The following is a 72,089-nucleotide window of genomic DNA, read 5'->3' as shown; positions in this document are numbered from 1 at the left end:
GCATGTAACGACGTACTCTACCAAAGCGTCCAAAGCCAAGTAGGTAAAAAGCAACGGCATCGGAACCTCGCTGCTTTCGAGTTTCGAACTTCGATCAACGTAAAAAGCAACATGACAAACGAGAACGAAAAGCTACTGACATTAGGCCCATTTGCCGGTGCGAAAATCGTTTCGCATTTCCTAAAGTGGCATACGTGTGAGAGATCCGATCATTCCCTCGGTGGGCCCATGTTGAATTGCATAGCCCAAACTGATGGCCCGCCAAACAGTCATTTGGTCCACACCTACCAGAGGAAAGTGTACGGTAGAAAAGCAAAGCCAAATTGAGCACGTCCAAGTTACATACTGAGCCGGACACACTTCCTCTAACGTGGGGAAACGAGTTAAACTGCATGAGATCCACCCCGTCCATCAGGTACATCACATGTTCTTTGGCCTTTATACAAAAAATCAGGATAATTCAACACTCACGTGGGCTAGCCCATAAAAGTATGCCTGAAATCATCTAAATTCAAGTGGTGCGGCCCACCTGAGTTTTTGAATACTGTAATTTTTGGGTTATTCTTTCATTATGATGAAGAACATCAGATGAATGGATTGGATTGTTTATAAAGATCACGGTGGGCCATAAACAAAGCTAATAGTGAGCGTTTCATTCCAACTGTTTCTTACGGTGCGGCCTTTTCTGGATTTTGAACGATGTTGTTTGGGTTCTTTTGTTAAAATGAAGCAGCATACCCGATGTACGGGGTAGATCTCATGAAAGTTCCAATCAAGTGGCTCCTGTTGTGCGATGCACCAAGTGCGAGTTAGGCTATGGTGGCTCTTTGGAAATTATGGTGACTCATCCACCGATCATATAGCCCAGCTGCATGGCAATCTAGGCCGTCCAATTGCAGACTCAATTGTGGATGGGTCATGGCACAAAGCACGTAGAGGATAACAATCTGATTTTGGTGTTGAATTTCTACCGCTTTATTTTAGTTTTGTCCATTCAATGGTAGAAACTTTGGTATTTACAATCGGTTGGTCAGTGGTCATTGAGATTTTTGAGTTTCACCCCGTAATTTTGGATGGTCTGGATAGCAGTACACGTGTGCCACAGATAAAGAGAACGACTCACCCTTTTCCCTAAAATGGTGTTGAACTAACACCAACAACTAGTCTGGCCGCGAATAAACATGGGGACCACCTGATCGTTGGGCTTCAGGTTTAAAATTTCAAGAGATGTCACCTGAAATCTCCGATCAGTGGCCCGTCAATTTTCTCCACTAATCACAATCCGGACCGTCAACTTAGCCCGACGACAACCGACAGGGCGTAGCCATGATCCTAGCCATCCAATCGGTGGGCCTTCCCTTTTTTCACCCTAATAGGCGCAATGTGCAATCTCTGTGTGACCTACCGTCCGTTTGCGGGGGACGCCGCTTCCATGGATCCCGGATTGACAGAGGTCGGTGGATCCCTGACGGTGGGGCCCACGGTGATGTATGTGCCTTATATCAATGCCGTTCATCCATTTTGATATCTCATTAGAGGGTATGGTACAAAAAAATGAAGCTGATCAGGTCGACCACATCTCAGGAAACGGTGATGATTGACCATTAAAAACTTCTCATGAGCCACAAGTTTTGGATATGTGGTCCATTTATTCAGGTTTTTGTGACCTTATAAACAAGGTGATGGAATATAAATATTCTGGTGGCCCTATGAAGTTTTTGAAGGTGAATAGTTAATCACCACTGTTTCCTGTGGTGTGTTGCACCTGAGATCTGGACCTGCTTTATTTTTTGTATCATGTACTAAAATGATCTGTCAAACGGATTTACGGCGTGGATGTATGGCACATACATCTAGGTGGGCCCCACAAGGATCCTCCGCCCTCGGTGGATCGCCGCCGAAGCCGCGTCCGCAGGCGAGATGGCCGACGGGCCCACCTGACCGTCTCGGGAAACAAAAAGGAACGCGGAAATTCCAGGAGAAGGGTGTTCCGGACATTTCCATCCCGACGCCTGCGGTGGTCCACGTGATGTCGCCAGCTGCTCAGGCAATCCGTACATTGATGGTTGTTGCCAGGTGGCATCTCTTTGACGCTCGCTTCTATCGTGTTGCATCCAAAGACAACGGCTGGATGCAACGGCTTAGAGCGTTGGTGCCCGTCTAATCGCACGCGCACGCATTACTATCAACTAGGTTGCTCCTCTGATACTCTGGTTGAGTATGGAGATTCGTACGCATGCCTATGGATATGATACACTTGGCATATGTATATTCCAATCCAAACCGTTAAAATCATTATAATTACTGTACTTCATCGGTATTTGAAATATAGAATAAATGGGATGGCTGTTATTTCGGATTAGCTTAGAGCATAGAAATGGAACTGAACCAGTGCAACTGCGACAAACAGAATGTGATGGTGTCTGATTTTGGCCAAAAGGGATTATTTAAGTTAGTAGAAGGTGGGCGGCGTTGTTCAGTGATCCAAGCCGTTGGTTACTGAGAATGGATACAGAAATGGTTCCTATTCAGACAATGTGGGACAAAAATTCTATACCTAGGAACTTCTAATTTGGGGATTTTTGGTAAGTGGACCATCCACGTTTAGTCCCATCGTATCAACGTCTCAGATCACTGAGCTACGGGCTGCATCCATGGTAGGACCCGATAATTGGACGGTTGGACTATGGTCCACTCATATATGGTGTAAATAGCCTGCGCTTAGGGAATGGTACGGAGGTGTACACAAGTCAAGTTAGCTTCTTAGCTCGCTTGGATCAACTTGTAAAAGCTCGACTCAACTCGGATCAAAATTGTGATCTAGCCGAGTTGAGATAGTTTTATTAAGCTCGAAACCTTTTGAGTCGACTTCGAGCTAAACCTAGCTTGACTTGACTCGACTCGACTTGGTATTGAGCTCGAACTTAACTTGGTTTGAAATGAATTAATTTTTGAATAAGTATATATAAAAAAATTGGACGCCAAAATAGGTTTTAAAGAAAACCCGAACTTCCTTGCGTCCTCTCGTTTCGGCCGTTCGCTCAACTCTAAAAACCCTAATCCCAGCTCGAACTCGACTCTCTTCAGTGCCTAAACGGCAACTGACGACCAGTACCATTCTCTTCTCCTATATTTCTTGCCATTCTTCAGCGCCCAACAATGATGTTGCTCATCAAATGTTTGATAAAATGACTCAATGAAGTGTGACTGGTGAGAAGAAAGGTATGTATATGAAACAAATATCTTTTTTTTTTCTTGATTTTATATTATTTGGAAGGTGTTTGATGAAATACTTGTAAAACCATTGCTGATGTTTTACATACAATGAGATTTTAAAGGTGCAGTCTATGTGTTTATGAAAATGCTGCACAGGTGAACTTTGCTCAATCTTGGCTCAAACTCGGCTCGAAGTGACCTGAGCTACTGACCAAACCGAGCCGAGCCGAGTTCAAGCTAAGGTCAGCAAGTGGCCGAGCCGAGTCGAGCTGTGCCCAGCTCGACTCGGTTCAACTCGTGTACACCTCTAGATGAAATGAACCATCAACTAGGCTACACCATAACAGCCTATAATTCAAAACCCAAAAAATTCTAGCATCCATTTTGCCAACTTCCTCTTATGTGAATGTAGACAGTTAATTTTATCTTCCTTTTCCCCTCAATTTGAATTCACATGTTATGGAAGTGGAATCCTTGGTAACCGAACATAGTGGAATATAACTAGGCCTCATGGCAAAGATCTACGGTGCATATCAAATGGAAGTGGATTGGCTGGTGTCCACTAACTTGGCTGGTGTGTATACGTGTCATGTGAAGATGAGCGATTATGCTTTCCATGCCACTGTATGAACAGTTCAAAGGAGATCAAACTTACATAAGCTCTACAAGGATATATTTATTATATCCACACTGTTCTTCCACAGTGAGATTATTTTATAGCATGATTCTAAAAATGAGTCATATCCAAAGTTCAAGTGTAGCACCTACAAATAAAAATAGTACAATGATTTTCACCGTTAAAATACTCATAGGGCCCACCATAACATTTATCTTCCATAGTACAATTTGATCATAAGGTCACACAGACCTAGATAAATAGGAAAAACAAATATCATATTGATCCAAAACTTCCTTTACCCTAACAAGGTTTATGGTAGATGTTCAACTCCCACTGCTTTTTACAATGAGGTCCATTATTTTTGAATCTATTCTATTTTTGGGCTCAAATTTTACAACAATCTCACTAACTGGATAGACAAATTGAATACAACGAATACCTCACCGTGGAACCCACATAACTTAGCAACATTAAACAGCAGACAAGTGGGTGGTGTGCGGTAGAGAAGCCAAAATCCACTTTCCCATCAAATGTAGAGTTTGGATAAGATTAAAAGTGATCCGATATAATTCGATCTCACCTTTTCTTAATCTTATCTAAATTTTAATTTAAACACCCAACAGATACATGATATGCTTATGAAAAACTGCTTGAGAAACACGATTATTTGGGATGCCCATAAAATCGATGTAGTGTTTCAATTCGGACAGAGGATATTGTAACCTCTCTAGAAAGCTCTCCCATCTATATCTCGTGATGATCCAATACGTTCTTGCATGTTAGAAATAGGAGATTGCATCAACGCAAGATGGGCAGAAGGGGAGAGGATTAGGTATTATTGGGGTAACACTTAGTGGTTGTTACCCTTACCAGGGGCCCACCTTTTGCATTTGTTATATATTCACACCGTCCATCCGTTTTTCAGTTCCTTTTAGCACGTGGTCTCCAAAATTAAGCAAATCTAAAACCTAAGGCGAACTACATCATAGAAAACAATGGTTATTGAAAGCTCCACCATTAAAAATTTCCTAAGCCCATCTTAAGGATTTCATAATGTTTATTAGCCATGGGAAAATACAAAGACCAACTTGATCTAAAACTTCTGTGGCCCACAAAATTTTTTGAATGGTTATTATTATTTCCTGTGGTGTAATCCACCTAAAATTTAGATCTACTTAAGGCTTGGGATTGCGTCCTAAAATGATATAAAAAAATATATAAAAACTACATGGACATACAACAAATACAAGCCTGGCAAGGATGCTAGGTGGGGCCACCCAGATGTTTGTGAAAAATAAACCCCCGTTTTGATAGCTTATTTCAGGACATGCTGTAAAAAAATGAAGTGGATCCAAACTCAACTCCCACGCAAAGAGAAAATAGTGGATATTCAAGTAGCACCATTGAAACATTCTTATGGTATAAGAGCTTTGTATGAGGCTAACCTTTTTTTGTTTTCACTACATCTCAATGAGAACGAACATATAAATGGGTCAGATGGCATATAAACATCAAGGTTGAGCCTAAGAAAGTTTCGACTGTAGGCATTAATTTCTCTTATTTTTCTTCTCATGTGACCCACTTAACTTTCGTATCCACCTCACTTTTTATAGCATGTACTGAAATAAGCTCGTAAAACAAATTTACAGATTGAATTTCTCATAAATATCTTGTGATATACTTACTGCAAAAAGCTCTCCCAGGAAATCCGTGGCTAGCCTTCGGGAGATGGTTGCTAGAAACCCTTTTCGTAGACGACCGTGACAACACGGGCGGCTCACATGTAAATTTTCATTAAAAAAAAAAATAAAAAATCGTTTATGATGGTTTAGCCTACGTCACGTCTTAGCATTGCCAACAAGTGTAATCCTATTGGGGCCAAATGTTGTGGTGGTCTGATCATCGCAACCATCCATTTTCTGGATGCTGATGTGTAAGAGCCACAGTCGGAAATTATACCGAACGGGCGGTTAGGACGGTCAGTGTTTGTAAACGGCTAAAAAGGAAACGAGATGTCAGTGACAAATCCATTTTGGATCTGCCTTATTTTTAGGACTCTTGTCCTATCTTGGTCTTTCAGGATAGATGGACGGAGTGGATTTGTTACGCACATCTATGTGGACCCCACACAGCACAGGTATATCTCTGCGCCCGGGGTCACAGACAATCCGCTCCCATTACGAGGACGAGCAGGGGCAATGAATAGGAGTTCAAACGGTCACTCTCCCCTCGGTGCCACGTGGCAGTGGTGAAATTAATGCTCCAACGGTCACATACAAAAGGATAGACGGTTGATACCACGTGTGGTGCCACCGCAGGATCCGGCTTTTCACGTGCCTGTCTGCAACACGTGAATACACCGACACCTGTCGCAATTGTCACGTGGCAGTATGTCTTTTGCCCATACCCGCCAATACAATGCGAGTCCGAGGGGAAATCAATCGAGATATCCTTGCTGGATCTGAACTTTTGTTCTTGTAAGAAGGAATGTGACCGCACTCATCTCCGCACAAAAACAAAAATGCGGACATCTTGAGTGCTGCCGTGCAACTGGCCCACCTACGTTCCATCAGATGCATCGGTGAACCACACGCTCCCGTTGATTTTATATAGAAAATAATGGTTAAAGAGTCCCAATTATTTGAGAAATGCTAACTACATTACTTCAAGCGTACCTTGCAAGTCCAGCTTCTAAACAAAACGATATATGACAGGAGAAATCAATGTCATATCTGCAAAGGCAAGTATGTATGATCATCAGGTAGGCCAAACTCTTATAACTAATTATTAATTAATACAAGTGTGGCCCACTTGATTATAATCATATATAGAACGGAAGCGGATTGCATAGTGAGTTACGCTTAGTGCTTAGCGTACTGGGTAAATTCTGTGAGATCCACCATGATTTATGTATTTTATCCGATCTGTCCATTGATTTTAACAGATGATCTTATGTCTTGAGAAAAAAAAATTGAAGCATATACAACGTTCAAATGGACCACACCTAAGGAAACAGTTGAATTAAACATCTACTGTTGAAAAATTCTCTGGGGCTACGGAAGTTTTAGATTAAGTTTGTATTTGTTTTTTTCCCTTCGTGATCTTATGAATAGGTTGGATGACAAATAAGCATCATGAGGCCTAGAAAGGTTTCAATGGTTGAAATTATTATCCCCATTGTTTTCAGTGGTATGATCCACTTGATCTTTGGATATGCTTCAATTTTTGGGATCAGCCCCTTAAATTAAATGAAAAAATGGATTGACGGCTTGGATAGACTACATACATTCAAGGTAGGCCCAACTGAGTTTACTCAGTACTATAAGAGCTTACAGAGTAAATCAGTGCGCAATCGGATTTCATGTAGAACCTGCACCCTCTCATAATCTTATACCTGCCTCAAACTGTTCGGTTCCGCACAGATTCACCATTCCACCGGCATATAAAGCCAATGCACTTTGTAATTTTAGTAATGTTACTGTGGTCCACTTGAATCCCTTCCTAATATAGACATGTGTCCCCTCTTCCTTGCCACCAGCAACAAAAAGATTTGTTAGGCTTTATATGATGCGTGTGATATCTGAGACATTAAGATGTAGAGCAAGAATTTAAAAGTTAAATTAATTAAAAAAAACTCAAATGAGTCATGTCATTTGAAAAGAGTGAAAATGGAGTACCTATCATTTAAACCTTCCAAAGGCCAATAGAGGTATTTATATTACATCCAATTCGTTTATAATGTGACAACATCTAAGATGAAGAAAAAAACAAAAAAAAAAAAAACAAAAACAAAAAAAAAAAACAAAAAAACAAAAAACAAAAAACCAAAAAAAAAAAAAAACATAAGCCGGATTCAAATCTTTTATTGCTCTCAAGATAGTGTCAACCGTCTGCATCTCATACCCACTGCTACTTATGGTGTAGCCCAATTGAGATTAAGATAAATGGGTGCGGATTGGGTACTCCACCAGGACGTAGCTAGAGATTGACAGTCCTTTCAAAGGTTCTGTGGGGCCCATTATTATATATACATTTTATCCCAGCTATTCATCCACTTTTAAAGATTATTTTAGAGCATGAGCCACAAAAGATGTAAGTCAAAGGCTCAAGTGGACAAAGCAATGGTAACAATGACTCATACAGTTGAAACCTTCTTAGGGTCCATCTTCTTAAGGTTCATCATGAATTTTATTTTCCATCTACCTGTTCATAAAGTCATATAGACCTGGATGAAGGGAAAACTTAATATCAACTTGATTCAAAACTTTTGTGGCTAGCATTCGTTCTACCTCTTTTTGTTCCTCACTTAAAATGATTTCTAAAAAATAGATGGACAACGTAGAGAAAAGACATATGTCATGTTAGCTCCATAGAGCCTTTGTTAACACTTTTTTTTCTAAATCATTTTCTGGTATGAGCCCAAAAGTAAGGTATGTCCCAATTTCAAGTGGACCACATTACAGGAAACAATGTTGAATGAATGTTGACTATTAAAATTTTTTTGGGGGCCATAAAAGTCCCTCCAAAAATTTCGATCAAGCTAATCTTTGTTTTTTCCCTTCATCCGGGTCTATATGACCTAATAAACAGATTGGATGTCAAATAAACAGCACAGTGGGCCTTATGAGGATTTTAATGGTGGATATCGAATCACTGTTATTTTCCTGTGGTGTGCTCCACCTGAGATTTATATTCCTCTTGTTTTTGGGATCAAGCCCTAAAATGATCCGTAGAAATGGCCCACAAGAGTACCGACCACCAGCCCCGTAAGGGGAGTAGCCAATCCGTTCTCGGTGGTGGGGTAATACCAATCCTCGCCCACAAAATATAGACAGTAAATGTCACATCTGCAACACCATGGCATCACTGAGGTTTTTTTTTGGGAATTGCTGCCTTGGTGGGAAGAAGGTGACACGTGTCAGGGTAGGAGGACAAATAGCTATACCTTTACTCATAGTAAATTTTCTGGAGTCCTTGATTTGATCAATTCTAGGCTTTGGTCACGTCTTCTTACTTACAATCCTAATCAATGCTCCCTTCGTGATGTCGTTGTTCTTTACCATATCCGGCAAAACCATTTAAACAGGTACTTGATGATGATAGATAATCATGCACATTGCTCTTTGAATGACAGTAGTCTCAATTAGTTCTTTCTTAATTTCTTCACACATCATTTTCAGTAGTCTAATTTCTTCTACTGTTACTTTCTAGAATTTTATGACCATCAATTTTTAAATATAAAATTTAATTTGAAAACTTAATCTAATTTGACTTAAGTGAATGATATTTGAAGCAGCTATCCTCCACCGGGATTAGTTGATTTTATCCTTGCTAGCTAAGGTCATGATACTTAGCTTCACTTCGGGATAAATAAATACTTAAAAATAAGTTCATTTCATTTTAGTTAACAACATTCAAGGCGTGTTTGGATTCATGTATAAGATTGTTCTGCATTGTAAATTTGGACGGAGATGGTATTCGTGACACTGTAGCTCGGTTCCGTCCAGATTGTCCTTAACAACTACACTTTTGGTTTTGAATATATTTGTATATGTACATATTGCGGATTTCAGTGTCGATGTTTGGGAAAAAAGGCATTCGTCATGTTTGCCGGTTTGTACTCATGATGTATGACAAATTGTCTGCTGTAACGTACAAACGCAATCGTTGAAAATTCATGAACGAAATCACACTGTTTGGTATAATTAACGTCTACACGCTATGTGGTCCCCACCATGATGTATTTGAGGGCAATAACAGTTTTGGATCAAGTTGATCACCACATTTTTCTCTTCCTCTGGGCTTATATGACCTAATCAACAAATTGGATGTTTTTTTTTTTTTTTAAAAAAAAAAAGTATAATGGGCCTTACAAAGATTTTAACAGTGGATATCCAATCACTATTGTTTTCATGTGGTGTGGTCCACCTGAGGTTTACATCCCTCTGATTTTTGGAATCAATCCATAAAATGATCTTTAAAAATGGAAGAACGGAATGGATGAAAAAGGATGTTCTGCGTGGGGCCCACAGACCATGGCAGGTTCACATTCTTCTTAAAATTAGGTTTCATAATGAGTATGAAAAGAAAGAAATACTGAAAATAATAAACAATATTAAATCTACCGAAATATATGACAAAATGAGATAAAATATGAAATCAAATACACCTAATTTAAGAAGCATACGTTAACATCAAGTCATCCATGCAAATGGAACAAAAAATAAATTTGACAACTTTGCAAGTCCACAACATAACCCATCAAGACAACAAGAGACATCTCCATGCATGATTTCTGCTTCCATCAGCTAGTGAGGCGTCTTAACCCTTCCTTATGATATTAGAGTTGAAACAATCAAGCTGACTACTATATATATAAGCAACGCCCCTATCACAACTTTCAAGAGAGTATTTATCATCGAAGATGAATCATAATCTCCTTTCACATCCGAAGTGGCAGCTTTGGATACGTGTACCCCAACAACATCTTGTTCAACTATAGCCGAACCACGAGCACTCGGAGCTTTAGACACGAATCTCCTGGAAGGTCCATCATGACGAAATCCTCTGAAGCTGTCTTTACTTACAGGGATGTTGGACGATGATGAAATCTGGCTACAATTATAATAACAAAAAATAAAAAATAAAAAATTTCAGTCACTGAAATGATTTAGAAAACACTGTGACAAAAATTACACATCCCTTCTTTCTTCCAAAATCATGAAGCTTATGTCATACCTGAAAATTATCCCAAGCTGTCGCAGCCTCATCATATGACCTATACAATTGGTGTCTACATCCACGATATTGATCAACCTACACACGAGCATCCTCCCACCTGTCATATAGTCCTGGAGCTCTTCCCACAAAGACCACATAATATTTTCCCATACGTTCTTTAAAAAAAATAAATCAATATGAGACGTACATAATATGAAGTGACTGTAGCATCAACAAACAATCCAGTTCATCGAAACTGTTAGCATATATTACAAAATAGGATGGTAAGTCAGAGAAGAAAAAATGGAAATTCTTCCATCCATATACATTCGTAGTCTCATCTCATCAATAAGTTTCAATCAGTAATAAATTGACATTCAATTCCATGAAATTATGGAATCTGATATTTCCTTGCCGTAACAAGAAATATGCGTACCCTGTTTATGAATATATGCTTCATACAAGTTGAATGATTAGGAGATGTATTTTTAGCCATTTAGAAAACAAAGCAGAAAAGCATCACATATCATCAGAAGCTTCACATTAAAACGCACATAGCACCCTGTATTGATATGATATGATGAAGATTCAAACAACCGATGAATCAGACCAATCAAATAACCACAACTTTCATGATGTATTAGTCGACTATGCATGCGTTCAGAGGCAGATACTATGTTGTTCCTGCACTTATGAAATTCGTAATACTCCCATTTTAGGTAAATAACAGAGAAAACAGACTACCAAGCAACATATATCATAGATGGTGCGACCATCAGTTAAGAAAGTATGCAAAAGAACCATAGAGTAGAGTGTTTGGTACTCATGAAGTACTCAATATATCCAACCCGAATCCACTTTAAAATATACACAAACAAAGAAAAAAAAAGAGTTTAGTTGTTTAAAAATCCTAATGTAGTCAAGGCAGCAATATTTCAGACAGGGGCATTGCGGTCGAGGAGCTTCTGCACCCATTCCTTCCTCTTCTCATGCTCCATTTTGATGAAAAAACCGGCACTAACAATATCTTCCTACAACAGCCAAGTAGCCCGGACTTGGTCCTCATGGCTGAGACCATCCACTTCCTCTAGTATGCCCAACAACTTCTGGAGTTGGCTCATAGTTTTGCCCTGTGCCATAGTAATGATTAGGGTCCTGACAGCCTCAGTCATTTTGCCCATCTTATTGCCAATGTGGTCATTCGGCTAACCCCTTCGTTGTCGGGGCATGCCAGTAGTAGTGCTTTGACTGTTTCTAGACCCTCTCGAGGTTTCCATGGGGCCTTTATCAACCCTCTTTGACCGCTGTTGTGATATGTTATTGAGACGACGTGCCGAACCACTGTCGTGGTCATCATCATCATCTGAAAAAAGACGAACAGTTTCAGTACCATTTTCATCAGAATCATCGTCAGAATCGACCTCATCTCTTTGGCAGCATCTACCGGAGAGTGATGAAGAGTATGCGGTATTGGCAAATGAGTCATGGGCACAATCACTCTAAAACATAAAAGTCAAGTCATTGTATCAATTGATGTGTTTTCCATGTACTCCCTCGGCGTATGGGTGAGACTGTAAAACCAGATTAGTAAGTTAGCACGGCTGAAACTATATCAATACCTTTGCATAGAAAAACAAATCACAATAATGTCCCACGAGTTCGATTGAGTAAAATACGAATGTTACTTACCGCAATGTACCCATCCCAGACATCGTCCGTAGCGACAACTTTTTTCAGGTCAACATCCCAGCCAAAGCCACTCGTATTCAGCATGTCCTTCATTGCCCAATAGATCTCTTCAATATGTGGAGTCGGTTAGAAATATGTTTATTCTCTAACTCAACTCCACATCTATTGAAGATTTCATTGATAATTCCCTTATAAGCTTCTAGCTTGAAACCAATATCACTTTTTCGACTAAGATTAACTTGCTTGACTAACGCATCAACCAATGCATTATCCATTGGATTGGTCCATTGAATGCCAGCTGACTTCTTACTTTCTGTAGTCCTTTGAATGCGGGCAGTTGAACACAGTGGTGATGGAGCTTTCAGTGGTGTTGTTGTGCTTTTCTTAGTTGGGGTACCAAATATTGTACTCGGTGATGCCAAAGTATTCTTAGGGTAAGCCTGTACACTTTGAAGGGGATGCAGTTTCATTCTTATCTCTTGGAACCTTGTACGAGCTCCGTAAGAAATTCATTATACCTATGCAGCAATAACAGTCAATGGAAATATAATCTTATGAACCAACGTAAGACAGTTAGTTACAAGATGAGGCAGATCCATAAGATTAAATAGTACGACCTGAAAGATTAATAGAACATAAATTCTAGCATATAATGAAATCCATGCAAAACGTTTATAAATTATACCAAACTAACATCCTAAAACCAAATTATCCATGTTTGAAATTCTGGTGATACACAAACAGCTCAATACAGCAAATAAAAAGAAGAACTTAATGTCGCTGCCTCGTACGAAGAAGACTATCATTCCACATCCTCTCTGCAATCTCATCCCTCTTTTTTGCCCATTCATCTCTCGCGCAGTCTGTCACATGAGATAATGTACGATCTTTATCAGCATTAGTGACATTTATAGAGGATGACGAAATTTTCTCAAAACTGTCTCCACTATTCTTAACTGCTTTAGTAAATCCGTTTTCACCACAAACACAGATGAAGTTATGCACAACACAGCAAACTATAACTATTTTTACTTACGTTACAAATTTGAACTGTGGTGCTTTATGCAGTATATGAAATTGGCATTTCAAAAGACCGAAATACCGTTCAATGACATTTTGCAACTGGGCATGACAATAATTGAAGAGTTATTTCTTATTAGCAAGCTTCCTTCATGTACGAAATTCATTTAAATAATATCGAACACCTTGATAAGGTACCATAAATCCTGGAGAATGGGCATATCCCACATCCACAACATAATATTTTTCTATACAAAGTAATATATGAATATTAAGCATGTGAACAATCGCATGATACATATGTAGATGAATCAACAACAGTCATTCTTTACCATGAGGCACAAGGAAACAATCAGGGTGATGAGTTAATGCATTTTGCAAAACACGAGCATCAAAAGTAGAACCATCCTAACCCGTTAGTACATATACGAATTTCATATCGAATGTATAAACTGCTATTACATTCTGGGACAAAACTTTTTCGATTTCAAAATATTGTACTTGCTTCTTTCGGTAAATAGGCTGGTATGTGGGCGCCATCAAGTGCCCAATGCAGTCCTACAATTAACATTCATCTGACTTTTATGTTGGTATTAAGTAAACAACAAATTAATTGTATCATAATTTCAAATTCTCATATTGTTATACCTAAAAATACGGTCTCCACATTGGATTGTCGGATATCTCTTTTGGAGTATGTACCCAAGGAAACTTTACATATTCCGAATAAAGGCCAATTACAGCATCAAGAACTCTATTGAAGTGTCGACTCACGGTTTCTCCAGATCGTGAAAACTGATGACCAATGACACGGTTTCGCATGTTGTGGCCAATAGTATGCAGGAACATGACGACTTGTTCCTCTAAACTACATCTCCTTGTATCAGACAACAAATGCGTATCTCTTAACAAAGAACATAACTCGAAAAATTTATCACGACCCATTCTTAGCTATCCAAGATAGTCAACATCGCTTTTCTTTATAATTTCATTAACAAATCTATTTCTATCTACATGACAATGTCGAGGCAACAACTTTATACAATAACGGCGATAATATTCAACAGCTCCCAAAACACATGTAGAGGCTGCAATTGCGGTTAATGTAGTTGCTATTTCATTCTCATTCCAATCACTATCGGAGGACTCCTCCCGGCTAGAGTCACCACTATGAGACCCCAACAGTGAAATGGGGAACTGACATGTTACTTTTTCAAGTTACTTTGCATTTAGAGGTCCAAATAACATCATAATCCGAAATATATAGCAAGGCAAGAACATATAGGCAGGGTTTATATAAAACACATTACATGAATTATAAACATGATTGAAAATATATCAGAGATCTATTTTCTTGAAGAACATGAAAACCATTCTAAGTCAGACATAACACATCATATAGTTGAGAGTAATAAAGTCATGAATAAGAGACAGTAATCAAGCAAACAACATAAGTAATACCAAAAATAAAAGAATAGCATATTAGTAATAGCTACCACAACTTTTAGGATAAGCTGACCAATAAACCACGCACCTGTTAACAATGTTATAGTGGAAAGTACTGATTACTTTGAGGATCAATACCTATGCGAGACTCGACTACATGAAAGGGCTACAATTAGACCTTATTAATGTAGAAATCATCATTCAATATGGAAGAAGCAACATGATCCTAGAGTATATTTACATTACAGGGTAAACTTTTGAAAATATTTCAAAGTTCGACATAAACACTGATTATTTCTTAACACTAACATACAATCAGAGCAAACAATGCTTTCATAGGCCATCCTATATGGAACTTTTAAAATGCGAACAAGGATGATCCTTTAAAAAACACTGAAAACTTGAGAATGAAATATTACCTCCCTTGTCCAAGAGCACTTGGACTCACATGAAACCTCAGCAATATTTCAGAAAAGCAGTTAATGTGAGAGAGGAAGGAAGAGAAGATTTTCTTATATAACCATTCCTGAAATGGTTTTGACGATTAGGCCAGGTCATTACTCTCAGTCTCATTGACATGAAAAAGTCATGTCGCATGTGTCGGGAGGTGAATCCATCTCCCGAATACACTGCAAATACGCAGTAATGTCACGAAGATACACTTGCAAAGAAAATCCAATTCGGATATGTTGCATGGGTTCCCCTCTTCGTAGAGTGAAGATGAAAGCTAGTGACTACACCCCTATGAGATGTATCCACAAAACTAATGGTGTACGTTCATGGAGTATACAAAGATAAGGAGAAGGAACATGGAGGGGATAAGATCTATCCCACAAATCAATGGATACTCTCTTCCCGATACACGCAATCACGTTTTAAATTCCACACATTATAAAGGAAACTATACACAATACCTGATTGATCAAAATCAGTCACAAGATTTTTGTAATGGGCGAAAGGGGAATAGAGGGCAATCTTCATGGAGACAGGGCGATCTAGCTGTGAATAATGAACCACAGATTCATTGCGGAGGATGAACATGCAATACCGCTGGAGGACGTCTCCAATCTAATGGCCGCAAGATGATCTTCTCTATCGCTAACTGTAAGGACGAAGAAAAGCCGTGAAGGAGAGAGTAACTGTGAAAAGTGGTCCGCAGAACCAGTAAGATCGAAAGTGGTATTTTTTTTCCTACAATGGCAGTGCAATGCAATGACAGCATCGCACTGCCCAATGCATTGTATTCTGACATGAGAGACACGTGAAACACCAAAATTGGTTCGGCGATGTAATCGGGCGAGTCGTGGACGACGGGATTGAATTTGAATTCAAACATCGGATAATGTAATATTTATTAATAAAAACAATACTGTACGATCTGGGCCGTTCATCTAAACACGCCCCTCAATGTATTAAAGATTTTTTTTTTTTTGTTAGTTTGTTAGTACACTCCACTGTCAGTTCACACTTCACTGTTAGCCACCCCCACTAGGGATCGATACCAAGGAATACATTCAACGGTTGTTGTCTTAATGATAGGTAGCATTGACTAAAATACAAATTCATTTTTAGGTGTCCAAACAAGGCCTTTGATTTTTTTGTGAAAGCTTTGAATTAGCCTCTAATCAAATATGCACTCATTTTAAAGTGTCAACCAAACAAGCCTTAAAATGATAATTTGTTATATGATGATTGTTGAGAAATTTTCTCCTAACATGGCCAGGAACGGTTTTTGGATTGGACTCCGTCCATTAGAGGTAAAAAATTTATTGCACTGTTAAATCTAGTTGTGGTATAGCCATAGGATCTACTATGCATTGGATATGAAGGACTTACGAAGAAGATGGCTTATCCGATGGTGTTGCCATTGCTGTGAAATCGAAGCTCTGGAATCTTCCTTTTCTTACACCCTTTAGAAAAGAAGTGATGGGGCTCTAGCTCCTGTTAATGGTGTTGGATTGGGGAGTTAGCCCTGTTAATATATGTTAGAGGAGTGAGGAGTTGTTAATCCCAGTTCTTCTGAAACACTATGTGAGTATCACAGTTTTAGCACTTCACCCCTTGCATGAATTTCTAAATGTATCACAACTTAGTGGGGCCCATTGGTGCACCCAATCACACTAACCTTTAGGCAAATCTAGACCCTTGATCAATTAGGCCCACCTTATATGATTCTTACACTCACTCCATAACTCAGGTGGGCCACACCACCACGACAAAGGGGAGGAGAGGTGCAACTCAAGTGGGCTACGCCACAAGGAATAATAGAAAGGAGACGCCAGCAGTGGGTTTAAGTGGGGCCGCAAGTGTGCCTTAATAAGATGAAGGGGACGCTCCAAAAAAATCATCCTAACCGACTACTTGGTAATAGTCAAAGGTTTTGGGTATGATTTTATATTGGCCACCGTGGTGTGACCCACCCAAGTTTTGGATCGGGCTAGTTCTTTAACTATACGGTGGAAACAAAAGGTGCACCTGATGGACGGAGTGGATGTCCCACACAACATATTGATGTCCCCACAGAGTCCAGGTACTGTATGCATTACGCATGCAAGAAGTAACTTCCCCTGATGATTGGCCCAGATCTCTCATGCACATGTCACGTTCGCATGTGTACTACAACTTGCTAATCAGCCTACCATTTTTAATAGCGAATAAGTTCCGTCAACACATTGACCACATCATCAGAGACAAGAAACACTTACTCCTATCCCCACCCTGGAAATCATGGGCCCCACCAACGTTGAAGCATGTCCGAAAAGTGGTACCTGATAAGAAGTTGATAGTGGCTGAGAGAGTGTGGAGATTTATTACATGGGTATGGGCCATGGCTTACCTCTCCCTTCGTGTCTGCGGGTCTAAAGACAAAAGGGCGACCGAGAGAGAGAGAGAGAGAGAGAGAGAGAGAGAGAGAGAGAGAGTCGCTTTCCAGGCTCAAACAACGACCACCCCCCTTTGTCCCTCCCCCGTTCCGTCCCTTTTTATTATATATTTCTATGATTGGGAATTGCAAAGGAAAGGTCCATTTGAAATGAAGGGTCCATATGTCTCCTACAATTTAATGTCTTCATCTCAAATTCCTTTCTCCCTTGTCCATGCACCCGTCATTCATAACCATTTGTCCCTTCTTCAGCTTCTCCTAATCTTTCTATTTTCTCTCATCCTGAGATGATCTAACATGCTACTTTCTCACACGTGTGTGAGATCTAAGCCATTGATTAACTTGAAAGCTTTGGCTAAGTACGGTTCATACTCATGCTCTAAAAAATTCTATATACTTAATTATAGATGAGTTATTTGATACCGTGGAAGAGTGTAGTTGCTGACATAAAAGTATTGAAAAGTTGAACGGCCAGGATTTTCCCGTTGTAGGGATCCCTAGCAACTAAAAAGTTGCAGGGTCCCCCTCCATCTGTCGATCGGTCTCACTAGCTCATGAACCCATAAACCAGGCAAATAAAAAAACTCAAAGCCACGACACATGTCCACCACCATGCTTAGATGCCATCTGATCCATTTATAAAGTGAATCCCACCAGGATGAAGGTAAAGCACAAATATTAGCCTAATGCAAAACTTTGATAGGCTTCAAGATGGTTTTTTGTGAAAGCTTGTCATCCGCACGGTGGATGAATTACTACGATTCAGTGACTTCAGGGGATCACATCAAAATTTGTTCCTATGCCATCATAAATCTTTAAGGGCCTGTTTGGATATCACCAAACAAGTTACTTTAGCCTAATGCAAAACTTTGATAGGCTTCAAGATGGTTTTTTGTGAAAGCTTGTCATCCGCACGGTGGATGAATTACTACGATTCAGTGACTTCAGGGAATCACATCAAAATTTGTTCCTATGCCATCATAAATCTTTAAGGGCCTGTTTGGATATCACCAAACAAGTTACTTTTCTTACTTACGGCCGTAGATAAGTAATTTATTTTAATAGGTAAGGTTTTTTTTTTTTTTTTTTCACACGCACACACACCACCAACACTCACGCTAGTGGAATTTCACCACCTATGGATACTCGAACCCTTGACTGGGTGTTGAAACTCCCGGGAGTCTACCACCCTAGGTAAGTTTAGTTTATGATTAGTTATTAGTAACTTTTTTACTTAAAAGTACATAATTTCTTTATTTAATATCTTTAGCTTTTTCACTTCTCATAAGTTGTTGAAGAGAGGCTTAAGGAGAGAGAGAAGAAAAGTTGATAAGTTTGTTGTTTGCTGAACATACTTTTCTTAATAAATAGAAATTAAGATAAGCTACTTGTAGAGTTATAAACGAGCTCAATTAGCTTGAAAAGTTCACTCAACTTAGATGGATCTAACTCAGTTTGATTCACCTTGAACAATGACTCAAGGCGAGCTAAGTTACATATGACCGAGCTTGTTTGAAAATGAGCTGAGTTCGAATGGAGTCGAGCTTGACTTGGCCGGACTCAAAGCTCAAAGCTCAATTTCAAGTTTGGTTAACTCGAGGTCGGCTCGACTATATATATATATATAGAGTAATGCTCACTTGCACACTAGTTCTCATCAGAACTTGTGAAAACTTTTTCAAAACTCATGACAGGGTCCAAATTCTGAACCTTCCGTGTGATGCAGTACCCCATAAAACCTTCAGAGCCTGACTTTTATCCTATGCAAAACTTTGGTGGGCCATGACAAAAGAGATAGACAAATCGAGAGAGGAAACTATTTCCTTTTTCCACTGTCCACTAAAGTTTTGGATCAAAGTGAAAATCTTGCCCAGGGTGTTTCATGGGATGCTACCTCACATGGACGGTTTAGATTTTGGGGCCACATCATATGTGATGAGTTTTGAAAAAGTTCTCTCTCTCTCTCTCTCTCTCTCTCTCTCTCTCTCTCTCTCTCTATATATATATATATATATATATTTCTTTGTTTTATTTTTCCTTTACAGACCCAACCCTATGTGCCTATCCGTGCTCCTCTCTCTCTTGCCCGAGCTCCACTTCCAATTTCTCTCTCATTCTCCTCCTCACTTGGCCGCTCCTCTAAGCTTGACTCAGCGTCTTAGAGGCATGAGCCGCACTTACCAGATTCACTCACTCACACGCGCATGCACACTCTGTCTCAACAGCAAGATATTTCTAAATTTAATCTTTAATTTTTATTTATTTATATAATTGTTTGAAAATAAAAAAACTTCAAATTTTAAAATTGAGTTTCAAAAATTTGAATATATAATTTGCAAATTGAAAATTTTAGCAGTCTGATTTGAAAGTTTGAATGGGCTCAAGAATGAACTTGAGCTTGAGCTCAAGAAGAACACGGATAAGTCAAGCTAAGTTCAAATGGTAAACTTAGGGGTGAGCTAAGCTCAAGTTCAAGGAGATCATGGCGGAATTAAGCTAAACTTGGCCATCTCAACTTGACTTAACCCAATGTACAACCCCATTTACTTATGGAATAAGTAACTTATCTTAAGTAAGTTATTATCCAAAAGCCTCCTAAAGGTGTATACACATGTTTGCAAGTAAACATGCATGCTTGCTTTTAAATGTTACACATGGTGTTAGCTATTTAAAGCTACTCATGATATGTTACACCATCCTCCTCTACTGTCTTTGATTCTGTAGCTACAGGAGATATTGTCACCAGTCAAGTAAGGCTCCCCAACTGTACTGTACACATGGATGTACCTTAATCCCTGGTTTTTAAAATGTGGGCTCCTGCACATGGATTGTAACCCATAAATTGCAATGCAAGTATGACCTTTATTAGTCCACTGGTGGCCATATACTTACTAATAAATGGACGACTAGAGCTGCGGAATCCTCGGGAATAAATTTGCCGTACACCAACAACACTTGCACATCCCTAGTGTGAATGGATCGGTAAAGCTCATCCCAGCGATTGCGTCGTAAAGCTGATAGAAAACCCAAGTGGGCCACACAAGTAACGGTGGGAATGCAGAAGACTAGGCACAGTGATCAGAATCATCCATTCATCAGGCAGGCCTACACGTGTAGTTTGAATGTGGCAATCTGCCGTTGAAAATAAAATAAAATAAAGAAAATACAGTTGTTTTTGTGCAGGGTGGTCCGCCTGATCATTGAAGCAGCCTGAATTTCACACATTCTCCGTGTGGCCCACCTTATGTACGGCTTAATATGCTCTTCGCATCTCAGGCAGACTGCCCTATCGTGAAAAATGGTGCATGTAGGGCTAGCAAACGGCAAACCTCCAACATATGAACAGTATAGTGCTTCAATGGCATTAAACAAACCTTCGAACCGTTGGATCAGCCCAAAAGAGGACCGAATTTTAAATTAATTTGGCACTCTAACCTAGCTGATCCGACGGTTGTTAAGTTAGGTTCTACGGGAGTTCCCATACAACCGAAGGTACCAAATGATAAAGTACAAAGCCTTTTTAATGGTGGGTAGTACCTTCTGGTAACAATTAAAGCCGTCGGATCAAAAAGATCTTGAAAAGATACTTCCAAACTGATTGTTCTGGATTTCTACCTAACCCAACTGTTATTGGATGGCATCGCCATACAACGCCTTGTACTCGATCATTTCCAGATTTTACATCTCCCTTCCGTTTCTCAAAAAATAATTTTAAAATCTGTTTATGTAGATTTCCACATCTTATTTGTTCTTAACAAAAGTTCAAAATCCATTTGAATTTATTTCATTGCTGAATGAATTCAACGGAAACGTTAGGCTGATAGTACTGTGGGGAATGTTGCGTGCAATGCTTTCTTTCTCACCACTATGTCACTTGTGTGGAGCATCCAAGCCGTGTAAAAGGATGGCACCTAATCAGTCATTAGGTGGGCCACACTCGTACATTTGAATCTGACCAGCAATGGGTGCATTGATTCTGGAGGTCTGGAATGCTTGATGAATGGACTATATATCCTGTTATTGCACCAGGGGCCTTTGTAGTGTGGCCTACCCTCCACCTTTTGTGCGGCTTGGATATTCTGCAAGAGTTGCATATTGGGGGGAAATAAAGCAATTTCTATGTAAACGTTGCCTTAGCTGATTTTTGGCTCTCATTGAAGGGTCTTACACCTTATATATTGAAGGGTTTGTATCATGGAGTTTAGATCGTTTGGCAACGGATATTAGTGTATTTGAGTGCAACCGGAATCCTTTTAATAAAGGTGCCACTAAACTACTAATCTATCATAAAACGTGGCATGCTCATGATATTGTGAAACAACTAAATTATTGGATGTATCATTAAAATTACATGAGTAAAATTATCTGAACAATTTAATTATTGGCCATTAAATCAATGGTTTAAAAACATTGGCAAGTCGCTCATTCGTGATCCCAAGCTCATGAATCATTTGAAGCTTAAATTTTCATCATTTTTTGCTGAAGTATATATTTCAGAAGTTTTATTACCATCATTTCATCAAATGTCACATATCTACGCTTCAAATCCTATTAAATATACTACCATATGTTAATGCAATGCTATTTTTGGATTCAAGTGCATTTTGATTACAAGCTATCCAACACAACTTAAGATTCAAAATCTCCTTGATTTGTGATTTAGAATCCATACACTCCAAATACAAGCTTAGAAACTGGCATTAGCCTAAGAAATCTAGAACGAAATCTAGTGATTTAAACCATTTATACGATCGATCTCAATTTGTATGGTGGATAGAAGGGAAATAAAAGTTATTACATTGGATTATTTCAGCCCTTCATAAATTAGCCCTTTTGGTGTCAATACCGACCATCACAATACCAGGTTTGAAATACTCAATTATTAGTTTTTTTGTTTTCTATACAACTCCCTCCAAGTTGATCCTCTTCGAAAAGAATCCAAATTCAAAGAGCAAATTTCCCACGCATCAAATATTATATATATATATATATATATATATATATATATATATATGTGGAAAAGGTACTATGCGCTCGACCTCACGAGTCCGTCCCATGAGGTCGAGCTGTGTGGGCCCCACCGTTATGCGTTTCGAACATTTACCCCATCAGTCAGATGCACCATTCCATCGTGGGCCTAGATCTCAAAAATTAAGTCAATCCGTGACTTGTGTGGGCCACACCACATACAGAAGTGGGGAGGGGCCGTGCACCATTAAAACATTCATAATCATTTTTTGGGCCCACCGAGATGTGTTTTGGAAATTCAGCCCATCCATTATGTGTGTCCCACTTGGATGAGGGTTCAGACCAAGTTTCAGCAGCATTTAAAACTCAGTTGGGCCCCACCAAGTGCTTTTATATGTTTTAACGGTGTCTTCACATGATTTTAAATGGTATAGCCCACCTGAGTTCTGTATACGGCTGGTTTTTGGGATATCCCATAATTTAGAGGGGACTCATCAAATGCGTGGTGTTGATGGTTGACATGCATCATGATGGGGCCCACATAGCTCGACCTCACGGGAGCTTATCGTGAGGTCGAGCGAATAGTACCTTTTCCCATATATATATATATATATATATATATATATATATATATATATATATATATATATATATATATATATATATATATATATGGGAAAAGGTACTATGCGCTCAACCTCACAAGTCCATCCCATGAGGTCGAGCTGTGTGGGCCCCACCATGATGCGTTTTAAAAATCTACCCCATCAGTCAGATGCACCATTCCATCGTGGGCCTAGGTCTCAAAAATCAAGTCAATTCGTGACTTGTGTGGGCCTCACCACATATAGAAGTGGGGAGGGGCCGTGCACCATTGAAACATTCATAATCAGTTTTTTAGGCCCACCGAGATGTGGTTTGCAAATCCAGCCCATCCATTATGTGTGTCTCACTTGGATGAGGGTTCAGACCAAGTTTTAGTAGCATTAAAAACTCAGGTGGGCCCCACCAAGTGCTTTTATATGTTTTAACGGTGTCTTCACATGATTTTAGATAGTACGGCCCACCTAAGTTCCATATATGGCTGATTTTTGGGATATCCCATAATTTAGAGGGGACCCATCAAATGCACGGTGTTGATGGTCGACACGCATCACAGTGGGGCCCACACAGCTCGACCTCACGGGTGCTTATCGTGAGGTCAAGTGCATAGTACCTTTTCCACGAGTTCGTCCCATGAGGTCGAGCTGTGTGGCCCCCACCGTGATGCGTTTCGAAAATCTACCTCATCAGTCAGATGCACCATCCCATCGTGGGCCTAGGTCTCAAAAATCAAGTCAATCCGTGACTTGTGTCGGCCACACCACATACAGAAGTGGGGACGGGCCATGCACCATTAAAACATTCATAATCATTTTTTGGGCCCACTTAGATGTGGTTTGCAAATCCAGCCCATCCATTATATGTGTCCCACTTGGATGAGGGTTCAGACCAAGTTTTAGCAGCATTAAAAACTCAGGTGGGCCCCACCAAGTGCTTTTATATGTTTTAACGGTGTCTTCACATGATTTTAGATGGTATGGCCCACCTGAGTTCCGTATACGGCTGATTTTTGGATATCCCATAATTTAGAGGGGACCCATCAAATGCACGATATTGATGATCGACACGCATCACGGTGGGGCCCACACAGCTCGACCCCACGGGAGCTTATCGTGAGGTCGAGGGCAGGTTGGGTGTAACTTGGGTATAAAAAGTACAACAGAGACATTGATTTCTAATATTCATTTCATAATAATTTAAGAAAGAGAAATGAGGCAATGCCCTTAAAGGGCTGTACCTTACGGTACTCCTAGTTGTATTGGTATCCTTTGTTGGTCCAATTCATCAATTTGAACTTTCCATTAGATACAAAAATAACATTTCAAGGGCTGCTATGTTAATAAAGCACCAACAAACAAATCTAAGCATTGGATCAATGGAAAACATAATGGATTGTAGATCACTTACAAAAAGTAGGTCCAATCAAAGAATCACTTCCGTTAAACCATCCTAACCATCTCCTTTATGTTTTAAAAATAAATACCTGACAAAAAAAAACAAAAAAAAAGTTCAATTTAGGGGCGAATAAGATAAATCCCATATGGGTGATATTTGTTTGGTACCCCATGAAATGTTGCTGCATGTAATGGACGGCTTGGATCTATAGGTTGGAATATATATACACTATCCTCCTGTCCTTTATATGTATTCTGTACACTTGGGGCCCATCGTTTGTTAATTCAGCACCAATCTAAGGGCCCGAGTGTAGTTAGACCGCACTCGAAAAACCACCCAAGTCAGAAGTAGACAGTTGCTATAGACACGGCGTCCTAATAGCAGATTTTTGGGGGGTATGGCCCACCACGGCGGGAGCCATCAACGTCCTGGATCAGTGGACCATGTGCCCCGCCTGCATACAGAAGATGCCTTCAAATTACAGCAAGGGTCCCGAGATATGAGAATTTGGATTTTGTCAATGCCAACTCAAGCTCCTTCGCTCTGGGTATTTTATCACACCCGTACAAAATTGAATTTTTGTTACTCTTGTTTGATTGTATTCTTGGGGAGGTGGGCACATTGGCCTCTCTTGTCTGGTGAGAGGCTTCTCTTATTAGTTAGTAGACAAGGGATTGCTTGCTTGTCTTTGGATTGGAAGACACCACCATTTGGGTTGGATTTAATGCGGCCCCTCATAATCCTGTCATCTCCCACGCCGTTGATCGTGACCACACATTGTATGAGGACAGATCACAAATGGGGTTGTTGGTTTTTCAATCATTCACTATATTCAATCATCAAACAATGAGTAATGAATAATGATACCGTGTATAAGAATTATACACCACAAATTCGTGTAGGGACCTTCTACCGTCTGATGGGTGGGCCATCTCTTCGATTGGATGAAGATAAAAATAAATAAAAAATGCACCACTTGAAATATACTGGCCATCTGATTAGTCTTTCGTGGACCACTGTTCGTAAATTTTATTGAGTTTTCGTGGCTATGGCCCACTCAAGATGGAGGCTTTCGATCAGACGGTCCTAATAGATGAAGAGTGGATGCAGCGACAGAGGTGGTGTATACACTGAGCTTGCTGTGTATAGTTTATATAAACGTAAGTAGATGACGGCGGCTGACATAGACATTGATGGAATTCGCTCCCTTCAAAAACTACACTGGTGAATGTTTTATGTTAGAGATCTCAATAATGACATTTGTTTAAATGGGATCGAATCAAATAAATTCCACACAGACGCCAAAGAGGTGTCGGATGAAGACGAAGACCGTCCCCACAGAAGGATCTGATGACAGCCTTGCATGAACTCAGACAAGCAATTTTCTAAGGCACGAGACTAATTTTGTATTATTGGATCTTACAATATACTTTGCTTGCATGGTGGACAACCAAATACCACGATTTGTGTATACTCTAGCAAGAATTCAAGTGGAAAGGACACTGCAAGCTTGACTTTTTATTTTCTGCCTCCCTGTTAGTCATCATTGCTATAATAATTTGGTTACTTGAGGTCATCGTTAAGGCTGCCGTATTTATGTGGGTCCCAATCACATGGAGTCGACACTATCGGAAGTCATAGTAGAGTGCACCTCTGTGGCCCACCACGATGGATGCTGGAAATTCAATATTTCCACCTGATGGACCCATCCTCTTCACGCCTGGAACCCAAAAATCATGTCAATCCCTATATTAGGTGAGCCATAACACATCAGTGGAGAGGGTACACCTGACTTTCGGTGTGTGTGAGGCCATGTTCATATGACATTCAATCATTCATTTTGTGCGCCCAACTCAGATGGGCCCAGCACATGATTTTAGTGGTTCTAGGCATGATTTGGTACTGTTTCTTGTGGTGTCTACAAGCCTGAGTTTCAGCTAAGCTGATGACACATGGTTCAGATGTCTGACACATATCATGGCAGGCCATGCACAGTGCTCCCAAGTTGCTGCTGGACACTCAATCTCCTGTTGATCAGGCCCAAAAGTATATTGGGTGAAACACACATTTCATGGGGTAGAAAGCAAAGGTCACACCGATCAGATTATCCAATCCGTTCAAGCATTCGAAAATGTAACTAGTAAATCTATAACTTGAAATTCTCTTACTAGGGTGATTTCAGCCTGGCGCCACTGTTACTTGCGGAGACACCGGGCTCTTGTCGGGCCCATGTGATGTTTGCATCATACATACCTGTACGCGTTGTTCTCCCCCTCCTGCTCACCATGGAAACCAAAAATCAGGCGGATTGAAAACTTGGTGGGGGCAAAATTCATGTGGCCCACCTGTGTTTTGGAATGGCCTAATTTTTGCTCCTTCATCCTCATGGGATGCTTCTGATGAATTGAATGGCATATACATAAAACAGCAGGCCCCACAAGCCATCCATCTGCTCCCTGTGGTGTGGCCTGCCTAAGTTTACATGGAGGGCTGATTTTTGGGCCCATGGCATAACATCAAAGTCAAGTCCAGCAAATGGGAACCGTTGTTGTACTTTCTTCATCAATCATTTCTTTGTTGGCCACCAATTGAAAGGCTTAGGATTTTTATTTTTTATTTCTTCACCTGGGAAATTTTTGGCCAGTGGACCATACACAACTGCGCCCATAATTGAATGGTTCAGATAACAGAACAATAGCTCCACTTGCATTGTACAATCTCTCAGCTCAAGCACTGCATAATTCCTCCCCTTCGTGGGGTACCGCTGTAGTCAATTCCTGCACATGCCATCTTTTACATTTCATTTGAGAAAGTAACATAATGCATCTAATATCAACCAACAATCATAATAACTTATTTTAAGCAAGAATGACTTTGACACTCATGAGTTCTACCACTAGAGAGAGGTTTCATCGTAATCAATGTCATTTCTTTACGATCCGCCTGCACCCGATTTCTGAGAAGAGTCTGTTTGTTTTTGACTTCCTGTGGTATAGCTATTAAACCTGTGTCATGGCTGCAAGTGGACCGTCATCATCACCTTGGAGACACTGGGAGATGTCCTACCTTCAAATCTGAAGAAACTCCATGCTTCTCAAGATATCAGAATCCTGCACAAACCCTAATTCTCATTGGTAATTGCCCATCTGGATCATAAAGAACTTGTGCAAATTTCCATCTAATCCATAGGCCAAACTGAATAGCTCATGCATATAAATCAGATCTGTCACTAAAAAACATATGGTGTCAATGTCTTTGTTAGCACTTCAGTGGAGTGCCCATAGCAATGCACCAATCATTCTCCACTCTCTCTTTTCAGTGAGACACCTATAGCTAGAACTTTTTAGACTCCAAAGGCACGGCTGTTCTAGAAGAGGCCATTGAAGAAATGATGTTTCCCAACCGTTATCTCAAGAAAGAAAATGCACATTCATCACATGTGCCTCCATGACCATTCTTTTTAACTGCTTTGGTTCTTCATTGATGGGTTCCTGTACTAACGCTCCAATCATTGGTCCTTTTTTCCATTTTCGGAGAGACAAATAATTAATTTTCTGTAAAAGACATCCATTGCACATGCTCGGGTGCTACCACCTAACAAAGTATCGTCTCTGAAACAGACGTTTTCATCTCAAAAAGGAAGTAGAAAACCCAAAATGGCAAAACCAGATGTGCAATGCTGGTGCACTAGCTCCCCGAAGGTGAGATGGAGGAGATCTCGGGGTTACTTTCCCTTTAGGAAGGATTCAGGCCTGATCCAGCCTCCCCAGATGAGCTGTATTGTCTGAAGGACAGATCGGGTGGGTTCACGATGAGGTCTTTTCTTGATGTTATCCGTTCTCCAGGCCAAGTGGTTGGTGGTACCAAGCTCCCCTGAAGTTGGTGGTGGCCTTTGCTTGGCTTGAGTGTAGAAACAGAATTTTGACAGTTGATAAACTCCATGAGGGAGGAATGGTCCTTCCTAATGTTTGCCTTATGTGCATGGACAAGGAATCAATCATCCATCTCTTTGAAGGGGTGTGGGATTAACATCCTTTCTGCTTTCAAAGAGTCAGGGGTAATGCCAAATTATATGGAGGAGCTGTTTTGGTCTTGGCATGAAAGGGGGCCCTGTTCTAAAGATAGGCGGAATTGGAGCCTTGCTGTGTTGGCTACTCTGTGGTGTATTTGGCTAGAAAGAAACGAGATTTTACAGGGATAGAAGTGAGCCTTTGGGGTCTACAGTTAGAAAGGTCTTTTTGTTTCGTAGGGATTGGGGTTCCTAACCTGTGGGGTTGGTTGTTTTTGTTTTTGTTTTTGTTTTGTTTTGTTTTCTGTTTCTGTGCTATCTTTTGGCTCTCTCAATAAACTTATCAATTCTCAAGAAAAAAAATGCTGGTGCATTAGCATTGAAGTGAAGAAGACAGCATCACGTCATGATAAAAAAGACCATAGTACTTTGAAAGATACTGCTTTCTTAATTGCTCTAAATATCAAGGGTGCAAGACCACATGCACTGCCAATTGAGAAGAAGAAAAACTTGCAAGGGAGAATCCTGTTAAGCGTGTATTACTGGCATGGATGTGTTACCAGCATGCTCCACCCTCCCACAGGTTGAAACATCACAGTATCTGGAACAGTGTCTGACCCTGCAATACCAGGATCTCTTTCATGAGTGCTAATATTGCAAGTCATTGATAATTCCACAAATCAGAAGACCTAATAATTACCTAGGAGATCGGGAGCATGGTTAGCATCTTCGAGAGCTCCTGCTCCTACTTTGGCTTATGCTGCACCGACGTTTTCTACGGAGGTACAGTATTACCAGTGTATCAGAACAAAAAGAAAAGGGGCTGGATCCTTTACAAGGTTTGTAGAAGAAACTTGTTCTATAACTCTGCTCGTGGGCCCACTGTGGTTTGTTTACTGAATCCAACCCTTCCACAAGGGTTGCCTCACCAAGAAAGTGGCATGCCCCAAATAATAATAGCAATCATCCTCAAGCCTTGTCCCTGCTATTTGGGGTCGGATATGCAAATCCTGTTAACTGTCAACAGATCGAATGGCTAGGACAACATGGAAACACTTTCTTCATCAATAACAGAATCTAAAAGGAAAAACAAAGTAGAAATACATTACAAGCAGAGTCCTAGCAACTCAGCCAACAAAGCACAGGTCTGTGGCAACCATTACTTTGCCCATGCACCATTCATGGTGAGCCCTACCTCTTGAACAGTTCTGTTTACCCACACAATTTTTATTTTTTATTTATTTATTTATTTATTTGGGTTAGCTTGATTACCCACACAAATGACAAAGCCTTATAAGTTTAACATAATCATACAAGCTAGACCTGCTGAGATGTGAAACTGTCACCAGGAAATGTGAGGAATTGGAGAGCTTCACCTAATAGATAATTTGATCTAATTTAATTTAGACATTCCCTCCACCTAGCAGTTGGATCTTGCAACAGTGATTGATGTTTATGTAATAAGCATGCAGTTAAGAAAAAAACAAATACATGAGGGATATCTCCAACCAGCCTGACACAAAAGGTGCAGCTGTCGGGGCCTCCAGTGGATGCATCTCAGCCATCTATCACACATGGATGCATGCAAGGGCAAGGCTGGGCCCACTTGCTGGTCCAAAGGTCACTAGGTCTGGTGGACCCGCAGGACCAACTGGATATCCAAAACAGTCAAGTAATTGGTCAGATGGCCTATGTGGTGGACCAATTGATATGTTGGACCCACAGGATCAACACCTGAGTATGGGATCAACCTTTCAGCCCACTTAACCCTTCTGGCCACACAGTTAAGAGGTTTCCTTAGTGCCCTATTTTTTATTACATAGATATTTTTCTCTCTTTTTTCAGGAAACTCGACTTGCAAAGAGGTCTATTTATATAGGAAAAGGGATGTATGAAAGCTTATAGATGCAAGGCCCTGCATATGGACTAGAGATGATTACTTCGATTTATTAAATTTAAAAAAAGAAAAGAAAAAAAAGACTAGTACAATAGCCTGCAATGGGTTGTTGATTTAGGGGTGTGACGCTCCTTAAACTAGTGTGTTATGCCCTAGAACTATCTTCTCTTGTACTTCTGTATTTCCTGCTTCCCTTGCTTCCTATATGTGGGTGTTTTTAGTAGGAAAGGATTTTCTGGCTCCAAATCTGATATGTACAATCAGAATTTGTTTGCCTGCAATTTGGGTTCAATTCAAAGATTCACACCTTGCCACCAATCCTCTTCATCAGTAACTGATAAGAATTCATCAAATCTCCTTGAGTAGGATTCGAACATATCGCCAGTCAAGTGAGAGACAACTGCTTTACACTACTGATATGCTGAGGAGCAATGGGGGATTAGATCTCATAGAGTTCAACTCCCATTGATGCAGGGTGGAATGATCTAACCTAATATGATACCGTGAAATTAAAAGACAGATTAACTAGAGCAATGGAACAACAAAATAAAACTAATTTACTATAAATTCAGAAATTTCGTATTCATGACATGTCCAAATTCAAGACTATGGCAGGCCTGCCATGCGAATCTCATAAATTATTCATTAACCGGGACCTATGAGAGATAGAACCCTCCGTCCTAGTATAGGGTTAGATCTGAATTCAATGGAAATCATGTGTCTTGTAAGACTTTTGATGTGTTATAGCTGTTTAAAGGCTAGGGAATATGGGAAATGGGTTTGGGGTATCTAGGCTTAGAGGAATTAGGGTTCGGAAGATTAGGGTTGAGGTTTTGGATTAGAATGTCAGATTTTAGGTTTAAGGATTTAGGATTTCTAGAATTGGGAATATGGGTTTTAGGTTATCGGAATTAGGGATTTATGATTTGGTAAAGGGATTTCAGATTTTGGGGATTTGGGTTTGGAAAAATTGGGGATTTTGAAATTTAGGAATTTTAGGATTAGGGTTTTGGAGAGATTAGGATTAGAGTTTTAGATATTTAGTGTTAGGTTTAAAAGAACAGGAAAAAAAAAAAAAGACGAAGAAGAAGAAGAAGAAAGAAGAGAATGGAGAAGGAAGAAAAGAAGAAGATGAGAGAAGATGATACATTGTTGAGAAGAGAGAAAAGTAGAAAAGATAACTAGGGAATCGCTTCCCGTAGTTTCGCACCACCAATCCAATCACATGATTTATTTATTTTTGTTCAATCTCAAAGCAAATGGAGAGAAATCTCTTTCATTCATATCATACATAATGGCTAGGGTGGAGACGTCCAGCCCTTTATAGTCTTAGAAAAGATCTTTTACAAAAAGGTGCTCTCAAATAAGATTCTTAACATAAAGACACTTAATGAATTAAATGTTGTTCCCAACTCCCTAATCTTACCACAACTATGAGCTATATAAAAATAACGAAACATGTAAAAAAAACTAAACAACAAACTATTTCGTGGCACATGGGGGTCCATGATCAAGATGTCCAATGATGATCCAACCATCAGAATGATCCACGGTCGAAATCCAACAATCCAATCATCGTGTCCGCTCGATCCAATGGTTCGATGTGTATATCAAGCTCCTATCTGCAGCCCACGTGCATTTTCCCAGTGTGAGGTCTTCAAAGATGCACGAATATGCACGTAGGGGGCTAGGAATGTGAATTGAGTCAAGTGAGCCCCATGTAATGGTCGTCTAGCCATAAGGAAATTGGCTTAGACTTTGTCCTTTAGTATGTTGCTCGGGTGTCCTCATCAATTCCCCTCGATTGAAGAGATTTTGCCTCCGGTGGAATAAAGCTACGGTGACGCTCGAGGATATTCAAGTCTCGTTGATGAAGCTCACCTCTGTGATCCACATATTGTGTGACTTTGGTTTGCCCTTCCACTTGACGAGGTACTCCACGTAACCTTCATGTCGTGTGGAAACCAATCGCTCATCCCAGATATCCTCTATCCTTTCTCACTTGGTAGGTGTGTATGACAAAAGAGATAAATGTTAGGAAGAATAGTCAGATATAAGCCAAGGGTCATAGAACAGGTGAGGAGGGATATCATCAGGATCAGGGTGATGATCGAATAAAGGCTAGTAGGTATAGATATTGGCCCCTTAAAAGATCCAAGATCTTCCACATTGAATGTAGATTTAATACCCATGTCAGGTGGAAGATCTACAATATATGCATCATGTCCCAAATTACATAATATCTCATAAGGTTCTACACTACGGGCTTGTAGTTTCTTAACGGTCTCTTGCGGACATCGTTTAAGCCTTCTATGAACCATCATACAGTCACCTACCTGAAACTTTCTGAACCTGTGATGAGAGTCAACGAATATCGTGTACATTTCATTGCTCATGCTAATCTGTTTTCTAATTTCAACATGAGTATCATGGATATGACGTGTAAATGCATCTGCAGACTTTGATGACCTATATGAGACTAACATGGAAATTAGATCTATAGGCTTTCTAGGCTCATCTACTTGCCTTTCCAGATCTGCTTCCTCCACTGGACTCATTTGTTCATGAGGAAGGTTTGGTAGAGCAAACTTATGTCAATGAGAAGTAAGAGTGGGGGCATAGCACAAACATCCAAAAACCTAAAGATGATCATAAGATGGTTTACTACTAAAAAGCATTTCGTATGGAGTTTTATCATCTAGATTAGGAGTAGGTATACGATTGATGAGATAAGTAGCAATTAAGACGCATTCTCCTCAAAATGATAAAGGTAGGATTGCTTGAAATGGCGGAGCTCAAGCAACCTCAAGGAGGCGTTGATGTTTACATTCGGTGATTCCATTCTGTAGTGGGGTTTCAACACAAGTCTGTTGATGAAGCATGCCATTTTCTCAAAAATAAACTTACATTGAATTGGAAAGAAACTTGGTACCATTGTGAGTGCGAATTTGGTGAACCTAAGATTGGAATTGAGTCCTAACCATGGCACAAAAGTTTTTGAAAAGTAAACATAAACATTGGAACGAATAATCATCAATGATGGTGAGGAAATAGTGTGCACCAGTGTGAGATTGTGTGGGTACTCACCAAGGTATTCCGTATCCGTAATGGTGGCCATAACAGTCATCACCATTACCGATACGGGGGTGTAACAATCGTTACGACCCCGTAACGGTTGAAAATTTAGATTTGTTCGAAAAATTCTGAAAAAATATTTAGAAAATCCGGAATAATGTAAATATTCCAAATATGTATTCATTTTTTGTTTTGAACATGTTTATGGTAGTGTAATGATCCACCTTTGTTGAGAGTGTTATATCGGGCTGTCTAGTGAAGTTGTGAACATGGTTATAAGTCTCTAATGTTTACACATTACAATCAAGCATTAGAACTAGAAATCAGAAAAAGGCATAAGTACTACTTTTTCAATATTTTTTTAAAAAAAGGCCCTTGGAGGTTCTATTAGCTCAAATCACTTCAATCTACAGTTTTAATATTAAAAACTATAGTAAGAGTGGTCGAAATCAGTTGTAAAATGACCTAGGAGAGTTTTTGGAATGAGAAAAGCAATTTTTTATTTTTTTTAAATAGAAAAAAAAGTGGTCGTTTTTCGACTTTTACAGGAATAACGGTCGTTATGCCCCGTAACGGCCTTTACAACTACCATAACGGCTAATACGGTCTTAAAAAACCAATTGTCTAGTTTCACCCCTATATCGCGTAACGGTCATGGCCATTACCTATACGTATCGGCCTTTACAGGCATATATTGTAACGGATACGGGACACCTTCCCAAATGTTACAGTGAATCAAATCAAAAGGAAATGCGCTGCGAGTGTAACTTAATGGGAAAGGACGACGGGTTTGCTTCACACTTTGACAAATATCACAAGAAGAAGAGGAAGGAAAAGTAGTATGTGGAGTGAATGATATCTGACACAATCGAGATGCAGATGGGTGACTAAAACGCATGTGCCAAAGGTCGGGGCTTATAGATTGACTAGCTGGCATGGTCGTTGGTGTAGGGATTGGGGTTGGATGGTAGTGGTAGAGTCCATCTCGTACTTCACCTACTTCAAGCAGATTCCTCAAGGACAGGTAAAAAAAAAATGACAACACAATTGAAACTTTTGGTGAGCTAATTGATAGATAAAAGATTAAAATGGAATTTTGGAACACATTGAACATCATGTAGGACCAAATTTAGAGAGAAAGAGACCGAGCCAACACGAGTGATGTGGGTGACATCTCCAGTGGGCATTGTGATAGGTTTAGCATAAGATGTTTGTGTGGAATTTGTAGTGCTCAGCCCTCTATAGCGTGTAGCGTAAATACGTAGCGTGTAGCGTAAGCTACACGATATTTCTATTTTTTAATTTAAAAATAGGACAAATATAATAAATAGTGAAAAAAAAAGGAAAAAAAATATAAAAATGCCTAAAAGATGATTCATTTTATCAATTATAAGCATGTTCAAAAAAGTGATTAGTTATCATTTATCAAAAGCCAATCCACAGACATAAGCCAAATCAAATAATTATCACATCAACAACTTCCTAAGCAAAGCACTTTAATTAATAATGTCTAATTGAAACCACAAGTCACAATTATGAAAAGAAATAAAAAGCCCATAGGTTAAAAGTATCAAGTACAATACAAGTGTCACAATCTTCAACATTAGAAACAAAGAAACCGTGAAAAAATAATAATAAAACTAAAATAGTAAAAAAATACATTGTAGCTTATGCTACGGACGCTACGCACTATGTAGCTGTAGCGTATGCTACGACCCCTTGTAGCATATGCTACGACCCCTGTAGCGTACGCTACAGGGGATTTACGCAATTTGGGAGAGAAAGAGACCGAGCCAACACGAGTGATGTGGGTGACATCTCCAGTGGGCATTGTGATAGGTTTAGCATAAGATGTTTGTGTGGAATTTGTAAAAAAGAAAAAGATTAAGAAGAAAGAAGATAAATTGGTGTCATGTGAGCAGAGGTCCCACTGTCTATGATCCAAGTTGTGGGAGGAGAGGAGATATTAGAATTGGAAAAGAAAAAATAAATAAATAAATTGAAAAAGCTGACATGCTAGATGAAGTGGCCATGATATCTGAAATGTGGAGTGAATGATATATGAGACAATCGAGATGCGAATGAATGACTAAGACGCATGTGCCAAAGGTCAGGGCTTGTAGATTGGGTAGCTAGAATGGCCGTTAGTGCAGGGACAGGGGTTGGACGGTAGTGGTAGAGTCCATCTCGTACTTCACCTACTTCAAGCAGATTCCTCGAGGACAGGTCCTGAAAATGATAGATAATTGAAACTTTTGGTGAGCTAATTGATAGATAAAAGATTAAAATGGAATTTTAAAACACACAAAACATCATGTATGACCAAATTTGGAGAGAAAGAGACCGAGCCAACACGAGTGATGTGGGTGACATCTCCAGTGGGCAATGTGATGGGTTTAGCATAAGATGTTTGTGTGGAGTTTGTAATAAATAAATTAATTTTTTTTTTAAAAAAAAAGAAGATAAATTGGGTGTCATGTAAGCAGAGGTCTCATTGTCTATGATCCAAGTTGTGGGAGGAGAGGAGATATTAGAATTGGAAAAGGAAAGAAAAGAAAAAAAAAATGAAAAAGCCGACATGCTAGATGAAGTGGCCATGAAATAGGAGAGAAATCACATGTAAAAAAAGCCTAAGTGGATATAAAGAAGCGTGAGCAGCGAACGAAGATTCACGAACTAATTTCTTGAACCAGGAGAGCAGTCATTGGTGTGACGAGTTCAATGTTCAATAGTCCACCAAAAAAAATCTACAACACCAAGTTGAGCTTCTCCAATTGAATCATGGTCAAAAATAGAGATCAGATGACTCACCAACATCAGCCACACTCTAGCAAAATGACGGGCCCACAATGACTTAAGGCAAAGAGAAAATAAAAAATGACAATGAAGCCCACAACGATGGATCTGGACAACAATCCACAACCAACAACAAACGCAAGTTCGATTGTGAATGATCTAGAATGTGTGAATGATCAGACGGCTCAACCATGGCCCACAGTAGTAATATGTCAACACTAATTCATAAGAATTACAACAAATCAAACAGGCCCTAACAACAACAATGGTGGGTTTTACGGACCGATTGTGAGGCAGGCGTGAAGATGGATCAAGGCGTTTTGGGTGGGCAGTGATTGGGACGTGGTGTGGTAGGGGTAATGGTGGGTTGTTGGTTTGGTGCTGCCAGTTTTGAGTTGCTAGCGGGGATGGTTGTGCAGAAGGGCTGCAAGGTTTGGTACTCAAGGATGGGTTCCGAAAGGTGCCAATGAGGCTAGGTGACCACTACGAGTGACAGCCTGGATGATAATAACAACAATGACGGCAATGTGTAGAGCAATAGGGCCCAATGATTAAAAGATTAAGAAATGCTAGGATCTAGCAAGAATAATCAAGAGCTCTGAATCGGACACTCCGGTACCATGAAAAAACTATATAGAACAAAAAAAGATTTGGAGAAGACAATTGATTTTCTTGTATTTCTATTCAATACATTGTGATGTATATATACAAAGGAAATGACGCCATATATATATATATATATATATCAAAGAGATTATATTGAATCATAGTAAACATGGAAGGAGATAAATTCTTTCCTAATAATAGCTTATGTGACATTTGACAGAAATTAGTTCAAATGTTTTCTTTTCTTTCTTTTCCTTTTTTTTTTTCCTTGAAAGAAAGGAAATCTAGAAATGCATGACATGAACTACAATGCCATGTATCCTTTAAAAAAAAAAAAGAAAAAAAAACTACAATACCATGTCTACAAGATAAATGCTAAAAATATTTATTCTTGTCAAAAGCATTTATGCATCCATTGTGCAACTAAGGATGCTTTTCTAGATGCGCCGTGGAGTAGAATTGCATTGAATGGTTGAATTAAGCACAAATGACCAAATTGTAGTTTTTTTTTTTCTTTCTTTCTTTTTTTTTTTTTTTTTTGAAAGATACCAAATTGTAGTTGCCTTCTATAGCATTCATATTGACGGATTTAAGTTACGGATTTGGAGGCTCCTCTATGGACATAGCCATTTTTTATCACATTATACATAAGAGGCTTGTACAATGTACATAGTGTGCAAAAACATCTAGAATGGGCTAGAGTCTTGTAGAATTGTGTATAGAATCCTAGAATATTCTAGAGTTTTGATGTAGGCGCACAACTCATCTAAACCCACAACTCACTGTAAAGCCCAACATGTGCTGATTTTGAATTATTTATTTATAGATTTAGGGCCTACATATCAAGATTTGCAATTTACTATTTGTGGGAAATATATGGACTGATTTAAAGATGCGATTGAAGATATGGGAGATGTAATTGAAGATATAGGAGCTGATTTAAATATGTGATTGAACATATAGGAGCTGATTTAAAGATGTGATTGAAGATATAAGAGATGTAATTGAAGATATAGGAGTATGTGATTGAAGATATGGGAGATGTAATTGAAGATATAGGAGCTGATTGAAAGATGTGATTGAAGATATGGGAAGATGTAATTGAAAGTATAGGGGGGCAATTTGAAGATGTGATTGGAGATTTGGAGGATTATTTCCTAGATCTGCTTTCATCATCATTTGGTTCTTACCATTTTAGGTAGATTAGATTGCTTTGAAATCAATCTCTTAATCAGAGGCGTCCTTGTTAAATATTCAGGCTCTCTACTCAAATATTCTTGTGGGTGTACTCTTGTCATTTTCTTTATGATTCGGCTGTTGAGATCTCATTGACTCAATAACCAGGTTCCACCTAAACTTGTGTAGATTAGTCTATAAACTTTCAAGAGAATTACTAAATGTAGGATGAATGCTACATCGCATCATTTGGGCCATTGATATATACTTCCAGAGATTTCCTAGGCCTATATACGAGAATCGCCATTTGGAACTCACTCCTCTGAGTTTTAATATTTTCTACTTAGTGCAATTACTTGAGTAGCATTGGAGCATTGTTGGATTGCTGCATGGATGAGCATGCTAGAGAGTTAGCAAGTTTGTGGAACTAGACTCCAAAATCAATTACATTACTTTCAGTACGACTTGAAAGGAATTTAACTAAAATTCTATGACTATATCTCAAACCTCGAAGGCATTGGTGGCACGTGTCCTTAACGAAGTTCGTTTGGGAAAGTAAATATTCTTTATATATAGGAATGAGGAATGGTTTTTTCTTTATGCTCTTTTCCCCCCTTTTGTTAACTGGCTCCGAAGTCAAAACGTCATTATGCAATTTGATAGGAAACGAGTGGAATGATTTTTGGGGGGATGTGAGTTGCCTGGAACCTTGGATTACAAGAATCCCCTACGACCCTAAGTTTTGTGGGGCCCACTATGATGTCTGTGTTATATCCACTCCATCCTTTGGTTGCACTAACCCATTTACGGACGTGATCTCAAAATCCAAGCAGATTTAAAACTCAGGGGTCCTTACTCATGCCTCAGTGGTGGACTCTCAACACCAGGTCATGGGTTCGAGTACCCATTGTGGTATATACAAAAAAGTCCCTGTGGTGCGAGTGAGTGGGTATGTTAAAATTTAAAAAAAAAAAAAAAAAAAAAAGTGGACTACCCCACAAGAAACAGTGGGGATTGAATGCAGGCCATTGAAACCTTCTTGGGGATTCACCAGAAGTTTTGGATCGGGCTGAGATCTCTGTCTTCCCTTCATCCTGGTGGGAATCACCTTCTGAACGGGTGAGATGGCACAGAAATATCACGGTGGGCCCCAGGATGGTTTCAATGATGAGGTTTCCTGTGGTGTGACCCACTTAAGTTTTGGATCCGCCTCATTTTTGGGCTCTTGTCATACAATGAGCTGGTCAAACGGATGGACGGAGTAGATATAACGCAGGCATCTTGGTGGCCCCACAGAGCTTGGAGTTACAGGGGATTCCTGTAACCCCGGGTGTCATTTTAGGGTTCCGCCCGAGCAGAATTTCAAGAATGGGAGAACACATCCTTAACCAATTATTGCAATTCTATCAAATTGTGCATCCAAACGCAGTTCAAATGACAAAACTTCCCGCTCGATTGAAAATTAACAAAGGAATACAGTTACAAAATCCAAGACGCCCAGCCAACATAGATAAGAGAGAGAAAATCGAAATTCCAAAATTAAGAATGCAGCATGAGAACTTCCCTCTCCTACCTGTTCGCCTCTTACCACATTCTTCTCTTCTGCTGTATCAGATTTGCTGGTCTTGCAGCGGGAGAAAACCCAAACCCTATAATTATTCTCTTGGAATAGAAGCGCAGAGGCCATGGCATCAACGGATGTTTTCTTCTCATCCTTCTCCCTGGCTTGTTTTCGTTCTCGTGAAACTCAACAGGCAGGCTCTCCAGAGAGTGATGCGACGTGGGACCCACTAGGACCGTACATGGTTAGGCATCGGGTGGGTTTAGCCAAAACCTGACCCTCCCATTTCTAAAGGGTCTGGGTTCAAAATTTTCACCTGGATCCTTTTACTAAATGGGTGCGTTTAGGTCTGGATAGAAGAAGATCCACTCAAATCCATTTATAAATGTGCATGTCTAATTAGTCCGGACTTTTTAAGTTATAAAGATATATAAGCATTTTTATGGAGTTTAAAATAGAATTTGGATGAATTCCTTCCAACATAGGCTAAATCTGTCGATTTACTAAAATGAGTTCAGGTCAAATCAAGTCGGACTTAATATAGGGAACCAAATTTTGACCCAGCTAAAAACTGAGCTTGGTATTAGACCTAGACCCATACCATTTAACAAAAAGATTGTGTCTAAATGGTTCGGGTCTAGATGCTAATCGAGTCCACTAACCCATCTACCACCCTAGTATCTACCATTCCTTTATCAGTGACATGTAGTCTAACTTTTGCCCAAATGTGCACGAGCGCTTCAATGGATCGGAGTGGGTGGATCCCTGACTATCGGTCCTATCTCGATGTATGTGGCTTTTTTTAATTTTTTTGTTAGCTTTCACACTTCACTGTTAGCCACCCCCACTAGGGAATCGGTACCAAGAACCGAGCGCTGAAATGAGTATCTTTCACTCAGTCTGCCACTTGAGCTATGGAGCAGGGTGAATCATCCATTTTGAAAGTTCATTTAAAGACATAATCTAAAAAATAAAAGAGTTACAAATCTTAGGTGGACACCACAGAAACAATGGTGATTGAATACCACCATTAAAAACTTCATGATATTATCGGAATGTTTATTTTCCATGGAACCTTTTGATAAGGTCACAAAGACCTGGATAAAAGACCACATAAATATAGATATCAATTGATCCATAACTTTCGTGGCTAACAATACGTTTTTATGGTCAATAACCATTATTTCCTGTGGTGAGGTCCACTTGAGATTTTGATGTACTGAAGTTTTTAGATCATGCCCTAAAACGAGCCGTCAAAAACGGATGGATGGCGTGGATGTAAGTCACATCCATCATGGTGGGCCACACAGTCTAGTATTCACCCACCTCGCTGGATCGCGAGATCCACCGAATCCGCGCCCAGTGCGCACGTGTTTTAGATGCTGACGGGTGGGAGCCGTAGTTTGATAATGCAGGCCATTGGCATGCCGTCCTCCACTCTGGATGCGTGTACAAATGGAATCCATGTTCAGTGATTGAAATTGCTATATGCTGATCCATGGAAAAGCTATCTGCTGATCCGATGGATGTCCATGGCCCACTAATCTTCTACGACTCAGATATCGTAGGCCTTTTTAAGCTGCAGGAGAAGCTCTTGTCCCTGTACGATACACGTGGCACACATATATGATAATCCGAAACAGGCATCTTGCAGCCTCCAGCTTTGATTAGCCATGACTACACATTTCCTGCACCTTTAAGTTACTTAATCACTTCAGTTTAATAAGTTGAAACTACTTAAAAGAATAACTAGCTTATCTTAAGTAACTTATTGATGCCATTTTATGAACACCCTGCATATATATGAGTAGGGCCAGCGATTGAGGGTTGGGATTGTCCCATATGAAAATTCATCCAGCGTGGTCCTTCCAAAGTGAGGCCTGGATCATCAGCTTGGGTGACCCAACGGCCAACGATGGCCTATTTGCAGGGAGTCGTGACCATAGAACCTGTATAAATTCAGTCTGGTCAGGTTGGGTTAAGTATAGAGGAGTTCGGATTGGAACCAATTTAAGTAAATCTGTTGGGAATTTGGTTCAGGTCAGATTGTGGGTTGGGTCTAGAGCTGGGCAATCTTGACCCGATCCGACGGCCTGAATCGGTGCGGATTGAGTAGGGCAATCTCGATTCGAAAACTTTTTGGGTCGAGTTCGGATTCATACCAATTTGATCCGATCTGATCCGGATCGGATCTAGTATTTTTATTAATATATATTTAACATTGTTTTCTTGCCTTGTCCAATACAATTCTCCGGTCTTTGGTGATGCTTGGCGAGCTAGAAGAGTCCGAGTCATTGTTGAAAGAGTGGGAGATGTCTAGAAATGGCTATAATTTCCATGTCCCCAATGTGCTCCTTATCGGTTACTGTCAAAAGCTATGATCGAACCAACGGTAAGGGAGGGGCGGAGCTTGATATCGAATAGTTTTGGGATCATTGCCTCAGTGTATGTAGAGAAGGGTGAGATGGGGAAGGCGGTGGAATATATAAAGAGGGCGATTTCGATATTTCCAGGGAATGAAGGATGGAGGCTAAACAAGAGGGTGGTTTCCAGTGTGTTGGGTTGGTGGGGTAATTAAGGTGATGCTGAAGGGATAGAAGCTTTCGTGCATTTGTTGAGTGTTGTGATTCCAATTAATAGAGAGATGTATCATGCATTGATCAAGGCGAATGTCAGAGTAGGGAAGGATTGCATGTATCAAGATGTCTTTGTGTGTGTGTGTGTGTGTGTGTGTATAAATTATTATTATTTTTTTAATTTTTCAAAAAAAGTAAAAAATTAATTAGGACTGATCTAAATAATGCCCAATTCGATCTGACTCGATTTTCCTTATCGAGTCAAACTCATATCAAATCAGGCCATATATATTTCGGATCAGTTCGAGTTAGGTAACCCGAACTCGGTCTCGAATCGGATCAAGTTCGGGTCAAGCCATTAACATTTCGAATCGGATTGAATTGGACCCAATCCGATCCAACTTGAACCGATGCCCAGCTCTAGTTGGGTCCCTTGATGTCTAGCCCGACCACCCAAGTTGTCCTCCTAACTTCATCCATTGGGTGGACGTGGGTGCGTCTGGGCCAAGTGTAGCCCGAAAATGGCCTCGGCTCACACTGATTTAGGGTAGACTTGGGGGTCTATTTTTGGGAGAAGGTCCTAGGCGTGAGTTTAATGGCCCAGGTCCATTAACTAATTCCTAAGATCGGGTATTGGCTTTTCAGTCGGGGCCGGGGCTTGACAATGCTGGGCCCCCATCTTGGATTAGTCGATTCAGGCAGGTAAATGTCCGTATAAAGCGGCAGGATTAGTGGTCTGCGGGGAGGTTGCCTTGCAATGGATGGGATCGACCAAAAAGAGATTTAATCCGATTATCCTAGCCCTCCAAGTAATGCCCTGAAATCAACCATTAAAACTAAATCCACCACTGATATGACGCCAACTAGAGCGAGGCGGCTACGGTGGATCCGGAGAACCACCAAGATTGGTGGTTCCGGGACTGTGGGGCCCACCGTGATGTATGTGTTTTATTTCCACACTATCCATCCGTTTTCCCCAATCATTTTAGCACATGAGTGAAAAAGTGAAGTAGATACAAATCCCAGGTGGACCACACCACACGAAACAGTGGTGATTGAACGCCCACCATTAAAAACTTCCTGGGGGCCACAAAAGTTTTAGATCAAGCTGATGTTTGTGTTTTCCCTTCATCCAGGACTGTGTGACCTTATCAAGAGGTTGGATGGAAAATAAACATTGCAGAGGGCCCTAGAGAGTTTTTAATGGTGGACATTCAACCAACACTGTTTCTTGTGGGGTGGTACACCTGAGATTTAAATCTGATTCATTTTTGGTCTCATATCATAAAATGAGTTGGAAAAACGGATGGATGGCATGGATATAAAATAAATACATCAAGGTGGGCCCCACAATCCTGGAAGTAGTGGTTGCCGATCGACTGAAGCCGCATCCCAACTAGAGAAGCTTAGTTTAACAGCCATTCATGAAAGCGGACTCTGGCCGACACGAATTTCCTGTAACGGTTGTTCGAGAGAACCCATACATCAGAAAGATTTGGCGGGCCCACCGTGATGTGCGCATGTGAAATCTACTCCGTCTATCATTGGCATCAACTCATTTTAGGACGTGGGCACGAAAATCATGCAGATATAAGCTCTAAGTGGCCCACAAGACAGGGAACAGTGGGGATGGAGACGCCCACTACGGAAACCTTCCTGGGGTGGCCGTGATGTCTACACGTCATCCAACCCTCTTCATAGAGTAAATCTCGCCACGATGGAGGGAAACTATACGAAATGCCATCTTATCCACTACTAAGGTGGGCCCAAGATGGTTTCAATGGTAGGCGCTCCCCATTCCCATTCTCAATTCTCCCTGTGGTATGTCCCACTTGATTTTGGCCTTATATTTCGCCTCACGTCCTAGTATTTTCTGACCCGAATGGTCGATGGAGTCGATGTTGTAAACGCATCACGGGGCCCACCAGAGCTTTTTCTTGCTCCCACTGCTTACAGCAGTTGCTGTAGGCAAGAGGGTGCGCGACATATTTCAGGGAGGTCCCGCAGTGCATCTGCATTTTCTCCTGAAATCTTAATTGGCGAGATTCCCCAGAATTATCTTAGTGGGACATGATTAAATTTTACACGCTCGCAAAGGGATGGGGATTAGCCACTGACAAGTTGAGCAGCGATGACGTCACTAATTATGTGGGCTCCACCTTTATGTATGTGCTGTATTCACAGCGTTCAATCCATCTGGAGAGAGCATTTTAGTGCATGAGGACATTGAGGCATATTCAAAACTCAAGTGGACCTACATATAGAAAATATTGGGGACAGTGACACCAACGGTTAAAAGCTTCTTAGGGCTAATGGTAATGTAAGTTTGAGATTTAATACGTTGATAAGTTAACAAGGCATAAATAAAAGGAAAATACTTTGGGTACTTGCTCTTGCTCGGTGGTAGATTCTCAGGAGTTTCAACACTTGTTCAAGGGTTCAAATACCCATAGGTGGTGAAATCCCACTGCAGCATGAGGGCAGTGTGTGTGCATGCGTTTGAAAAAAATTGAAAGGAAAACACAGATATAAGCTCAATAAGAAAACTTTCTCACCCTATAAATTTTTTTTTACGGTAGGAGTCTACTCCCACTTGTTTCTTCCAGTGGTGTGTACTTGAGCTTTGGATGTGTCTTACTCTTTAGCTCATGCTCCAAAATAAGTTTTCAAAATGGATAGATGACGCGGGTACAACACATACATCACAGTGGATCATGAAACTTGGCAATGTAACTTCAATATTGAAACTTGCTATTGACAATGTCATTAGCCATTCAGTGTCCATATAAAACATTCTATTGGATGCAGAGTTCAAGCTTTGGCATGAACTTATTGCGGTGGGGCCACTGTGATTTTTGTGAGAAATCCACCGAGCCGCTGAGCTTACTTTAGGACATTTAATTGAAAAAAAATAAATAAATAAGCAGATTCAAAGCTCATGCATACCGCACAATAGGAAACAGTGAAAATTGAGTTGCAACTATTGAAACATTCACATCACTACAAAAGTTTTGCATCGTACTATTATTTATTAATTTACTTATTTATTTAATGTATTTTCACTTCATCCCCGTGTAATTGACTTTACAAATGGTTTGGATGGCTTATAAACATTAAGGTGGAGCTCGAGAAGCTCCCAAAATGCCTGATACCCGTGGCTAAGTAGTAGACTCACATGAGTTTCAACGTAAATTCAAGAGTTCAAGCACACATTATGGTGTAAGTGCGGGGCATGTGTGAGGCGTGTGAGTGTGTGTAAAAAATAAAAAGAGAGCTTGCAAAATAGATATATGGTGCGGATTTCTCACAAACATCACAGTGGTCCACCTTACAACCCATTACAGAAACTTCCTGCTTGACACGAGGAGCAGATTAGGTGAGGTGTAACCCCTTGGATCATCGATCATCTGAAGAAAGTTCAAGGCAGATCATATTGATTCCATTATGGAAGGGGACGACCAGTTCAGGCTCAACTCCTGGGCTCCACGCCCTTTCTTGCCGTGTGGGATGATCCGGGAGAGATAAGGGAATGCGTCAAGGTTCCTTCAATTCATAGGAAGAAGAAAGATCCAATGAGAATGAATGGAAAGACTGAAGTAATATCTTCATTAGCCGACCAGCGTAATTCAGCGGCACAAACTCATTTTTGACCCATTGGTCCTACTATCATAGGCGACCGAACCCCCTAGTTACTAGATGACCCGCTATGGGTGTAACCCCTCACTTTAGGGCTCACAGTGATGTATGTGCCTTAAATCCACACCATCCAACCATTTTCAAAGCTCATTTGAGAGTGTGATCCAAAAATGAAGCATGCCCAAATCTTTCGTGGACCACACCACAGGAACTAGTGGTGATTGAATCCCACCATTAAAAACTACATGGAGTGCAACTGAGTGTTTATTTGCCATACAAACTGTTGATAAGGTTCACAAAGACCTATACGAAGAGATCACACAAATACCATCTTGATTCGAGCCTACAAGAAGCTTTTAATAGTCAATTACTACAAGAGGTCCATCTTAGATTTGGATCTGCTCCATTTTTTGGATCATGCCCTAAAATGAGTTTTCTATACAAATGGACGGCATGGATCTAGCCAAATACATCAAGGTGGGCCCCACAGTCAGGGCTCCCACGCACCTCGGTGCATCCGGGGATCCACCGAAGCAGGGTTGTATCTTTTTACAATTTTCTGGCTGTGCACGCTGGATCATACTCTTGCACGCACCCACATATATGCAGCCATCGTTGACTCGATCTGTCTGTCCAAATTTTGGCGCACAGCTTCCATGAGTCGCTGGCCAAAATATGCACCGATCAGGATCTCCCAACGGTTTTTTTTTTTTTTTTTTTGGCAATAGAATGAACGGTTTGGAAGCACATTTCCAAATTTAACAAATGCAAGGTAAGGTACTCCTTTTTTTTTTTTTTTTTAACACACTCAAAAACACTCCCCATAGGCACTCAACCAATGACCCCAGTGCTGAAACGCACTCTGCCCATTGATTGATCAATTAACGGCATCCGATCAGTTTGATCTTTGGATGGGTCCCGTAATACGGATGGTTTGGATTGAGTGCTGCCGTGCCATGCTGATCATCTGCCTTGTGCTACAATTCTTCTTTGCTTGAAGCATTTGGCAGAACAGATATCCCTAATAAAGGGAAAGGAATCTAACTCACCAGTCTCCACCAATCCAATTTAGACTACTGGTACTAAGCATGGCTTGCCCAAGGTGCCCGCTCCTTGATGCACCAGACCGACAATTTTGACATGTGACCCTTCCTTTGGTAGGGCCCTTTTAGACTAAGGGTCTTTATATTCACAAGTGATTGCGACAAATCTCGCGATACTTCAACGATATTTCCATGATATTGTCATAAGATTTCTGAAATGTCGGCAAAATTTTGAAACCTCTAAGAAACTTCCAGGTCGAGAAATTGCCGGGTTGGCAACCTAGGTCACCTTTGAAAACGTCCCCTTCCTCTTTGAATTATTTGGGAGGAATAAATTAAGTTCATCACGTGAACAGGACCGATGATAATAATCCACTATCTAAATATTGGATACATCATTAAAATCATAAAAATTGAATGATCCAAGTCATCAAAGGTTAGTCATCTAAATGGATAGTTAAAAAATGTTAACAACTTATTTATAGTAGTTACGTTTGTGGCCTACCTGAGATTTGAAGTTTCTTCATTTTTAGTAAAATTATATATTTCAATGAGCTCATTGCAGGCATACACTAATTTTAAATATTAAAATTGGTTTGAAATATCACATATATTCGTGTGAATATATTAAAAATTCTAATGCACTCCACTTCCTCTCATTTACTTAAAACATTTGAATTTTAAATGTATTTCATTTAATTTCATCCAAACATAATTAAATAAGCTAATCACTCTCAATTCATTTACCTCTGACATCATTTCACATTTACCTCCATTTACAAGTTTCTAAATGAGCCCTTATAGGGTATGTGATATAGAGCAGGTCATGGACACTTTAATGTCTAGGATGGACCACATAAGACCCGATCAGAGGCGAAGGTAATTGACTATAGAAACCTTACAACAGGCATATCTCGCAAGACATAATGAGTTACTCACATATCATATATGATTTTGGGATAGGAGAAGCTACTTTAGCTAACCATCCTGACTATGATAGGTTGGCCACGCTGAATTTGTGAGATTCCATTAGATGAACAGTTAAAATTCATTTTATCTTCATTTTTCCTATTTATGGTAAGTTTTAGTTTAATTATAACTCTTTATCATTTGAGCTTTAGGAGTTGTGTCCAACATTAAAAGTGTTTAGAAAAATTAGGTGAATAACGCTAAATTTACCATTTATAGTAAGTTACAAATTTTAGAGAGTCTAAGTTGAATTTTGATTCCGAAACTTCTTCAAAGGTTTGGTATCACTATTTAAAAGATTATAATTTTGTTTTTATTATCTACTAATGAAATTTTGAATTTATTTTTATTTTTTCCTGGTGGATTTGAGGAATCTATGTGAGAAGTCCAGAGAAGCTCCGTGTATTTGGAGTAGTTATCCTTGAGGAAAATGGTGATCGACCTCATCACCCCATCCCTACATCAATACGTCAAATATATAGTAGCCCTGATTTGAGCCTCAAAAGCCATTGATCTGACTATAAACATTAGTAATGGTTAGGAGCCAATTAAAATTTTCAAGATTACTTTATCGCTAATGGATTATATGGATAGAAGTGTTGAAATATTCCAACATGAGAATTCAATTTTGGTGGGTATCCCTTCCATGGTGGTGCATATGAACTGTTTGGATGATTGAAACATAAACTTAGTTCCAATGGCCGTAGTAAGTTAGCATAATTCATCATGGGGAGTTCATCATATGCACTTAACTAATTGAATCGATTTAGCGAAATCTCAATACTTAGATTGATAGACATTTTATAGCATGGTTTTAAATATGGGAGGATAACATCCTAATCACGTCTCAGTCATCAATGACTGGATTAATCGGTACTCATCGTGAAGAAAAATCACAAGAAAAAAAAATACATATATTCTTATTTACTTAACCTTTCAATGAAATATTATTAATCTCATTAATCAATAAATATTAGGGTTTTTAATTGAAAACAAATATCATACAAAAATACAATACACTATGTTTTTTTTTTTTTTTCATTTTTTGTCCTTTAAAAATTCACACGGACGGGATGAATAAATCACATCCGCCGATACACATATGATACACGATATTTGAACCGTGTTTTGTAGTCCATGGAATGAAAAGATTGAAAACACCAACTGTGCGGATTGATGCTACGAATTGAACAAACCAAACTCGACGGATTAGATTTGAAGGCTATGATCTGGTGGTTCTACTAATAAAAAAATACAAAACCCGGGAGCTACTCCTTGCAACTTTACACCCAGCCTTTTACTCATGGGCAATACAATAGTCCAGAGTTGTAGAAAGGAAAGGGTGTATTTATCATTTTAGGTGGCATCGTATCATCAAATTCCCTAATAAAATAAAAGATAAATTCATATTTACAACTGTAATACAACTATGAAATTAAAAGAAAGGGGTGTGTCTATCAAAAGGATGGGTGTAGATAGCAGCTCCCAGGCATCATCAACAGACCATCATGTACTTTTAATTTCGGACACAAACAAGGGGTGCGAAAGAAATTTAAGTAAAGAAAAAGAATCTTATCATCCGAAGAAACTAATGTCAGATCAAAACAAGTAGGGGTTCTTCTTTCGGTCGGACGAGTCCAACAGGAATTATATCACGAGATTGGGAATTCCATCGCATCTTCCTTAAAAACTCAACAAGATTGCCGCACCGAACAAGCAACGACCTGGGCCCACTGCCTTAACCTTGTCTTCATCAGCTGTGGATTATCACCTTCAAACAAAATTTTAACGTTGGTTAGTGCTTGAATACGCCTGCGGGGGAACACTTCTTAACCGTAACCATAACCGTTTTTATATTAGCAAAGGTAAAACGACGGTGCTGATCAAACAGGGGTTGTTGGAATTCGGGAGCACAAGGAACACCGTTGATCTCGACCGTTGGATCGACGCGGCGTTAATCACAAGGCTGCCTATTTTATACATTGAGGCAGCCCACACGCGCGACTCAAACCCGCCGAGATCGTTGGGCTCCGGCTAACGCCGAGCAGCACACGGGGCATTTTAGCAAGAAGCAACCAAAGTGATTGGAAGAGACGGTAGGACCTTCTGAAGGTCATGAAATGTCCGATCTAACAGACGAGATGTTTTTTTAACTAGAAACAACCTCGGCTCGGATAGTCTGGCTCCGGTTAAGCACATGAACCAAAACGGCGCATGTTAGAGAGAGAGAGAGAGAGAGAGAGAGAGAGACTCACCTAGACCGAATATGCTCTGAGGGCTCCCAACGTCCGACGCGTCGCACTCAGACGAAGCGGAGGATTTGGAGACGGTATCATTATAGTGTTTGTTCACCTTGTAGTAGAGGTCCAGAGCCGGTAACGTATCGGACAGCTTCCGATCCTTCACGGGCGAATCGAACCCAAACCCCAGCTCTATGCAAGCCTTAAGCTCATCAAGATCTTCGTCCGTCACGCTCTTGCTCCGTCTCTTGCTGTTACCCTTCCTTCGCAGCCATACCTCTTCCCGATACGTGTCGGGCGACCACGTCCGCTGCTTGCAGAGTGGTAACGGTCTTGGGTCCGACATGCCGCGGATGGAAGCCCCGTCCAACACCCCCCCGACGGGGGTTGGATCGGATGGGCGGATTGAGGCGCTGCGATACGAGCCGATGGTTAGGGTTCCGTTCTAAATGGGAAGGAGGCCCTTTTAAGGGCTGGAGCGCTCAAGTCGTGTGGACGAGGGCTGATATGACTGACCGCTCAAGCAATTGCTGGCTATCTTGTGCGTTTCTCACCATATTTTTAAAATTGTGTTGCTCCTCCTTAATACGCGTGGCTAAAATTACGTCAATCTAGACCGTTGGGTGGCGGTGCTCAACCTGTATGATCATGTTGATGAATTTGAAATTATGAAGGCAGACCCGATCAACCATTTAGTGGTTCAAAATGGGCGGCTGATAAATATCTATTTTAACTGTCCAAATTGAGTAATGGTTGAGATCATATGTGATTCTAGAAAATGCTCCAACAATCATGGGCCCATGACTTGGGCTCTCTGGATTGATGTACACGTCGCCACTATCATTTAAGGAGCGGTGAAAGAAAACGCAATTAGGGCCGAAAACATTGGTTGGTCCGCGTCATGATGACCTGTTATTTTTCTTTTGTAAATTACGGGTTCCTTCCGAATTTGGAGAAGGAATACGGAAAAGGAGGATAATCCAGCGGACTATTATGTTAGTTGGTCCGCCAGGCTACCGCGGACGGAGGATTAGTTGGGTGGGACCCGGCTTCGGTGGATCCGGGTCCCTGACTGCGGTTCCGACCTTGATATATGCACCTTACATCCATGTCGTCCATCCGTTTTAAAAGATAATTTTACGACATGATCTCAAAATTTAAGCAGATCCAAATCTCATGTGTAGCACACCACATGAAACAGTGGTGATTGACCATTAAAAACCTTGTGGGCCACAAAATTTTTGCATCAAGATAATATTTCTGTAGTCCATTTGTCCAGATTTTGTGACCTTATCAACAAGTTGAATGGAAAATAAACATTCTGGTGGTCCATAAGAAGTTTTTAACGACGGATATTCAATCGCCCTGTTTCCTGCGGTGTGGTCCATCTAAGATTTGGATCTGCTTCATTTTTGGAAATATGGCCGAAAATGAGCTGTCAAAAAGGATGGACAGCATGGATGTAAGTGAAGTACATCAGGGTGGCTCCACAGTCAGGAATCCACCGACGCCCAGTTGGGTGACCCTCATTTCTATTAATGTTGAGGGATTGGAGGGTCATGTTGCATCAGACCGAATATTCTATTGATGCATCCGTTCTGTTCGAGTGGGCCCACGGTGATCCAGACCGTTGATATGATTGGTCCTGATGGAGAGGGAGTATTCGGCCAAACCATTCCTGTTTGGCGATTCTATTCATTCCAACTATGGCAATTATTTCAGACCGTTGCTTTGGTTGATTCCTAACTATTTATATGTAGGACACGACAACAAATGTTTAGAACATTGTTAACTAGATGCTTTTTGTGATTGTGGATTCCCTTGGATCAACGGTTCGTATGACCAAACTATTGAATTTTGATGCATCGTACCGTGATTGTCCTCTTAATGAACTGAGATCTTGTACAAGTGGGCCATTTTGTATGGTTGAAGATGCTACCCCTTGCCATCCAATCTTTAGTCTTTTTATCAGGACCATTGCTAACCATCATCTATTTTTAGGCCACTAATAAAAGCTTTAGGATCTTCCGGTCAGGAAGATTTTTTGGAGCACCCTCATCCAAGCTGGGTCCCATCAGATCAATGACATGGATCACTCAACATGGCTCCACGTATGAAGTGTCCAGATGTGCGGAATCCATAATGGCTCGGCCATTAGGACCATTAAATGTAAGGGACTAGAGGATGGGGCGATAGCTCGGAAATCTTTCTTGATTGGAAACAAACGGTTGTCCCTTTCTGAGTGGGTGGTACGTGGGACACCGTTATGGGATGTTTCACGGTGGAGCTGGGCATTGGGTCGTGTTGGACTGAGTCAGGACTGGTTGAGTCGGACTGATCAGTTACGGCTGACCTTACTCAATTTGGTTTTGAAATAAACCTTACCAATTTTGATTCGACTTGGTATCCAGTGTAACGTACCTTAACCCATCCAAGTTCCACCTGATCAAAAGTAACGACTCAAATTAAATGCAGCAGATATTCATAAGTTGAAATCACAATTCAAAACTTAAGTACACCTGACATTGAATCCCGAGTTATATACACACAAACGTGCGCAGTGTCATGCTTTGAATAAATCCAAGTCGTACTAAATTAGCGTTTGGGTCAGGCCAAGTTAAGTTATTAAGTAACCTGAAATCACACCCGGATCCATAGCTTAAGTGGTAGACTGAGTGAAAGATATCTCGTTTTAACACTGAGCTCTTGGCATCGATTCCCTAGTGGGGGTAGCTAACAGTGTTGTGTGATTTGACAGTATGTGTACTAACAAGCTAACAAAAAAAAAAAAAACAAAAAACCTGAAATCGTCTTAGTGTGAGATTGGACTGGACGAAGTCTACTCAATTTGAGTTGACTCACCCATTTAATTTGAATTGGGTCGAGTCTAAATGAGTCGGACAAGTCTAATCATTCATGCCAGCTATGCATTTTCCATATCACTTGCGACATGATGTACAAAGAGATAAATCTAAAGCACAAGTAGACGTGCTGGAAGAAATATCGGGTATTGAATGCCTACCATTAAAAACTTGGCGGGGCTACAAAGTGGACAACACTTTGTTACCTTATGAACAAGTCCGAGGAAAATAAACAACGTGGTGGGCCTACGAAGGTTTTAACGGTGGTTGTCATTGTTCCCACCACTTTCTGTAGTGTGGTCCACCGGAGCTGTGGATCTACCTCATTTTGGGCTGGTAACCTAAACTGATCCTGCTAAATGGATGCAGTGTTATATAACACATATATCATGGTGGGGCTACATTACTTGGCCACGTCAGCATAGTATTCACCTCGTGCTGTGTTCTACACCGCACAATCCGAGTCGGTTCCAAAATGACGCACAGAAATCACGATATGGAGGTGGGTCCCATCACTGCAGATGCAGATGTGGGTCAATTTCCATGGGCGGTGATGTACTAAATTCAGACTGTAGCCCGCAGACTACACGTTCTTTTGCCACTATTATTATAGCGTCAACGGTTGAATATTTTTATGGTGCGTGACACCTACGCGATGGCCAGCACGTCCGGTGGGTTTGGCCCAGCTAAGCAGGGGATTTGACGTGGCATCCAGTCGAGCTGGCGTCAGGTAAGCGAGAATTCATCACATACATCGGCCTTATGTAAACTTTCAGTACAGCCATTCTTTCCAGCCGACGATTCGTACTGTAGAATATCCGATTTCTGCAAAGTGTGGGCCACGCTATGATGATCACAGGGTATAAAAATCAATCTGATCCACTCACTGAGTGAGGCGCGACTTCAAAATTATTAGACGGCCGATGGTGTGAGTCAGTGTACTGGTTGGTCCATTAAATTATTTGATCGTTTGACTTTCGTAGCAAGTGGCCACAATGGTGTAGTCTACTCTTTACACGGACGAGATGTTATGAAAACCTGCCATGTTGGCGGTAATGAAATGGATGCACTGAAAGTTTATATACCATCGGTGCATGTGATCATTTCTCCAAGTAGGCTGCCCACCGGTGGGATGATCTGGCGGGGCTCTGGAAATGCGCATCGATGCGTGAGAAATTACCGAAACATCCTTGGAATCTGGAAACGGCAGCTCCATCAAATTGGGACTCCGATCCGTGCGCAAAACAAAGGAAACGGATTGGCTACTCCCCCGACACCAGCCAATGGCCGGTGGTCGGTGCGTTGTGGGGCCCACCATGAATTTTTTGTTTCATCCATGCCGTCCATCTATTTTTACAGATCATTTTAAGGTATGAGACCAAAAATGAGATATATCCCAATCTCAATTGGACCACATTACAGGAAACAGTGTTTAATGAGCGTCGACCATTAAAAACATTTTGGGGGCTATAAAAGTTTTGGATCAAGCTGATTTTTGTTTTTTCCCTTCATCTGGGCCTGTATGACCTAATCAACAGATTGGATGTCAAATAAACAGTACAGTGGGCCTTAGGAGGATACTAATGGTGGATATCCAATCACTATTGTTTTCATGTGGTGTGGTCCACCTGAGGTTTATATATCTCTCATTTTTGGGATTAAGCTCTAAAATGACCTTAAAAAATGGATGAACAGATTGGATGAAACACATACATCATGAGGGGGCCCACAGAGCACCGACCACCAGCCCCGGGGCTGGTTTCAGGGGGAGTAGCCAATCCGTTTCCCAAAACAAAATGGTATAGAATTGTACTGGATGCTATTACCACCGTTATTTTACAATGATTCCATATTTGAAAATACAATGGTTTTTGGGTCATCTAATTCCTATGGCATGGATAAAATTCTTGGCGGAACAAAAAGTTAGATTAAGCAAAATCTCATTTGGTAAACCATAGAATTGTAATCCACAAATCAAATTCGCAAGGATGTCAGTAACTTATACATGTATGTAACTAGAATGTTGCATATAAAAGGAGTATGTGGATAGACGGCATGGATAAAACATATGGTTTCATATAGGGCCTACATGTATGGTGGATTTCAAAATCTATAAAAATACTGCATAGTACCAAATGCAATTCCATCCCGGCTAATCTCAACCATTCCGGTCCTCCCTAAATTTTGGATAAAATTTGAACAGACTAAATGCAATTCCATCCTACCTAATCTCATCTAATACCATGAGCCAAACACTCCTAACATTGGTACCAATGTTGGAAATTTTTTGTATACCCACCATGATGTATGTGTTTTATCTCATGTGGTCAATCCATTGCGAGCTCATTTTAAGAGGAATGATTCTGAACATTCACTAGGTCTAAATCTAAGATGGACTAGACCTAGATGGACTAGACCATATGAAATAATGGTGATTGAATGCCCACCGATAAAAACATTTTAAGCCCCTATCATCCAAATGTTGATTAACCTAGATAAAGGCAAAACACAAATATCAACTTGATTCAAAACATTTGTAGCCCACAAGTTCAATCACCATGATTCCCTATCATATGGTCCACCTAAGATATAGATTGGCCTACTTTTTTAAATCATGCCATGAAATGAATCAGCAAAATGAATGGATAGCAGGGATGGAACACATATATCATGATAGGGATCACAAAGCTTTTCCAACACCACAATCAAACTCCATCAAATTGAAAAGTGTGTTGGGTTGACCTATTTTTAGTCTAAAATATATGATCCTACCTTACCTTGAGTAAGGATTGCATGATGATCCCAACACCACACTAGGTAGCCTTGTGGTGTTGGGATGCGGTGGGATTTGACTGTGCGAAGTGTTGCTGTCAAAGACCAAGAATCCATCTTTATATACCCATTCAAAGTATATACTTAACCTAACAACTTCCAAATATGCTTTGCATAGAGCACTTATGGTAGTGGCACTAGTCCAATCAAATCCCATTATGTCCCAACACCACCAAACCATATGGTGTTGGAATCACTGGGCAACCAGGTCCCCTTATAGTGTAAACTTCCAACCATAAATTATATGAGAATTATGAGACGACTGGCCTTTAGATGACTTAACATAATAGCATTTGATAAGCCATGTACTGTTGTCAAAGATGTAGCCCAAACAAAACACCTTTGAAAGTTTTGAGGTAATTAAGTGACTACTTAATCATATTTATTTGTAATAGCGGCACATGGCCCAATTAAATCCACCCTACGGGATAACTACAATCAACATCGGTGGCTTTAGGGTACACCTAAGAGAACTTGCATGCTAATTTCCTTTTTCTCATAAAAATAAAAGGTACGCACATCCGACTCCTTGGCACTCTGTTCTTCCACCTGCAATATAACTTCCCAACATATCATGTGAATGCTACATCCAACCTGTCCAATAGGTTGGGCCCATCACGAAGATTACTTTAGGTAAATATCACCTCCATCCATTCATCAGGTAGGCCAAACTTGTATTTGTTATTTATTTATTAGTGGCTGCGTATCATTTTCTATGTTGTAGCCCATCTGATGAGTGGATGAGGCTGATTTTCACGCACGATGATCTGCATGGTGGGACAAACCTATTGAAGGGTGTGGATGTCTTACAGACATGACTGGTTAGAAATTATCCCGTATGGACAGCTAATTATTGTCCAACAGGTCAGATGCGAGCATTTCTGCTAAATATTTTAACAGCGAAGGAAGAAGAAGAAACAAAGCATCTGACCTCTCTCTTCCTCAGTTTATTCAAAGTCGACTTTTATAAGAATGGGATGACAACATCAGCTATTGTCTACCTACAATGTATTTTATTTTCTGCTTACGTGTCACTTCAGCGAGATATCGAGGCCGTCAAAACGGTAGACCATACCATGAAGACATCCAAAAGCAATTGAATTAATGGCCAATTCACTCATCATGCAGGCCCCACACAAACGTGGAATCAGATAATCGGCTGTAATTAATTTCAGTGGTGTGGCCCACCTGATGGACGGACCAACCGGTTTTCATCACAAATGTTCCTGGCGATGTGTCACACTATCTTCCACGGTTCAGATGTTATGAACAGGTGACATGTCAGTTTAGAAAAAGAAATGGTGTATGTTAAATTAACATAGAAAGGTTGTATATGATCATTTTTCTTCTAATACTATCTAGAAGAGTTCCAAGAAACTTCGATGGTTCCGTGTATATTTTAACCTTTGATAAGCTATCATTCTCGATTTTTAGAATAATCGAGTTTGATGGAGTCATACACCATAGTCACGAAACAATGAGAAAATGTATATATATATCTCTCTGTCGTATATAAAACTATAATATTCCAATATCGTTTTGGAAACAGTGGTGGCTCTCCAACCACACATATGGCATAGATGTAGAGCAATCTAGACCGTCCAAATGGCTGATATAATTGTTGATGGAGCATCACCAGGAACAAACATTGAGAAGATGGTAGTAGTCATCTGAATTTTGCTTGGAATTTGGAGCACTTGCTATTTTAGTTTTAAGCATCCATTTTATTGGCACCATTTGGATGGTTAAGATTTCTTGATCGGTGTTTGTATCCAACAATTAATGGTCTAGATAACCCTATGTGGGGTCCTTACTCATGCCTCAGTGGTAGACTCATAAGAGTTTCAACTCCAGGTCATGGGGTCCAGTACCCATTATAGTGAAAAACTAATGTGGTGTGAGTGGGAGTGCGTGTGGATGATAAAAATAAAATAAGGGTACGAGTGGCCGGGCGAGCAGATGATAAACTACCGTTTCTAAAATGGTGGTAAATCATCACAGGAGTCTCGAGCTGATTAATTACGCAGATATTACTTTCAATCTTGTGGAGTCCAAGTTAATCGAGTCTCTTAGCAAAGTCGCAAATTAGAAGGTTGTTGATTTGCGTAAAAATAAAAAAATAAAAAATAAATGCCTAACGCCCAAATGCGTACGCAGATTTCCTCTCATACTAGTCGTCGAATTCATTCTTCTAATTTTTCAGCTGGACGTAAGCTTAAAAATAAAACAGATCTAAAGATTAAGTGGATCACACGACAAAAATTAAAAAGTGAGCATTGAATGCCTGCCATTGAAACATTCGTGAATGTACCCCCGTGAAGGTTTGAATATTAGTCATTTCCTCCCTTGCCTTTTTCGATGGTGTGACTCATTCCAGTTTTAAAAACGGATAGAAAATATGTATTTCTAACAAAAAATATGTATTTCTAACAAATATCACAGTGGCCATACTGGAAACAGAGTGGCTACTCCCCCCGGCCACCGGTTAATGGCCGATGGTCGGTGCTCTGTGGGCCCCACTATAATGTATGTGTTTCATCCATGTCTTCCATCTATTTTTCTAGATAATTTTATGATATGAAACTAAAAATGAGGTATATCCCAATCTCAATTGGACCACATTAACAGAAACGTGTGTCGAATGAACGTCAATCATTAAAAGCTTTTTGGGGGCCATAAAAGTTTTGGATCAAGCTGATATTTGTTTTTTCCCTTCATCTAGATGTTTATGACCTAATTAACAGATTGGATGTCAAATAAACGGTACAATGGGCCTTGAGAGGATTTTAATGGTGGATATCCAATCACTATTGTTTTCCTGTAGTGTGGTCCACCTAAGCTTTATTTCCTTCTCAGTTTTTGAACTAAGCCCTAAAATGATCCGTAAAAATGGATGAACGGCATGGATGAAACATTATACATCATGGTGGGGCCCACAAAGCACCGACCACCAGCCACCGGGCTAGTAGCAGAGGGAGTAGCAAATCCGTTTCCGGCCACACTTATGTTCCGGCCGAAGAACTTCACGTGGGTGGGGGGTCGCAGGCAAACCGCAACCCAGTCAGGCCAGTATATCCACGTGCAAGTGTACGCTAATACTGCACTTGTAAGATCTGAGCTTTCGATAGGCAGGCCGCACTGAATAGACTGGCTCAGAAAGCAGGCCGTTTCACACATCAGGTGGACCACGGTATCCACACCAAGTTTCCAGGCATCCATTTTTGTATTTTTTTTAATACCCAGAGGCGTCCTGATGGAGAGCGGATTGCATGTGCTCGGTTCACAGATATATCTCTGTGCTCTGGGCTGTATGGGATCCATAGAGATGTTCGTGATTAATCTACACGGTCCATCTGTTTAGAAAGACTACAATAGTACATTATTCTAAGAATAGGCATATCCAAACTCATGTGGGCCATACCACACGAAACAGTGGGGATTGAATACCTGGTTGTGACAGAAGTTTTGTACCAGGATGATATTTGTTCCTAATGGTGATGATGAACGGTTTGGATGGTATATAGACATCATGATCAGATCTAAGAAGGTTTCAACGGTGGACATGGCTGTTCCCACTGTTTTGTTGGTATGGTCCACCTGAGTTTTGGATCTGCATGAATTTTAGAATCCTATCCTATTATGGTCTTTCAAAATCAATGGATAGAGTCACATATCTCTGTGGACCCCACTCAGCCTAGGGCACGGAGATATCTCTATCGGGGGCACATGCAATCCAACATATCCCGAGCTTTTTATACAAAGTTATGAATAGCATGGTCCCGGGAAGGGAAGGTCATATCTTGCACATGTGCAGAACATTGGCATGTGTATTTGCCTTTGGAAAGCTCATATCTTGCACACGTGTTGAACATTGACATGTGTATTTGCCTGTGGATGTGCAAGGCTCCACACAAGCCAATTAGCTTGCTTTCTGGAGCATATATTTGGAATGCATTCGAATCCAAATTACAAATTAATGTGATTCATTTTTTGGATGGTTCAAATAATTTAAGTGATGTAGCTGATAATTAAATTACTTTAGGGTAATGTTAGCATGTTTGATGTGTATAGGATTAGTAGACTAGTATAACCTTTGTTATATGTATGACCCCTCTCCTTTAAAAGAGAGCAAAAAAGGGTATTTCACTTGGCAAAAGAGTGATATTTACAAATATACTTTCATTTAGGGGCCTTTAGAGTAAATAGAGGTAAATAAGGGAGTAAAGGGAGGTAAATGACAATTGCATGTTTTGATGAGAGTAAATGCATATAAATGAAATGAGAGTACTTGTACTTGTAAATGAAATCTCCCTTGTGAAAGAAGATTTGAAAGTAAATGAAGTGAAATGCCTTTTTGAGCTCATTTATAGAGTCACATGAGTGAACAAAGGTACAACTACACACATATCCACCATACACGTGGCATGTCGGTGATATTAGAAAACAATTTAATTATTAGCTATATTAAAATCACACTAATAGAATGATCTAATCTAATCAAAGGTTAGCCATTTAAATGAACAGTTAAAAAATGTTGACAAGTTGCTCATTTATGATCTATACATTTGTGGTTAGCCCAAGGCTCCAAATTCTTCATTTTGGCTAAAATATATATTTTAATGTGCTTATTACAATCATTAAGTTAAATATTACATATGTAGACTAATTTAACTATTAAAGCTGATTTGAGATATCATATATGTTCTTATAAATATGTTGAAAATTTTCAATGTATTCCCATTCCTTTCATTTACTTTCATCCAAACATACTATTTGGATTTCAAATGCATTTCATTTACTCTATTTAAATACAGTTGATTAAGCTATTTACCTTCAATTCTATTTTTCATTTAACTCCATTTACAAGCTCCAAATGAGCCCCAGCCTCCCGTTCCATTTACTCTCCAATTCATGGATTATATCTAGATTATATTGTTAAACTTTTGGATTTCAATGCACTCAAATACATCTAAGCCGATGTTGCCAAACAGCCTTAACATGGGGTGTTTATTTTTGTACCATGGTTTAAATGGTAGTAACGAGTCTAACATGTGACATAATTGTACACCGGTTATTTCAGACCGGCAAATCGTCTGCCATTCCTGGATGGAACATGTCTTAAAAAAATAAACAAAAATAGTGAGGGGATCCTAGCCATCCAATTGAAAGGAAACGCTCAGCAGTCCATAACACAATGCCAATATCATGCGGTTAGGAAATCATGGATCAGCCTACCTTTATACCTAACGTAGGATGATGGGTGGGTCACCACTAGTGAAGAAATCATGTTCTCAGCAATTTCTCGACACAAGAATTTCTAGGGAGATTTAAAGATTTTAACGTTAAAAATAAAATATAAAAATAGTAATTAGATTAATAAATAATATTAAAATAAAAAATGATAAAATAATTAATTTAAACTTTCAGAAATTAATTCGACTAAAATTTGAAAACACAGGATATTCTCCCAATGATACTGTGTAAAGAATTTTCTGCTATTATTTTCAAAATCTTGGTGATATTTGTTTACAAGTGTAATATCCTAGAGCAGTAGCTTTTTGAAAAGTCACCACCATCCAGTCCCCACCATTTAACGGGACATTGATTGGATATTGTTTGTGTTAACACTCATGTCCTTGCTAACTTGCAAAAAATGAATTCCTGATTATAAATAGGTTAGATGTATTGTTTTCTGACAGTAACCTGTCGTCCAATTAAATTTTATCCATTAGGTCAGGTCAAATAAAGGTTAGAGGTAGTACCCAATCAATGTCCCATCTACAGCATGCTTGCCGTGAATACTCGTTTAAAAGCGTAACAATGAAGAAAAGTAGCGTGTGAATGGAAGCATCGTGGAACTTTAGACAAGAAACAACACGGTTCGGTCACATGACCCAAGAACAATTATTTAGTTACGTGCAAGTTGCAATGCGTTTGGCCCACCAAAACAAAACTAAAAAAGAATATATGGACGATCTTGATTGATGTACACGTATGTCCTGCCACGTGTATGGTGAATATATACTCATGCATGGCCCACTGGGTCATGATATAATTCTCTACAAATTTTCAAAAAGATGCAGCAGCATACATGGGACAGGCATAAAGAGGAAAATAACAGCACTAACACCACTCGGCCATTGCTGCCGGGAGCATCTTTCATACGTTGCATTATTACAAAGTGGTACGGGTTTTGGGCGCATTCTCCTTTCTTCTTCAGGTTTTTGTTAATCCCGCACGCGTGTGACCATTGCCCATCCACCTCACACGTGTGTGAGATCCAATCCACACACGCCGTTTCACTCCCCAGGTGGGGGCACAGTGTACAAAACAAACGAACAAATTTTCTACCCGTTTGTTTATTTTTTACTGTAGCCCACATGAGGAGTAAGAAATAGCGTGGTCCACCTGATGGAGAGCTTGGATCTGTTACATGCATGGCGTATTGACACGTGTGCCTGCGCGTGGATGTGAAGGGCTCCACACTCGCATGGACTTTGGGCAAACCTCCTTAGCGTGCCGATTTGAAAGTGTCGAAGATATAAAGTATTGGTTTACCTTATGATGATGTGTCCATAACCTTGGACAAAAAAACTCCATTATTTCCAATCCACCCATTAGTGGGAGTCGGTCAGATCTTACCGAATCATGTAAACGTAAGGTACATTCTAGTAGTCCCGCGGACTACCGTACGAAGGTAGCCAGTTGACTAGATTGCGACCCGTTTCTTTCGTTCGGGGCCTATGTGCTTGATGGCAGGTCTCATTGCCACCAGTGCAAGATGGAGTTACGATCAAGCACAGGAAGCACATGGTAATCTATGGAGTCCCATTGGCTAGAATGGTGGGACACACACGTGCATAAGGTGTTGGTGTCCAATGGAGGAAGTCTAATAAATACCTTTTATGTGGTAGAACGCGGACTACCAAACCAGATATTGGAATGCTTCTTTACGCTTTTGTACTTATTGAAGAGGGAATCTAAGGAGAGAGGCAAAGGGAAGAGAAAATCTAAGGAGAGCGGTGATGGGTACTTCCACCTAATTGAAAGGGACCTCACCTCATGCTAAAAGAGGCATGTGTTTAAGGGTATCTTCAGATCCGCTCCAATGGCTTTTAATTGAAATAAGAGCAAATACTAAGGTGACCGTCTAATGTGAAACTCTTCCAAGGTACACACGTGTGCAAGGTCCAGTAAAGTCATCAGGTGGGACCTACCATGAACTATCCCCGATCGAAAAATCAGGCCTCTCTACTCAATGATTGAAAATCGATTTCTGGCATGTACCATGTAGGCCACCACAGCAACCTAGTCATATCAAGCCGGTCAGGCCACGCAAATATAGACAATACCATCTCGTAGGGCCGTGTACTATAGCCGAGACCTATTCAAAATTTTGACAGCCCTGATAAAAAATATGAATGGTGTGGCTTAAATTGCAGGTCTCTACACATAAGTTATTATATCATAGTTAAAAAACCTGAAAGCTCGGCCTGTCTTGATGTTCATCCGGTGTTTGGCCGACTCAGTATTTAATATTAATAAATGTAAAGTATTTGTAATGATAAAGAAGTTTTAGAATAGTGACGTGTAATATCACCATCTAAGCCTTATCCCAACCAAATGGCATTGGCTACCCAAATCCTATTGCACCGTTCCACTCTATCAAGGACCATGATACTGCTCTAGTTTGAGTTTAGAACGTCATATTGCTAGGATTAATGACGAAAACGATAACAAAAGTTTTGAACCAGCTGCTAGCTTATCACAACTCTCCTCCTTTATTTAGGTTTGGGACAAACAAGGAATGCACGACACTCCCATAACTACTATCTAATAATCTATTAAATAAGTTGATAAAAATCAACAGTTAAGTTAATATTTACGGCTAATACAAGTATTATAAAATAAGATAATTCAACAATAAAGCGTGTGCAACTCTTATTAGGTGGGCCACACATGATCATTGGTTGTTTATCTAACCGCATGATTATTTGGATTGAGCAATCCAATAGGTCCCTACTAAAATTGTGATTGATACATATAGTAGATAGATTAGGAGTGGGATGCTTGAACCATGGTCCCTATACATGATTATTAAGAAGGATATGAAAACATACCGTATAAAGACTCTAGAGGGAAGAAGTGTGGTGGGTAAGCTTTTCCGGTCATCTTTTTCTATAAATATATGTATTGGTCATATTTAAAAAAAATAAAAAAATAAATAAAAAATAAATAAATAAAAAATCTTAATCCCATTGAGAGGTTTTCTGTGTGGAAGATCAAGTATTCCCTTTCGGCAACATTGCAGCATCAAGAATGTGTTCCCATTAAGGTTCACATTTAAAATTTCAATTTATAATCTCCATTATTGATACATAGACGATCCGATTATTTCACTATTCAAATTACAAAGCATAGCCCATTGGTTGAAGGCATAGAGCTCCTACCTTTCATAAGCTATGTGACTAAGCTCAGATCATTATGAGTTGCATCTAATTGACTTGACAAGTAATCCCAAGTCCATCTCAAATCTGAGTTTAGTAAGGACTCGACCCAAAAACCTCGCTGAGTCGAGTTGACTCGGCCAGGTTTCAAGTCAATTCAGAGAGATTTAGAACTATGGGTTATACTGAATATGGCAAAATGAAGATGTCGTGCAAGGACACACCAAAGGGTGTCCCCACCAGGTCACTCACCTTGTCGATTCAATGGATTTACCAGTATTAAAGCGGCAATTTACCACCGCCTATATGTTCTCCTTTCCCTTTCCAGCATATGTTTCACATTGCCTGCTTAACTACAATAACAATGTGGACAAGAGATTTCCCACATTTCTCTTCTTCGTCTCTAACTATGCTCCATTTGAGATTTGATACACTGGCAGAGCATATGACCATTCACACACATTCCCATCGCCACTCTACATGCGCACATTCGTGCTGCAATTTCAACCATCCAAATAATGAGACCTACCATGGATGGAGCATGTCCTCAAAATCATATTGATCAGAGAATCCTAACATTTAATTTGATAATTTTTCCTTTTTAGCCATCCATTTGTTGGCCACAAATCAGGCAGTTTAATGACCCCTAGTTTGATTTTTGGTTTTGACCCAGACCTTACAGTATGGGTTACATGTCTACTCATGCGAGTGCCTGCACATGGTACTCACACTCTTGCCAGAGTATCAACCATAAGCTAGCCAGGCAGGGAAAGGGAACTATGGCACGTTACCAGATGAAGAGGAAAAAAATAATAATAATAAATGACATCAGGATACACGGAAGTTAAAACCCATTTGTCATTTCCAGAAGGAATCAGAACATTCAAAGTCCATTAATTCCTTGATCCCATGTGCATGCACATTGAATGGAGGGCCAAAGAAGAACATTGACATTTTTCCAAATTTTTATATTCAAATACATTTGAAACCACACAGCAAGATCTTACAATGGTTTGAGGGGGCCGCCTTTCCATGGTTTCCTTCATTCGTGCCTCCGGAAGTGTTTGAAAATGAAACTATCCGCGTACAGTGGGTATTTCTTCTTGATAAGGCCTTTAATGCATTTCCAATACGAGAAATCAACCAGCTGCCCATCCTTCCGGACTATGAACAAGCACCGCGAATTTTCAAAATCTGGATGATACCCAATCTGTCGAATAAATAGGAAATTCAGTCAATATTCAACAACTGAAAACGTTAGCTTTAATTCACTCATGCTTCTATGAGATGCAAGAATACGAGTGTGAACAACACCGAAGAATTATGAGATATGTGACTAGAGGCTTTGCACACAGTACTCAGGTTTTCAGTACTGAGAGGTGGGGGATGGGTTCTGGAGTTCAGGACTCCAGACCAGTTCGGTCCAACTATGGATGGATTATGGCCCAAAGATAACCTTGATGGGATAATCATAACCTTTCTATTCATGGCCTGCAAATAGATGGTTAAGAACGGCTGGAAAAAGTCCCGTCATTGGTGGCTAGGATCTTTCACTCAAGGAGATTTTTGGAGCATCATACATCAACAGGGCAACACAACATATGTTAACGTTTGGACACAACTTTTGCAAAAGGGGGTTTTCCACAAAACAAGTTTTCCCGCAACTTTGTCAGTCAACTTGTTAAAACCAATTGGATTGGTTTTCGGCGAGTGGGCTTCTTAGCGCCAACTTCAACAAGTGAGGGATCAATCGGGGGTTTGCGGAAGTGCATCCAAACGCACAACACGAAGTGGGGTTTAGCTCAAAATGGCATTTATGTGTTAAACATCCCTTTTGAGGGTGCTTCCAAATGGGCCTTAAATATTAACAGTACAAAAGCTGAGATTCCTATTAGGGAATGATAGGCTTATTTGCTACGCATTGCGACAGCTCCAGGATACCAAAAAGGGAAAGATAAAGGCATACATGGGAAGAGAGACATACAGTGATGTAATCCATTCCACATCCTATCTTTCTTTCAAACCCTGGATGATATGGAAGTAACCTCTCCAAAATTGTGTTCTCGTGCTCAGCACTTAGTCTATCACCACTTTCATATCTGCAATAGAAGAGCAAGTTCCATGCTGTAATATATATAAATATTCCCTACTGAAAAAGCCTCATTACAAGATGATGGTTTCAAAAGAATTGCTAAGTTGTAGCTATTGTCAATAGCTATAACCATGCTTATTGGATACTTCAAAGTTGGTGTTTGCATTCTCTTCATTTCAGAAGTTGGGGTAACAGAGTAAAAGCATAGATTAGTTCCATCAAGCTTAGGGGTCGATTAAAACTCTCGGGAAAATATAATGCAATATAGCTACTATCAGAAGTATGGTGCAACCCTTTTATGCCTTTCGATGTTTTCTCTACTTTTGGCCCAAGGCAGAGAATGCTTGTAAAAATGGGTCGTAGGTGAATTAACCTACAGCCAGTTGTAGGTGCCCTGGCATAAACCAGCCTCTAATGTTGGCCATCATCACTGTCATGTCAGCTGTGGGATTGTTGGATAACATGGTTGTCGAGGGCAAAAAGTACACAGATCCAAGCAAATATTTTTCCACTATGCTTCATCCCAAAAGGTCAGCTACTTGTGTTGATGTTGACATGGTTGTAACCATTACCAATGTTGGTTGGTGTTTAATATCGCAGTATATTTTCTTTGAACATTTCAAACGATCTTTAATTTTGTTTGAAAACTAAGGTGAGCCACTCCACTTGAATTTGGAGGTTTCAAGCATGCTTTTAAATTGTTTTCCATGGTGCAGCCCACCTGAGTTTTGGATAAGCCTTACATTTGGCATGTCTGTACTTCCTGTTGAAGGACACCTGATGCATGTTGGGATGCCACACACATCACGTTGGGCCACAAACAGCTAAACGGTATAGTAATTTTTCCATAGCATCAAATACCAATTACTGATTCGTGGGTTGGACTGCTATGTTAGTTTAGCACCACTTCGAAAATGATGGTGACTCATCCTTCTCACATGTAGAACTAAAATCAAAGGGAGCATATCTCTAAAATCATATTGATAAAGTAATCCTATCCATCCAATTAACACTTTCAAAAGGATGGCTAAAAGTAAAATAGTGAATGGTCCAAATTCAAAGGGGCAAATCAAATTGCTAATGTTAAATTTCTAATGAGATTTTCGGTTATGCTCCATCCATAGTTGAGTCCCCAATTTGGATGGTCTGGATTGTCATATAATCATGCAATGTGCGTGGTTTAAGAGTCACGACCAATATTTAGATGGTGCAAACTAAGATAGGCGTCTAGCCCCTGAATCATCCTAGAATTCATATGGAGCTTGAAATTTTACACCCTATTTTTTTAATCAAATGGTATATCTCATTGGAAGGCACAAATAGCGTAATTCAAATCATTATTCTAACTTGTCCCACTAGGGATGGAGCATTCTCAAAAATCATTTCAGATTGGAAGATCCTAGATCAGATAAAGATAAATTGTTGTTTTATTTCACTATTGGATTTTTGGGTCGAAACGCAGTGGAACAAAAGGGTTTTTGGAGAATCCAATTCGATACATTGAGCCAAGGATCCCCGATGCGATAATCTTAGATTTCATACTTAATCACATACCTGAATAGAAAGCCATATTTGATGTCAATGATGATGTTGTACTTTGATCTTTCACACCTTACACCTTAGAAACCGGAGATGGGAGAAAAGGTTTTCTATATATTGTATGGGTGAAGGGACCAAAACCTGTATTTATAGAAAAGAGGGTGGAGTAGTTCAACCCATCACAATTACTCCTCTAAGAGTCTCCAAACTATAAGAGTTCATACTCTGCAAGAGTCAATGTTTCATTGAAACACTAGAGTTCATGCTTATTTGAAGTACTCTAGATACATAACAAAGTCCAAGCACACCACCCTTTTATTTAACTTGATCACAACTACTATGGGACCCACTAATATGCTCAATCAAAATATCCAATGGTCAATAGGTTTGATCAATTTAAGCCATTGATCATGTAGACGTCACCTTATATAAGTCTTACATTCACTTCTTAACCACCAATCCATTGGCCACAAAGCGAAATGTTAAAATTGTCCCACGGGTGTGTTTTTTTGGGGAATAATCAATCCACAACAAAAAAAAATATGTAGCATGTTATGGATCACCTAAACATGGGACCCGCTTGTCAAGATTGAGACGCTTGTACATCAGTCTATCAGCTTGTATAGGCCCATATGGACGACTGACATGTATCAGTTTTAGTGGTGAGTGATAAAGTGGAACAAAAGTTTTTTTAAAAATCAAATTCAATACATTGAGCGAAAGATCCCCGTTGTGATAATCTCATATTTCATACTTAATCTAAATCACATAACTGAAAAGAAAGCCATATTTAATGTCGATGATGATGTTGTACTTTGATCTTTCACACTTTACACCTTCCTAAAAACCTGAGATGGGAGAAGAGGTTTTCTACAAGTGAGGAGACCAAAACCTATATTTATAGAAAAGAGGGGTGGAACAGTTCAACCCATCACAACCACCCCTCCAATAATCTCCATGCTTTTAGAGTTCATGACTCTGCAAGAGTCCATTGTTTCATTGAAACACTAGAGTCCATGCTTATTTGAAGTACTCTAGATACATAGCAGAGTCCAAACGCACCACCCTTTTATCTGACCTAATCACAACTACTATGGTACCCATTGATATGCTCAGTCCAAACATCCAATGGTCAATAGGTTTGATCAATCCGAGCGTTTTACATTCACTTCTTAACCGGCAATCTATTGGCCACAAAGCGAAAGGTTAAAATTGTCCTACGGGTGTGTTTTTTGGGGAATAATCAATCCACAACGAATGAAATGTAGCATGTTATGGATCAGCTGGCCACAAGACCCACTTGTAGAGATTGAGACCATTGTACATATCAGCCTATGAGCTTGTATGGGTCGATACGGACAACTGACATGTATCGGTTTCAGTGGTGAGTGATACAGTACACCGAAAGTGGTTTTTACTCTTGGGCAAGAACACTGCTAGAATGTTTGAAAATTTAGAAGCATCGAGTTGATGTTGAGCATCCTATGCCAAAGGGTGATTTATCAAATGATATCTCCTTGGCATCAAGAGGAAATCTAAACTCCATGGAAACTAATTGCACTGTTGCTGAAATTTGGGATTAGCATATTTCTCTAGAAGTTGAACCATTCATTGCATGAGGCTAACATTATAGCTGATATGCACACCAAAGCAGCTGCAGTTACATCTTTGCTATGCGTTGGGCAACCCTTGCCCCAAGTTCAATCATGAATTCCCATGCTTGTGGAAGAATTCTTCCATCTACTCAAAGATAAAGAGAAAAAAGAGGAGAAATTCTAACCAATGCCCACTAGTAGAAGGGTGTTGAATTAGAAGTACCCGATACAAGACTACCTCCTAGATAACATTTATCACTAAATACAATTGATAGGTACCAAGAGGAGCCAAAGACAGAATGAAACATTTTGAGATAGCAAATGAAGGAGATGATTGACCAAAAACCAGCTAAAAGTTCTGTTGTATGCATGTCTAAACCGTGAGTCATTAGCAGGCCTTTTTTTAAAAAAAAATAAAATAAAATTTTATAGCTTGTTAGTACACACCCACTGTCAGTACACACTCCATTGTTAGCCACCCCCACCAGGGAATCGATACCAAGACCTCAGCATTGAAACGAGGTATTTTCACTCAGTCATTAGCAGGCCTGATTAATAGAAAGTTTGTGGGATGCAACAATATCTACACGATCAAGATTGGCAGACATTTACAACCCCACTCCAAAATTCATGGTCATGATCCCCTGCCGGATTATATCAACGACTCGGATTGTCAAATCTGAGCCAACAGACAGAGGTATGGCCTACTCTCTCTTCTCTCACACTTTTTTCTCTTTAGAGATAGGATTGAAGAGAAGAGCATAAGGCCTTATCTCTTATCCCCTATAATGACTCTTTAATTTGGTTGAATTCAACATGGGGAGAGAGAGGGAAAATGCGTGGGCCCACCCACTAGTGGTTGCCCACAATGGGCTCCATGGGCCCAAACATCATCATTCACAGCTTGCTCCCTCACTTCGACATTTTGTAAGTGCAAATTTTCATCAAATTGCCGTTTACAAAAGGATATAAATAGGTGCCAAGCACCAAAAAAAAAAAAAAAAAACCCAACAAGAAATGAGAATCGCTTGGGGCGGGTAAGTGATGTATCAAGATCTTTGATTGTACAAACGTTTGAGCTCGATATGTAATCTGCTGGCCCGATCCAATCGGCCAGCCTAGGTGATCATCAAGGGGCCCATCTAATGGTGAATGTGGCCTGCTCACGTGTAAAACATGTGCCTGGAATTGCTCACACAGCATTTGCCCTAAACTCCTACCTCCATGTGTTTGCTCCTACAACTAATTTTCATGACGAGGAGATTTGACAAATCCAACGGTCCATATTCGCTGATGAATTGGGGAAGATGGGCAGATAAGAGGACTTACTTTCCAGGCTGAAGGATCATCCTCACGAAGGCGACGAGCGGGACGGTGTCTTCCAAGATCTGATCCTCCCAATGTAGCCGTTCATCTTCGTCCGTATTTTCAATGCCGAGTCCGTCGGGCTTTCTCCGCTGGACCGGGTCGGCAGCGGTTTGGCTGCCGAACCGGTTTCGTCTGGCTCCGGTTTTTAGGGATGGGAAACGGGGTGCAGTCCGGACTAGAGAGGGAATGGAGAAGACAGAGAAGGGGCTTTTACCGACGAGGAGAGGAGGTGGGCAAATGCAGATGGTTGAGAACATGGCCGAGATTTCGACGGTGCTGATGTGGTTGATTATTTTTTATCTGTTTTTTCTGGTATGCTTCTCTGTTTCGGTCCATCGGATCTGTTTATGCGTTTCCGAAACGGGGAGTTATTTGATACTCTGGCAGAGTATGAAGCTTGACACGCAGGCACTCATAAATTGTAGACTTGGCATACATTAAACTAAAATTGAACCCACTAAGCTGTGGAAACCCTAACTCGTATTTTCAAAATTATATTTTTTGAAAAATCCTAACCCATGATTTGTGGTTACTTATTTGTTTGAAACAGAAGCAATTGATATTTTACATTTTGGACCGTCCAAAATATCCTACAACTCAATGGTCAGATAACGAAATAATCAGATAATCAATTAATTACTATTTGTTAGTGATACATCTGAAATGATACTTATTATTTGGACAGTTGAATTTGAATTAATTTTATGCTGAGTATGATGTAACTCCGAGGGCGTGCTCCTCATCCATCACACTTCTCATGTCTGACTAGGGATCACAACCATCCATTGCCTCGTGAGACCCATATTTGAACACGGTCAATTTTCTCGATTTTATACTGGATGGGCCATATTTAAAATATAATGGCCGCCGTCTATATCACCCAAACCGATATGCAGGACCACCCACAATGATATTGAGAATATTCTAATTCAGGTTATTTTTCCAGCAAGCTCGTTTCAGCATGGTGGTCTTGGTATCGATTCCCTAGAGGGGGTTGCTAACGGAGGACTATGTACTGACAATGAGGTGTACTAACAACCTAATAAAAAATCAAAATAAATAAGGTTATTTTTCCAGCAAGCTCTATCTAATGTGGGTCCATCGTTCCAACGATCATGTGTTTGGACTGCTAGGTTAAGAGCATGAAGCAGCCATGTGGTAAGTACGATATCTTCGGGACATACACTAAGCATATGGTGGGCAATTCATTAATG

The 72,089-nt window shown here is 40.1% G+C and overlaps 3 protein-coding genes across 15 annotated transcripts; all 3 read right to left on the bottom strand.

Moving 5' to 3' along the window:
- Positions 1 to 26,008: 26,008 nt before the first annotated feature.
- Positions 26,009 to 40,088, bottom strand: LOC131236409 (uncharacterized). 13 transcript variants are annotated; one of them, XR_009166736.1, is made up of 5 exons: positions 39,690 to 40,034; positions 29,267 to 29,602; positions 29,127 to 29,185; positions 27,183 to 27,667; positions 26,009 to 26,277 (listed from the first exon to the last, which is right to left on the bottom strand). XR_009166736.1 is itself a non-coding variant. In XM_058233532.1 (2 exons), the coding sequence occupies exons 1-2, from the start codon at positions 39,801 to 39,803 to the stop codon at positions 35,555 to 35,557; spliced, it is 327 nt and encodes a 108-aa protein (XP_058089515.1). In that variant the 5' UTR covers positions 39,804 to 40,071; the 3' UTR covers positions 35,438 to 35,554. The 13 variants fall into 13 exon arrangements, 1 of the variants encoding a protein (XP_058089515.1); XR_009166735.1 differs by lacking the exon at positions 26,009 to 26,277 and adding an exon at positions 26,356 to 26,584; XR_009166742.1 differs by lacking the exons at positions 26,009 to 26,277; positions 39,690 to 40,034 and adding exons at positions 30,771 to 33,545; positions 34,251 to 34,567 and having other exon boundaries at positions 27,279 to 27,667; positions 29,267 to 29,341.
- A 9,182-nt stretch (positions 40,089 to 49,270) lies between these two features.
- On the bottom strand, positions 49,271 to 50,617 carry LOC131236408 (uncharacterized). Its single transcript, XM_058233530.1, has 2 exons — positions 50,157 to 50,617; positions 49,271 to 49,672 (listed from the first exon to the last, which is right to left on the bottom strand). Exons 1-2 carry the CDS (start codon positions 50,485 to 50,487, stop codon positions 49,593 to 49,595), a joined length of 411 nt encoding a protein of 136 aa, XP_058089513.1. The 5' UTR covers positions 50,488 to 50,617; the 3' UTR covers positions 49,271 to 49,592.
- A 14,498-nt stretch (positions 50,618 to 65,115) lies between these two features.
- LOC131236407 (protein DCL homolog, chloroplastic-like) lies at positions 65,116 to 71,244 on the bottom strand. The gene is made up of 3 exons (XM_058233529.1): positions 70,837 to 71,244; positions 66,266 to 66,380; positions 65,116 to 65,491 (listed from the first exon to the last, which is right to left on the bottom strand). Exons 1-3 carry the CDS (start codon positions 71,130 to 71,132, stop codon positions 65,324 to 65,326), a joined length of 579 nt encoding a protein of 192 aa, XP_058089512.1. The 5' UTR covers positions 71,133 to 71,244; the 3' UTR covers positions 65,116 to 65,323.
- Between the last annotated feature and the right edge of the window lie 845 nt (positions 71,245 to 72,089).

The sequence above is a fragment of the Magnolia sinica genome, chromosome 2 (assembly GCF_029962835.1).
Source record: "Magnolia sinica isolate HGM2019 chromosome 2, MsV1, whole genome shotgun sequence".
NCBI classification, from domain to species: domain Eukaryota; kingdom Viridiplantae; phylum Streptophyta; class Magnoliopsida; order Magnoliales; family Magnoliaceae; genus Magnolia; species Magnolia sinica.
Note: the sequence above shows the minus strand (reverse complement) of the source record. Positions and strands in the feature narration are given on the sequence as shown.

Coding starts and splice junctions, on each gene's coding strand:
- LOC131236408 (XM_058233530.1), bottom strand. CDS start 50,487: ATGTCGGACCCAAGACCGTTACCACTCTGCAAGCAGCGGACGTGGTCG. Junction 49,673..50,156: donor TCAGAGCATATTCGGTCTAG/GTGAGTCTCTCT, acceptor TTTTGTTTGAAG/GTGATAATCCACAGCTGATG.
- LOC131236409 (XM_058233532.1), bottom strand. CDS start 39,803: ATGGCCTCTGCGCTTCTATTCCAAGAGAATAATTATAGGGTTTGGGTT. Junction 35,768..39,689: donor ATGTGGTAAGAGGCGAACAG/GTAGGAGAGGGA, acceptor TATCATTTTCAG/GACCTGTCCTCGAGGAATCT.
- LOC131236407 (XM_058233529.1), bottom strand. CDS start 71,132: ATGTTCTCAACCATCTGCATTTGCCCACCTCCTCTCCTCGTCGGTAAA. Junction 66,381..70,836: donor ATGATCCTTCAGCCTGGAAA/GTAAGTCCTCTT, acceptor CTTCTATTGCAG/ATATGAAAGTGGTGATAGAC. Junction 65,492..66,265: donor GTGGAATGGATTACATCACT/GTATGTCTCTCT, acceptor TTTATTCGACAG/ATTGGGTATCATCCAGATTT.